Raw genomic sequence first — 71,477 nt, forward strand, 5'->3', positions numbered from 1 at the left:
TTTGATTGATTCATTTGAAATGAAACTCTCTGTTAGAATTCTACCAGTTCTGATGACTAGAGGTGTTGAAATTAATCAAATAATCGATGCATCGAATTGTGGACATGGACGATGCTGCATCGATAATCGACCGGCCATAATCGATTATTTCTGTTTACAATTTAATGTAGGCCTAACAACCTTTCTGTTTACATATTCTGTTATATTTTGCACATTCAGGAAGTGTCATGTGCTCAGTGCTGTAGTTTTATGTATCCAATTTATTTAGTATTAGAGCACTGCAGAATGTTTTGTTTTTGAAGCTTGAAAAGCTATAAATTAAATATCCTATATGGCTTTAATAGAAAAATGTATTTGACGCATCGTGATGCACGGTGATGCATCGAGATATTGAATCGAATCGAATCGCTGACATGATAATTGTAATCGAATCGAATCAGGAGATCAGTGAAGATTCACACCTCTACTGATGACATTACAATAGAATCACAGAGACAGTAAGACTGTTTACCCTCATAAATTACTCTGTACTCACTAAGATTACAACCAGATAAAACACACTTCAGCGACAGTACATTTTCCAAGTAGAGATATATTTAAGAAATACTTTCTTTCATAACCACAACTGCACAACTGCTCTGCAGTTTTACAGACCAGCTCTCTTGTGTTCACTCTATACACAACAGCTAACCAATCAAGATGAACGAACAAGGTGATGGGCGCCCGCCACAAAACATCTTCATCTACTTCAGGCAGTTGGTATTCAGAGTAGTTACACCAGAGGGCATACACCTCCCCGGGAGGACTCTAGATCAACTTGATTGTAATGGCAATAATGACAACATGAACGACCATGATGTTGAGGATGCTGGTCCAGCTGCTGAGGTAGACATGGGACTCAACCAGCATGTGGAACAAAAAGAAGACCCACTGCCTGGTGGATCCGGGCGGCGGTCTCGAGAAGAAGATGATGAGGATGAGGAGAGTAGAAGTAAAAGATTTAGATGGTGGGATGAATTGGCAGACAGCGACTGTGACAGCTTGCTTTGATAGTGAGGACAGTAATGGTGATGATTTAGTAACAGAGGAGGAAGAGGAGTACCCTTTTCCAGGAGTATCCAGGAAGAGGGAAAGGGATGAGGAAGATGAAAATAAAAGAAGCTCCAAAAAATACAGACTGTAACATTATCAAACATAACAGATACACATCTCCTCTCCTCTACGCCATCCACATAAAAACCCCGACATTACATGATCAGCATTACCCCAACATGTTCTTTATCTCTTCTGAACAGCTCAAGCATAGGAGGGGTGTACACAGACCCAGGGAATGACTACAATCTCCACCACCATCTCACCACCAGCCCGCTCTTGGCCGTTACCAGCTGCTGACTTAATCAGCCAGCTGCAATGCAAATCTATTTCACTTGTAAGACAATAAAGTTATTCAACTCAATTCAACTCTTATAGAGACTGATCACATCTGCTTCACAATCTTATATAACTGCTGAATTGTATCCGCCAAAAATTTATAAATGATATTTGCTGAAATATTTCAAACTTAATGGCTCTCGGAGTTCCTCACAAGCTGTCATCAGGCAGCCCGGTGGTTTGCTTTGTCTATCCTCCACAGTAGCTGTTAAAGAGGTCTCTCTCACACCGCTGGACTTATAACATCACTCATCTAAATCATTAGTGCGTCTGCTTTTCAGGATGCACGCTGAGTAAACTCTGTTGGTGCAGGACGACGGGGCCAGAGCCATGATGGCAGCATGTGGGCCCACTAAAATGGAAAAGATGGGGAGTGACTTAAGATCAAAGCCATGTAGCCCTTACCCTTTAAAAGAGCAATGTTCAAATTCACTTCATGAAAGGACATGGTCTTAGCTTATGTTTTTCCACAACTGTGAAATATATAAAGAGAAAACAGCAACATCTCAAACGATGACCAAATTTAAGCGTTCCAAACTTTGCAGGAATTAGCCATACCCCTTACAGTTTAACTGTATGTCTCATCGCAGTCTTGATTAAACAAAGTTGTCAGAAAATGAAAACACTGCACAAAATATTATAATTATTCAAATTAAAACATGAATCAAAAATACATAATGCCTCTTCCAGTTATTCCCACAATACAGGATCACACACGGAACAGATAAGGATGTTCTATCTCTTAAATGGAACAACCACATTGCAATTAGGAAGCACAATAGGAACATCCTTCTCCACATTGAGGTGAAGAGTTACACCACCCCTGGGAGAATCTGCAGCAGTCAAAAACAAGCCAGATAGCGCAGCAGCGTATACACCAGTGCAAGCCATGAGAGAGAGAGAGAGAGAGAGAGAGAGAGAGAGAGAGAGAGACCAATGCGGGCCAGGTGGTAAAAATAGGACATGCACTGCAATTTTGCATCACTTGTTTTTAAAATATATTACATATGTGCTAGTATTGTATACGTTTTTAAACCTCTTGACTTATAAATGCTGATTCTACGTTTTAATACACAACCACAAAGCTCTTATTAAAGTATGGAGTTCACTTAAATGCACATAGTTTTGGAAGACATTTCTCAATCCTTTTTTGTCCATCCTGCACAAGCTTTACCGCCTATGCCGATGAGGTAATCAGGCCGCGCTCATGGGTAAATGGAAATCTAGCCTTCTCCTTCCCTGGGTTGGCAGCCATGTGCTGGCCTCCCTCTGTGCTTTTGCTGGTCGCCTGTATCTGCTTAGAACAGGTGCCGGATCCCGTTCAGCTGCAGCATTCACAGCACAGGTACGGGTGGGAGGCCCTTGGCTGCTCATACAGTCCCCCAAGTTTTCCAGGGGTCCCCATCTGTGTCCCTGCGCATCCTCTGCCACATGGCACCTGTCCCTCGACGAGTCTGGTCCATTCTTCGTCCGGCGACGTACACGCCTGCCTGCCACCCCACACTCTGCCTGTTGTTGAGCCACAATGAGATGAAGAATAGCTGCACCCATAATCCCTTGCTGTGAGATGTGTGTGTGTGTGTGTGTGTGTGTGTGTGTGTGTGTGTGTGTGTGTGTGTTTTTTCCTCCTTCTTTTCCTCCTTTGGCCAGATTTATGGCCAAGAACAAATTGTAAACAGGTTATTATGCTGCTGTAACACACTCCAACTGGAAATGCACTCCGACAACATTTAGTGTTTACTGATGTAAGTGTGTCTTTATCCGTCGCACAGAGTAGTTTCATTTGGTGTAAAGTTCACTGCATTTGCTGTGATGAAGATGTTACAATGGGTTTGTTGTTTTCTATTTGAAAGGCTTAACAGGAAAGACATGACTATCACCCCAGAATCCCTTGGAATAATAACTTTGCTTCAAATGCAAATAACTACTTGTGATATGTGCAGCTGCATATGAGGTTTTATAATAATAAAATAAGCTTACTCTCTTCATGCAGCGACACTAGAAAAGCAACTCAGACACAGCATAACATACAGAATTATAGTATATAGGTTTAAAGGGCATCTCAGTCTCGAACATTGATATGCCTTAGTCACGTAGTTCAAATCAGCCACTTCCTTTTGACCAACAGTTAATACGCAAATAACGTCACATAGCATAAATGGTTGACCTCCAAATGTGACGTGATTGGACGCTCCCTCGCCGGCTACACAATAGATGCTGGACCAACCAGACAGTGAGCCTCCTCCGTGCCTCCGGAGGACACAATATTTAAAGTGATCACTGCTCACCTTGGTCCCAGCAGATGGATAATACTTTACACAGCTGTGCAAGCTCTGCGCCCCGTCCACACACACCGAGCCCTATGTTGTTACCTTGACAGTTGGTGTTAAGTTAGACCGCCGAGTTGTTTGTTTGCCCAGGGAAGTGACATGACGGCAGAGGAGGAAATAGGAAACATAACAGGCTACCTGACAGACTCATTCCACAGGCTTGACCTGAGACTGGAACTGAGCCAGTCAGCAATCAGAGAGAAATAACAAGAGGAGGCGCTTTTGTTTGTTCAGCCTATATCCTTATATTAACAAATATTGTAAATCGTGTGATCCTGCAAATGTGTGAAAGATCCAATTAGTGAAATTAAAGAGATCATGCTCACAGAAGAAGGGTATTTACAGATAAATCCTGCAATTGCCTATGTGTATAAAGTGAAAAGTTTATGCTGTTCACAACAATGTTTGTTGACACACGCTATTTTCTCTTTTCTTTCTTGTTGATTTATTGCAGCTAAAACAGCATCAATGATTCAGGTTTTCACCAGAAGCTTCTGACTAAAGGTTACAATGACAATGAGTTTCTAAGGAGGAAAGGATTGTGGCTGACAAGTTGAGTGTTTTGCCCTCACTTCCTGAAAATGTAAAAGTCACAGGCTCTACAAATCTCGGTAAAAACTCCTGTAGATCTCTTCTGGGCATTTCCCAGAAGGGATGTTGGTGTAATAATCGAAGATAAGTGTTTTTATCTACAAGAGATATGAAGTGGTCAGTGCTTTGTTCCATTGGAAACTATTTGATGGGTTAGACTCAAAATAGTGTTTACTCATCACTGCAGAGGCACCTGCGTGTTGATCACGTTTACTTTTAAAAGACAACCACCATTATATATAATGTTAGTAGGAAATGCATATATTATAGCTTATTATAGTAGCCACTGTTTAAATGTGTAACGTACTTCAATTTGAGGCCCTGCTTTCCAGTGAAAACCAAATCTACCTCTAATTTTGATTTTTAAAATGTAAGTGTTCCTTTACAGTTTTTAGAAAATACTTCTCCTCCATCAGCTAAATAAAAACGTTAAAAAGGAACATTGGATTATTTGGAAAATGCATTGTCACCAAGCTGAAAACAATAGGAGTGTTTTTCTTAGTTTATCTTGTTCATATTTGTATTCCTCTCCTAAATCTCTGTAGAGGCTTCAATGATTTTTGAGTCATTTGGACGTGAAACACTATTAAAATATCAAAGCGTATGGGAACAATACAATATAATGATGTAGTACTCCTTTACTCTGCAATTAATGCTCAAGTACCGTCTTCTTGTGTGCACTATAATCTAATGTGTTGATGCTTTGTTGATGCTAGAGTCTTTGTCCTTGTCCTTGTTACACTGTCCTACCCTGAGGTGGTGGATGTGATTGTTGAGACATTGCAGGGCGTCTTTACCAAGGGAGTCCACAGCAGCACCCTGAGCTGGCCTGACCCTGACAACTCTGGGGCTGATGGCGCACCAAAGACTACTTCTTTCTCACCCCGTATGCCTGGGGCACCACCCGTCTGGCTCCCACATCCAAAATATGGTCGCACTAAAATGGACCCTCCACAGAGTTTTGAACCCCTGCAGGCACAAAGGGTAATGATCTAACCCCAAAGAAATGAACATGACATCGGCCAGCTGCAAACACTGGTGCTTGATGAATGTTGTCATTCTGGTCAGTTTAATCATATTCTCAGCAAGGTGTGTCAAAAGCACACGATCATAGTTGAATATGGGTACAGAGAAATGTCATTTTAGGTACATATGTTCACCACAAGTGTTGCTTTCTGGTGTAAGAAAACTGCTCATTGCTCTGTGGATGTTTGCGGTGTGTCTGTGGTCAAGGTACCAGGTTGACCAAGCCTCTCCTGAAAAATGGCGGGTAAGTAAAGACGAGTAAGTAAGATGCTAATCAGCACGGCAGTGTTTCCTCCCGCTTGCTGAACAGCGGGTTCCCTTCCCTCTCTCTGGCTCTTTAATGCCGGGCCCAGCCAGGTCCAAACATCCTGACAGAGAGAGGCTTTTCCCTTATCAGTCAGGAAACACCGCTCCTCCGCCACATCCTCTTTACAAGAAGCACGACTTAACCGTTCCCAAAAAAATGCAGGAAGACCAGCCAGACTCCAGGATTTGTCAAAAGCCCCCTGAATTCCTTTAAAAATAAAAAAATAAAAAAATAAAAATTCAGGACAACAGAGAGGGGAGGAGTGTCGAGGAGAGGGGGGTAAAAAAAAGAGAAAAATGAGGAGGGTATAAAACAGTCAACGAAGCCCTGGGATTTATTTTTTTTATTTATTCTGCACAGATTACGAAAGGTCTGCATCAGCAAGATAGAACACGGGGTGAGGGGGTGGGGGTGGACGTGCGGTCCAGAGTGCCTAAGAATGGCACCCAGAATAAGACTCCGGGAAAACAAAGGACGGTTGAGATGGAGGCGGCTGTGCCTGTTTTACACTAATCCTCTGAACCGGGATGAAATGAAAGCGAGAGGAGACGGATGGAGAAGGATGATGTGATGGAGGGTGGAAAAAGCAAGCAGGGGAGTGGGTGTCAGAATGGGCCACATGCAGTACAACAGCTATGCAGAGCCCATAAATAGAAGAACATGTGGCGTGACACTCAATTCAAAGATGGACAAATAGCACACACCATTTTCTCCCATTTGTGTATGAACACTTGTAGTGGAGTCCTTATTTCTTTTATTGTTTTAATTCTGATTAAAACAATAAAAGTTATAATAATAATAATAATAATTCTGATTATAATAATTAAATAAATGGTATGTATAGATAAGTAGAAATGTGTTTCATCTGCTACTGCACAATAGCTTTAAGTGTATCAGTTATTACCAATACCTCATACTTCATAATTCTTTTGTTGTGGTATGTTGTCTGTGGGCACATTAAGTAGCAACTGCGTTAATATAAAAATTGAACTTTATTTTAAATTATTTTCTTTCACAAACCTAAATCAGCATACAGTTATAGTTACATTATTATTTTCATCGTAGAGGTTATGATTATATATTATTAAGTACTTGAGAAGAAGTATAAACGCCTTTTTACTTCATTATACACCATTTTGTTAATTTGCATAAGAAATGTCCAACTAAAACCTCATTCAATTACAACTACTGAGGTAAGACTCCCAAGCTAATGAGAGCGAGAACATAGAATACAAACATTTAAATGGAAAGCGTCGATAATAGCATTACAGTTAGCATTTATGCGAAACATCAAAGGACTTAAATTAGTTTCTAAAGAGCATCTGTACATGCCGCAGTGGCAACAGTAACTGGTGACATTTACAAGTGGACAACAAGTCTTTACGATTGTTCTTCTGTTTAGAAACGTCATGACAACTGGAGGTGGCATACTGTAGTATTTGTATCTGCATCCCTGAGGTGTCCATCTCCCTTTCTTCGTATTCCTCCAATTGCTCTTTGTTTTTTCCTCGGCTCCAGACAATCATATTGCTCCGTAATCAGTTCAGGTTTTAATCATGGTGGGATCATGTTGCTAACAGATGCTAATACGGGATTTAAAAAATTACAGATGAGAGCATAGAAAGCTTTCCCTTACTGGCACCCAAGTGCAACATTATCCCAAATTTCTTCACCTATTTTAACCCCTGTAGTGTCTCTGATCAGCCACAAGTGTAACGGGTGCTGTGACCAAGCTTATGAGATGCCATAGTTGTTGTAGTAGGCCGCTGTTGCGTCCGCTAGCACAGAAATGAGGCTGGTTTCTGTGGTGCTGGTGGGACAGGCAGTGGCAGAAGCAGTGGCGGCCGACGCCACCTGGATGTGTCCTGTAACGGTCATACTGCTGCCCTGCTCAGGATGGAACCCGGTCCCAGTGGAGTTCAGGTACTGGTCAAACTCATCGCGGTCCACCTCACCCAGAAGCTCTGCCTGGCTCAGCTGGTCTAGTGTCTCCAGGTGACCCTGTGTCTCTGGTGGGGGGGACAGCTGACCCAGTTGGCCCTGGTGGAGCCCATGGTGAATCTGGTGGAAAGATGAGGTACTGTAGTAAGACAGCGGAGGACCATGGATCAGTCCACCGCCACCAGTTTGGGACATGTGAGAGATGTGACCTATGTGTGCACCCCCACAGTGGATTTGGGTCTGAGTGTAGTCAGTGTGGTAAGGGGGTGGGCTGCCCATGTGTGTCTGATTCTGGTGGTGCTCATCTGGGCAGGAGGAAGAGCAGGAGGAGCTACCAGATGTTGAATAATAAGAGGGGGGTACATGCTCGTGGTCCATGGCATCTAATGGGGACATCTCAGGGGGAGTGGGCAGGCCGTAGGGGTAGGTGTCAAAGCTGCTGTTGGAACCGGCTGGGTCTCTGAAGCTTCTGACGCTGGGCAGAGCAGGGCTGGGGCTGGAGAACCCACTTCTGATACCATTAGGGCTGCCCTCGTCTTTGTTGAGGGGGTGACAGAGGACTCGCTGTTCGGGCAGGGCGTTCTGATCAGGGGTCAGCCCGCTCAGGAGGAAGCCAGGGTCCACTCGTTTGCAGATGCGTTTCAGCTGTTTCTTGCGGCGAGGCCGATACTTATAGTTGGGGTAGTCCTGCATGTGCTGCACCCGAAGCCTTTCTGCTTCCTCGACATAGGGCCTCTTATCAGGGGGAGTTAGGGCCTTCCATGACTTTCCTGCAAGAAGGAAAGACAGATTTTTATTTTTTATTTTAACTATAAATCATAGGCTTTAACAAATTAGTTTGCAATTTATTTCATGTTTAAAAGTGTTAAAACTATACAATATTAAAATGATTGAATGTATTTTCTCACACACTAAAAATTTGTACAACTTGTAAAATATCCATATGCTTTCAATCAGTTTTAGAGTTTTAGGCATATACTTCTTTATTGGATAATTAAGATATTGAATTAATGTGAATAATGGTAATAATGATAATAATGGGAATACAACATGTTTTCCAAAATTAAACAAAGATTAAATAAATAGCACTACGAAAAAGACTTCACAGGAATAATAAAATAAGTCTTTCTTTACTTTAAAACAACTCATTATGGCATTTACTTATCAGGTGCGAGGTATCTTTTTTTTTAAATTAAAGAAAAACATCTACGGTATATTAAAACTTTCACTAGCTTCCTTTCAAGTTTGTATTTGTATTTCCTTCAAGTAAAGCATATCCTATTTTAAGATAAACACAAGGGCCAATTGTATCTTTATTTATTAAAGCATATTTTGCATGATGTTTCTGGAACTGACTTTAAGATGATTTCGGTGTCCGAGTGCCAGATTTTGAGCTTAACATTAAGCACTAATCCAAGTAGCCTAAATGCAACGCAAAATCATACATTCTGTCCATGGTCTTCACGAATTTTACGGTTTAACAGAGACATAAACTTTTAAATTCAGGGGATTTTGGCGACGAGCTTCATAGACTATTACTAAAATGGCTGTGGAAATACGTGAGTAATTTACTTGGTCTAATTTATGACCAATTGCGATTAAACACATTGATTTGTTGTCTTTTCTTTAATACCTTCAGCCGTTTATTTAGAATTTAATTTACTTATCATTTTGGTGTTGGAAACAACCTAAAACTTTAGTAAAACAGCCGAGGCCTGGGGGAATTATAAGTGTGTGTGTGTGTGTGTGTGTGTGGACGGTTAAAACGTAGCACTAACAACAATAATAATAAAATATAGGCTATTAAAAACATTAAATGAATAAAACTTTAAATAACTTAATCTCACCCAACATTTTGCTGAGCTCGGCATTGTGCAGGTCTGGATTTTGAACGGCCAGCCGTTTGCGCTCATCTTTGGCCCACACCATGAACGCGTTCATGGGCCGTCTGATCCGCGGCTCCGGCGCCTTGTCCACGGGGGTCCTGTGCGGGCCATGTCCGTCGGGCACGTCCCCGTCTCCTGGAGGACACTCGAAGGACTCTGGCCATGACGAGTACGCGCTGATGAGGGCGGCCATCTGCGCGCTCTCTCCTCTCCAAACTTAAGATGCGCTTCTCACTGTCACTGACAAGTTGCGTTTTCTGTGGAGGTACACTCGAGGCTGATTAAAAAGCTACAGAAACTGCTCTTTCTTTATCTTCTTCTTCTTTTTTTTAAATAAACCCCGCGGTGTTCACACTGACTAGATTACTAGAGCTACAGGCTACAGATGTCAGTGCTGCTTTTAGGAGAAAGCACAGATATGCTCAGGCAGCGGCTCCTCCTTGTGAGTTATGATTCAGTCTTTCCTGGTGGATGGGGGAGCGCTTTATATTTGAGGAGCAGGTTCCAGGAGAAGCCCCGGAGGACTCTCGGCTCCTCCTCGATTGCAAGTTGAGCCCCGTGAAAGGAAAGAGAGAGAGAGCGCAACATTTCAACACTACTAACTACTTAAACTGGCCTCACAACAAAACAACCCTTTCCACTGACAGATAACGAACAAACTAAACTCACACTGGTTCTAAAAGTCATTGTGCAGGTTATGATTATTTGTTTTTAACAGTTGTTTTGTCAAATGGAACCAAAGTTTGTCAAACTGGGGGGAGGGAGGGGGGGGGTTGATAACCATTTCTAATTTTAAATGTAATAAATTGTAATGGTGCTGTGACTAGCCAACAAGGAAACACTGACCTGACAAACTCATCTAACCTGTTCGGCAGTATACTCTGCATACTGCACTGAAGTGGCGTTTTTAGATTTCCACTGAACTCCTAAGTGTGCCAGGGTGTCATGGGTCCTTGCAAATCAAAGCACTACTATTTTTTTTAAAGAAAAAGAAAAAAACTTTTTTCCTATGTTTTTATAATCAGCTGCATTTGACAGAAATGTTCTATTTGTCACAGACTTCCTGTTAAACATCTAAATGCAGATGCCAATATTAAAATTACATTCCCTCAGTGGAGAAAAAAAGGTCCTCTTTTTTTATAAACTTTGGGTGAAAATCAATGTGGAGCCTCTGAGCACATCTGTGGGTGACAGAAGAGATAAAGCCACTGAACACACACTACAAACAAATCAGTTTCCTTCTGTGGCCAAAGGCGGGTGCATATCAAATCCAGGAGTTCCTGTTGACAGGATACTCTTGGGCTGCAGCCATGGAGTAGCTCACACACAAAGGCCCAAACACAACACACACACACACACACACACACACACACACACACAAACCCACCTCAAATACAGCTATTGATCACAGGTCACAGTATCTTAGTTTGTAATACTGTATTTATGGAGAAGGGATAAACTCACTACAGATAGCCTGTGGTTTTAACTTTTCTTTAACTTCCGTCCTATAGAGTTAATCCACAGGCAACATGTATCTTAAGTTCAGTCGTGCCTCTTCTACCATCAATCCAATTAAAGTGTCAGCCCCCCCCAGGAACAGGATATGGCACCTGAAGCCACAGATAGTGCATAGAGATGTGAGTGCATAGAGCAGGCACATTAGTGATATATAGGGCCGTGCTGTTCTGACATGGGCCACATTGATGTGAAGTCAGTGTGCCAGTAAGTCATAACAAGTGTTAGCTGATGGAGGCAAAAAAGTGAGTGAGAGTGCATGTACAGTACAGTCAGACAGTAATGTGAAAGGGGGTTTCACATCATAATTGCAATTTGGACTTAGGCACATGAAACTCTTGAATTAGGAGTTTCTGAAATTACTAATAGCTCTATGTGGTGTGGGTGAGAGCTGTATCAGCCTGCTGTTGTTCACCCTGTCAGTGTAAAAGACATGTGGCTACTGAAGATTTGAGGAAGGGGCTTGTAATATATGTGTGACAACATAAGCAAGTACACATTCAAATCAGTTGAAAGAGTTTATGAATGAATTCCAGTGTTAAGCATTATTTGGCTATAGTCACTTCTAATATCTCTCTCTGTCAAACATAACCTGCTGTTATACATTCCAATGTATAATTTGAATATCATTTTCAAAATAAAAGTGACCATATTATGCTAAACCAGATCTTGTTTTCCACTTAAGAAATATCAGTAAACTGAGATCTGTAGTTTTGACTGCTGAACTTGAGAGGCTTATACATGCTGTCAACCTATCTCACAATGACTTTTCTCCTCACTTTGTACAGTTGTGTTCAGAATAATAGCAGTGTGTTTAAAAAAAGTGAATAATGCTCAAAATCCTTAGAATAGCTTTTATTCCATAATATCACTGCATTGGGAACACTGCACATTCAATTCCAAATCAAAACATGGCCAAAATTGATCACATTTGTGTTAAACCTTTACAGAAAGTGAAGAAAAAGGAATATTAGGCTGCATTTTTCTTTACAAACTCAAACATTTACTGTATAAACTGAAAAATGTCTCAAGGGTTTGCTTTACTTTGAATCACTGCACTAATATTTAGTTGCATAACCATTATTTCTGAGAACTGCTTCACATCTGTGTTGCATGGAGTCGACCAACTTCTGGTACCTGTGAACAGGTATTCCAGCCCAGGGCGATTGAACTATATTCCACAATTCCTCTGCATTACTGGGTTTTGCCTAAGAAACAGCATTTTTGATGGCACCCCACAAGGTTTCTATGGGATTGAGGTCTGGGGATTGGGCTGGCCACTCCATAACATCAGTCCTGTTCATCTGGAACCAAGACTTTGCTCGCTTACTGGTGTGTTTTGGGTCATTGTCTTGTTGAAAGACCCATGTCAAAGGCATTTCCTCTTCAGCATAAGGCAACATGACCTCTTCAAGTATTTTGATGTATTGAAACTGATCCATGATCCCTGGTATGCGATAAATAGGCCCAACACCACATTTTGAGAAACATCCCCATAACATGATTTTTGCACCACCATGCTTTACTGTCTTCACAGTGTACTGTGGCTGAATTCAGTGCATGGGGGTCGTCAGACAAACTGTCTGCGGCCCCTAGACCCAAAAAGAACAATTTTAGTTAGTTTAATCAGTCCACATAATGTTGCCCCATTTCTCCTTTGGCCAGTCAATGTGTCATTTGGCAAATTTCAACCTATTCAGTACATGTCTTTTTTTCAGCAGTGGGACTTTGCGGGGGCTTCTAGCTGATAGCTTTGCTTCACATAGCCTTCTTCTGATCGTAACAGTACTCACAGGTAACTTTTTCTTCTTTTCCTGGAGCTGATCATTGGTTGAGCCTTTGCCATTTTGGCTGTTCTTCGATCCATTCGAATGGTAGTTAACTGTTTTTTACCACGTCGTTCAGGCTTTGGATGACATTTCAAGGCATTTGAAATCATTTTGGCTGAGCAGCCTATCATTTTCTGCACTTCTTTATATGTTTTTTCCCTCTCCAATCAACTTTTTAATCAAAGTCCACTGTTCCTTAGAGCAATGTCTGGAATGACCCATTTTGCTGAGTATTTCAGTGTGACATGCACTATAACCAGCATGCACAACATTTGCTTCCTTCCTTCCTTAAATATGGGCCATAATGGACACCTGTTTCTTCACAGAATCAATCACCTCACTAACTGAACACACACTGCTATTATTTTGAACATGCCCCTTTCAATTACAGATTCAATTACACAGAATGAGCAGCATGCATGTCATGACTGTTGGGTCTGTTGGTTTTCTATGACTCTACAACACTTACTAGTAAATTATTTGCCATGTAGAAATATCACTTCTACCAAGAAATTTGATTTATGAGGTTAGTGATGGTGGACTGCTATTATTTTGAACACAACTGTATGTCTGCTCTGGATTGTCTTTAGTCAATCCAGAATTCTGCTGCAAGTCTACTCACCAACTCAAGTAGACAATCTCACATTACCCTGGTACTTAAGTTTTTTTACTGGCTCCCTGTTGCATTTTGTTTAAAATTATTACTCTTATGTGCAGAGCATTGCATGGTCCTCTCCTGCACGTGGCTTAGCTACTTCACCCTTATTTGTCAACTAGCTCATTTAGGTCTAATAAGCTAAATGTAGGCTGTCCCACGAACCCGGCTTAAGATCTGAAGTGATTGAGCTTTTGAGTCCATAGCACCTAAACTATGGAATGCTCTGCCTCCTTCCTTGCGGTCTGCCATTTCAGTGGATTCTTTTGAAAAAAATCGGAAAAGACAAAACTGTTCAGAAAGGCGTGTGATTGACCAGGATACACTTTCAATATTATTGTGTAATACCAATTGCGTATCGTGTTCTCATTCTGTTTCTTGTGTTTGCCCCTGTAAAGCATTGTGACTTATGTCTGCGAAAAGCACGTTATAAATACATTTTGCTTACTATGATGTGCAAATGTGTCAGTAAATGGTGGTTGAACTACAATATATTCATAGTAACTGATGTGACTTTTTAAAAGGAAATACATTTTATTTCTTAACATAAAACATGATAGCCTCATCTGTTAGAGCCAAATTATTTTTTGTAACAAGGCATCTTTAACTTAAAAGATAACTGTATGGACTAATGGGCTTTGTAATAAACTGAATTTAATCTCAATGACTTAACAGAAAAAGCAGACCGAAGAAAAAAAACCCTGTGCATCATACTTACAGTATTAGGCAGATTCTTAATGAAGCAATCAAATTGCAGTTTTCTATGTTGCTTTGACGTGTACAATGCGACATCTGTAGTTTCCTTTTTCCTCCTTTGACTCATGCCACCTCGCCGAACAAAACTGGCTTGTTGAGTTTGTCTGTTAGGTCATTTCATAACCTTAGAAGTGGAAAGGGTGACGGTTGTGAAAGCCATCCATCTTTGAAGGCATAAATCAGTATACGTTTTTTAGATTACCTTTACAGCTCAGATTCGGTACTTGCTGCTCAACAAAAGTAAACCTATTTCTCCTCACCACACTGTTTTCCTTATAAATTCACCTACATTTCACTCCACCTATGAAGGGAAAAAACAACATGCATTGGAATTTTGGATTTATTAAAAAAAAAAAAAAAAAGGGATTTGATCCTGTTAAAGCGCCAAAGTTTGTAGGTTTTCTTACAGCTCATAAATTTGTCAGACAAACAAATTACATCCGTTCATATGTGTCAAGTCTTATCACATCAAGAAGGCTACTAATGTCTGTGTGCTTCTGTTGTTTTTGCAAAACTAACAAAAACTGTCTCTGGGTCACTTTCATTAAAGGAGATATCCATTGTCTGAAGAACTGGAATAAGATGGTTAAACTAATTGCTGGCAAGAAAATAAAATCCACTTTGAATGCTAAATAAATAGTAATGATGATGCATATAAGGTGGTAAGACACAAATGACATTTGAAGAAGAAGAAAAAAATACATATTGTTTGCAAAACAAAAATAAAATAACCATTTTTCCTAATTAAGCAATTTGGATACATTTTATTCAATAAGAGACACATGGAAGCACTCATCCAATTATTCCTAAATTTCATGGAAAAACTGACTCATTTAAGAAAGAATGCTAACTTATGTCTGTATGAATACACTGTAGACAGTTTTTTTTATGTGATCAAATGTCTAAGGTTATTAGACTGTATCTATACAAGACATTTAAGGCAATCACTTCGTACACGTGCCCCCATGATCATGGGTGGCATTAGAGGCCATTCTATTAATTTCATCCTATTCGTGACATTTCTTTTTCTTTTTCTTGTCCTTTTTGGATTTTTTCTGTACCAGCTCCTCCTCGTTCTCTTCAACTACATCGTTCACCTCCTCTCGTTGTTTTTTCTTCTTTTTGTGAACAACCTCAGATTCTACAGTTTGATCCTCAGTTGGCCCGTGTCCATTTAGAAGCTCAGTTTCCTTATGGTGTTTTTTAAGCTTCTTCTTCTTCGACGGAGGCAGCTCCTCACAGTTCTGCTCCACACCATAGGTGGAGCTACAGTTCTCATTTGTAGCTCCTTCGCTTTCTACAATTTTCCTCTTTTTCTTCTTTTTCCCCAAACGCTCCTGCTGTTGGTCCTCATCGTCCACTATTATGATAGGAGCAGCAGTACTGTTCTCTTCAATCACTTCCAGCTCATACGATGACTTTTTGCTCTTCTTTTTCTTCTTTTTCTTTTTGGACTCTTCTGAATCATTGTTGCTGATGAGGATGGGACTGGGTTCCTCAGATGGACCCGATGTCTCGTTGGTCTCCGCTGAGGGTGCTGTACTCTGGTCCTGTCCACGAGCCTTCTTCAACTGAGCCATTCGCTGTGCAAAATACTCCTGCATAGTGAGAGTACTTTTCACAGTATTGGTGATTGACTCTGTATCCAGTTCAAAGGCAGCAGGAGTAAAATTCTCCGTCTCACCCTGAGAATCATTGCTGTTGCTCTCCTGGACCAAAAACACACATGAGAAGACACAGTTAGGATATAATGCAGCATTTAGGGGATCTATACAGAAATAGACACACACAATGGTGGACCGAGGAGCTTAAGTGATCGTCAATCATCGTGCAGAGATTAACCAGGCAGATTTTTTAAGATTTAGTGAGTGAAAAGAGCCCCAAATAGGATGTTGCGGTAACAATAGGTGTTAAAGGATCATCTTAAAATAAGCATCACTGGACCTAATTGTCACACGTGTGACATTTATCATCATCTTCTTACAACACAATGTAGCTCCACACATCCAGCTGTGTGTCCTTAACAGCCTGACCCAAAACATACCTTCTTTAATAAATAAACCATTATGTGTTGACAGTGTACAGGATGTATTTTTTCAGTTCACACTGCAACACTATAGAACTGCGTTCACATCAAATATAAAGCATACCACTTTCGGAAATCATTTTACATGGTTAAGAAATATTTACATTGCAAGTTCAATGTGTGAATCAAAGCTGTAAAATGTGACTTAAAACCGCTTTTTATATCGGACAGTTACATCAAGTACTTAGACATGCTTATACTAAGCTTAAGTAACTACGCTTCTTTAACATCAACATTTAATTACACAATACACAAGATGCAATAAATGTGCAGTTAATAGCTCTGGTGATTTCAGTTTTTGATGAAACTGTCAGGTGTTTATTTAATTCAATTCCTTTTTTCTCTCTCTAAAAGATCACTTTTTTGGCATTCTGCCTGTATAGACAGTGGCACTGGAGATACAGACAGAAAACATACAGAGCAAGAGAGGGTATGACGTGGGATAATCAACGGTAGGAAGCCAGGACACTGTTCATTTTTCAAAACTGTTTTGTGGAGTTGTTAAGCCATTGTCTCAAATATCTGTCAGGCAACTGTGGCGATAATTTACAGTATATGTGACCACTATTCTTCTTGGCTAATGCAGGTTTCTGGTGTTTGGCATAATGTCATCTTGATTCTGAGACACAAGACTATTCCCCCTGCAACATGACATAACTGTGCAATGTTTGCAACTATGTAGGCAGTTGTTTGTTAATTTGTGAACCTCCTCAACGTGCGTCTGCCAAAAAGTATAGCAGCATCAGATACACAGATTTCTGTCAGAACGACCCATTTTGGGATCAAAGTGGAAGCTGCTCGGAGCAAAAAAGGCTTCAACTGATTCCAGAGAGGCAGATAGAAGGTGATCCCTTTGCTATAAAAACACTGAAAATAGTTATCAAAGAGAAAAGAGCAGAACTCATTTGTTTAGGTTAAAATGTTTCTAATTTGGGGACGTGAGTCAGCCTGGTCACTGACATTATTAAACAGGGACTACTTTACAACTGTGAGGTACAACACGGTCTAGTTTTTAACTCTACAGCATGAACAATTTGTCACCTCACCCCTGCCACCCATTCGTCTTCATTTTCCTAATGGCCTACTCAATGCATAATGATTTGTCCAGAAGAATACAGGAGGTCCTCTTGAGAATCACACTAAACAATGCAGCTCTGTGTATTGCCTGCCTCAGAGATGGTGAAGTGGACGGCATTTTTCAAACCCTACAGATTAGAGATGAATTGAAAACAGTGTTGTGTCGAGTCACCTCATGGTTTGGCCTTAAAGCTTTTACATTCAGATTACACTTCTTTGACCCTTAACACTGACTGAGATAGACAACCTAACTGATAGGCTGGTAAAACAATATTAAGGCTGGTAAAACAATATTAATGTAGATCCAAACAGGTCTTGTGGGACCTAAATAAACTGAAATGTGACGTTACTACATATGCTGGGCTTTCTCGTACATTTCTACGGTCTTCTAAGGTTTCTTAGGATTACCAAAAGTGCCAAACTAGCAACCAGGAACTTCAGTGAAACCCTACAAGCTATTATTCTTAACCTGCTAAAAGGCTCTTCATCATATATGAGGGCATTGTTTTGTGGCCTAAAATATTGATTAATATGGTAAGAAATGACTGCTCTGTAAATATACCCCTGGTTCAATGCTTATTTTAAGGTTCTAAATTGTATAAATGACATGCATGTAAAATCATTATTTAACATGAGTTACTGCATATTCTGTTGACTGTATTCCATCTAAAAAGGATGGATTCAGAAGCTTCACAAAGTCATGAAGCACATGGAGGATCTATGACAAGGCAGGTGTTTAAACGGACTACAAAGTTTTCCGTCACCTCAGACCTCGAGCAGAAAGAACCCCAACTTCTAACAACTTCAGGTGAAGTGCCATTAAAAAAAAACTTTTCAACTTCCCAGAGAAAATCTATACTCCCTGTTACTGCACAATGGCATCCTCTCTGCTTGGGAGAGAGGAGATGGGGCTTAGAGCTGACAGCGCCAAACAACATGTAACTGGGATTTGGGAAGATGGCTGGGGGCCACTTTAGAACTGCCTGTGAAATTACTCTCAAGAGAGGGAATGGGAGAATGAGCGAGGGGGAAAAAAAGAGGAGAGTGACTGAGAGAGAAACATCTCCTTCATCGGGGAAGTGGCTGGAACTTGGTCCGTGGTTCGTCCTCACTGCCTGGGGATCTCCATTAGACCCTGATCCGACAGGACACACATGCGTACAGTATGGATATAAACCAGATCCAGTCAGCATTACTGGCAGCCCTGGAGATTTTTGTTGGCGAGTGTTGAGGGCAACATGTTACTAAGAAACGACTCGGCAGTAATGTTTGAGATCTTCTTTCCCTATTTCCAAGAGTGTGTATTTTCTCTGGTTATTATCAGTCACAATTTCTATTAATGCCATAGTATATAGTGTACAGCATGAAACAAACCCTCAAACCAGAATACATGTAATATACAAGCTTTATCATAAAATATTTTAACACAAAATAGCAATCACACAAGGCCAGTAAAATAATTTATAATATAATACCAAAATGTAAGCACTGCAATATCAACACATTAAGATTCCTAATTTCCTTTCTAAACCCGTCATTACAAAAATGTTTTTGTGTGTAGTATTAATAGATAACAAAAATGTACACTTTTCCTCAAGACCAGTGACATTTTCTTCTTTAAGAATTTGAAAATGCCTTTATTACATAATAATAAATAAAATGGGTACTAATTTACATTCCTGAATGAATAATGGACAGTCAAATTACTACAGAAAGTCTTATGTTGTAGCCAGTGGTAGCTACATATAGTTTGAAAATTAAAAAAAGAATGGACTGCAGACCTGTCTGTCAGTCACTACTTTTACTCAGTGAACTGATTAGGTTAAGCCCTTGCAGCAAAAGACTAAAATGTCAATATACATTTGCATAGTGAAGGCAAGTAAGCTAATAATGCCATAGTGCTTTAGCTTTTTTTCTTTGTGTAATGCCAATCCTTAAAGAGAAAAATAAAATTTAACATAACTCGTTTTAATATTTAAACGCTCAACCAAATTTAAAATTTTTGTCCTATAATAGCAAATGCACAAAAGGAATTTGCATGAAACCAACAGCTCCAGCTCAAGAAGGGACACAACCAGTTTATAATTTATAAAATCAGTTAACATAATTGCTGAAACTAGAGAAGAAGAATGATTGAAAAAGGCAGTCCCAGGCTACAACACAGTGGGGTTGGAGAACACGCCTATATCTAGCCGTGTCTACGCCTCCTCCTCCTCCTCGACCCAGAACCCCAGGAAAAGGATGCGCTCAGTGCACTGTGTGCAGTTCTGAGATAAGGCTCCTTCGGCAGAGGAGCGGTCTGGCTGGCTATCGGGCCCTTCCTGCTCCGCTCTCTCCCCTGGCGGGGGCTGGGGCTGGGCAGGGAACACAGGGAGGGCCCCGCAGAGGGTCCCAGAGAAAAGGAGAGGGTGGGAAGACATTCAACAGGCCGCCTCCTTCAAGACACTCCAGTTCTATCTCTCCCTGCTAATGTAACCCATGGAAAGCCAATGGTAAGACATGTGCCAAGGTGCCAAGATACTGAGGCCAACATATTCAGGAGGAGAGTCAATCAAGCCAGCAGAGGGATGGTGGAAAAGATTCACTGTGAAACGTTTTCGACCCAACAAGATCAGCAGAGAAATTATATTGACATGGCTAGATCTTAAACCTTTATGGAGCAAGAAAAGCTACAAGCTAAGATTCCATTATGAATACTTTTAGGCATGTCCTAATGTTTTTAACAGTCTTTGCTAATACGGAGCAATATTCTATTAATCTTCCCCCTACACTGTTGAGCTACATAGGGCACAATTAAGTACTAGACTACATGAAAGTAGGCCTACCTAAGTAAACAATTTTGGGACTGCTTAACAGCTCTGCATTTAGAAAACATCGCCCTTGAGTGGATTCCTAGTGTTTCTATAGTTTTACATATTATCTGTAGAGATAAGCACTGGTATGGAGCCCTTGTGGTAGGATTGTTTGGACAGGAGTTTAACCTGAAACATGTCCCTGAAATATAGCAAAATATAACAACTTAGTGACCCTCTGTGGATCAGCACAGGACATGTCTCATATTTTCATTTGCCCTATACTTAATGCTAACGAGTGGACGTTATATCGGCTCAACATTAAACATTTGCTGGTTACAGATTTTCAAAGGGTTAATTCTTTTCTATGTTTCAAATCACAGTATGTATCTGCGTTTTCAAACTGTTAAGACAAAATAGAGAATCTGAAGACACCCATCTTAGTCATGATGAGCATTTGTCACGACTTTTATAGACTACAAGGTTAGTTGCAGCCCTTATTCTAGGTATTACCAATTTAACAATTAACAAAATCACACTCCTTCCAGTTGTTATCATGGCCACAAAGGTCCTGTATTTTGTGAAGCCAAGCATTGGTATGCTTGGCAGCTCTGTTTCCATGATGAAACAATTAAAACCAGTGAATGTTGTTGCAGTAGGTTTTGACCTACCTCAACCTTGACAAGACTGAGCCCATTTTCCTTCCAGAGAAGGGCTCTCCTACCCAGGACCTTACTATAACAACTGACAACATTGTGGTAATCCCCACCCAGACTGCTAGAAAACTGGGTGTGACAACCAACTCTCCTTCACTGCCAACATTGCTGCAACTACCTGATCGTATAGATACATGCTGCATAACATCAGAAGGATACGTCCCTTTCGAACGCAGAAGGCGGCTCAGGTTCTGGTTCAAGCTCTAGTCATCTCACGTCTAGACTACTGCAACTCCCTCCTGGCTGGCCTGCCTGCATGTGCCATCCTGCCCCTGCAGCTCATTCAGAATGCAGCGGCTCGACTTGCCTTCAACCTCCCCAAGTTCTCTCACACTACACCGCTCCTCCGCTCTCTTCACTGGCTACCAATTGTTGCCCCTATCCGCTTCAAGAGACTAGTACTTTCATACAGGGCCACGAATGGATGAGCCCCAGCTTACATCCAGGACATGGTCAAACCCTATACCCCAAACCGCCCACTCCGCTCTGCATCAGCCAACCTGCTTGCTGCCCCCTCACAACGAGGGACAACTAATCATTCAAAGAAATCCTGACTGTTTGCTGTCCTGGCTCCTAAATGGTGGAATGAGCTCCCCATTGACATCAGGACGGCCGAAAGCATACGCATCTTCCGCCGAAGGCTAAAAACACATCTCTTCCGACTGCACCTCGGATACAAAAATAAATAAAAAATAAATAAATAAATAAAAATATATATATATATATATATTTTCTTACTGTACGTACACACCGCCGCCAACTTGAGCTGCAAAAGAAGCTCTGGCCGCCCTGTCAAGGACGCCTGTCAAAAAGTATGGGGAAGCTTTTGACACTTTGGCCGCTCTGACCTGGCAGCATTCTATGTTCGATCATGTTCAATCTTAACTTTACTAACACCCCTCACACTGTTGTCAGCTGCACCCCGCTCCTCTCAGCCCAAAGGCAGCCTCACAGCACTTCCTGTGTGAATAATACTGTGTGTGCGCACATGCTTGTGAGGGAGAGAGAGGGCAGCTGACAGCACTGCGAGGGTAACAAGCTTACTAACACCCCTCAGTGTTGTCAGCTGCACCCTGTTCCATATACGCAAACAAAGTCATATCATTAATTATAGGGAACCCAGCAACAGCGATGATGAGCTTTTCCTCCATTTTCTCGGAACTAATGTTTTGGTAGGAACGAAAGTTTACATCGTATGTTTCTCTGGAATCACCCAGCGCGAAGGACGTCTATATTCCAATTGGTTGCTGGTCGTTTGCGGCTGAATCGCATCATTAGCTCATTATCATAAAGTTGACCAAACTTCAACTTTCTGCTTGACGCTCTGGTCGCTCAACACTCCCAAAACGCGGCAGCGACAGTTTTGCCGCTTTTTGCAGCTGAGAGAAGCCGGCTTCCATTGAAAATGAATGACTTCCTGAAACTTTGAAGCTCAAGTCGGCGGCGGTGTGTACATATGCTTAAAGCTGCACTTTCATATGTTTCTTTGTAGTTTTGCTTATTTAAAGCTAATGTACTTGCACTTACTACTTGTTGTCTGTAGTTGCACCTTCAAGGTGGAAAGCAATTAATTGGAAGTCGCTTTGGATAAAAGCGTCAGCTAAATGACATGTAATGTTTTTATGCATAAGCCAACTTACACGTAAAACATGTTTTTGTTAACCCTTGAAGGGAAAAAGAAGTCAAATAATTAATTTGATAACATTTCATATTAAAACCTGGCTAATACCCCCACCAGATTAAAAGAAGGTGTTATTTCTCGTTGACTGTTTTTTTAATTGGGCATTTCATTGTAGCACAACCAGCCCTTTTAGACCCTCGTGGAAAAATTATGAAAAATGGTGACTGGTTATATGTGTGGTGATAAGTTCCATTGTATTTATTAAAAGTTATGAAAACAAATATGTCTTACTGATCAGCTTTTCAAAAAGGTATAAAGTCACCTTCTGGCTCAAATGTTAATTAGCATTTGGCAAAGCTGCAGTTGCCCATTTATTTTCTTAAAACTGCCTGTTTGCATTATTTGCTGTTTTTCCAATAATTTCTAGCCAATACTGGTTGGGTCTGTAATTGCATGAGTGTGCCCTCATTGTCCTGCCACAATAATAAATTTGGCGATACTCAAGGTCTATGGATCAGGCCCTGATTAGCCAGCTGTCTCTCCCTGATGAGCACACAAGTCCAGCAGGCCATCCTTCATGAGCATGATGTGGGCGGACAGAAAAACAGGTGGATACCTTATTCCCTGGTAAATAAGCAAACCCTTCGGTTGAACATCAATTTTTTAAAGTAATGTCACTGCCTCCAATGTGATCCTAAAATGTTACTCCTTTTCGGCAGAAATTATATTTACACAAGGTAACAAAGTTAAAAACTATAAAATGATGTACTATAAGTACATTAAACGCCACACATGGAAGCTTCCATAAAGCAATACTTTTGCTAAAGGCACATTTTGTGTGTGTAGTTGAGACAAAACACAAAAAATGGGATTTGAAAAATTGCACTTTGTGCCCAGTGCGAGAACGTTTATCATAAGTAACAAATGAAGACAACATTATGCATGCAGCATGACTGCCCTGTGCTTGTTCAACATTGCAAATGCTTGCCGACAATGCCCCCCTCAAGAGCATAGGGTCCCCTCACCCCAACCCCAGAGAGGGAAGATACAGTGATTATTTTTTCTCCAGCTGTGATTTATTAGATTTAAGAGTCAGTGATTAAACGGTAGTCGGTTGCTGTAAACAGCCGAGAGGGCTGGAAATCTTTGGGCGGTTAGCTTCACCAGGCGGTAATTACCCCGGCCCCATGTATTCTAGCTTAGGCCCGTAACTAAGAGACGGACGCCCTCTTTTTCTTTTTTCTCTGCGCTAATCTGTAAGTGTCAGCGAGCTGGCATGGCCAGGAGGGAGCAGTCCACAGAACTGCCAGGGAGGTAGGTGGTAAGAGAGAGTGTGTGTGTGTGTGTGTGTGTGTGTGTGTGTGTGTGTGTGTGTGTGGCAGGGGCTGGAGCGAGGGGGTTCGCTTGGCGGGTCTTGATATTTTCAGCGGTAGAAGCAAACGGGCCCGTCAACAAACATGCTCAAGAAAGAGAGAGCTTTTGCTTGAGGCAATTAGATGTTATCTGAGAACGCATTAGAGCTCTTCGGCTTCACAATAACCTCAGCTCCCTGCATGAGTGCAGTGGCCCATTCAAACTGCGACAACGCACATTTACACCGGCATCCCCTTTCCACAGATCAATGCTGAGGTTGATGGGACAACTGAGCAAAAAAGAAAATCTCTGCTTTAGTGCCGTATTCCTATTCATACTGTCAATTATACAATGCAGTGGAACTCAGCAGTAAGTAAAGAATGTAAACCAACAGGTCAGACACTTAACCCTGTGAAGAATAGAAGTTAATAATAAAACTGCTTGATACAAACATACTCAAATACATACAGTACTCGCCATGTGTAAAGAAATCTAAGCCAGCCTTTATTAGTTTACGCACCAATGATGAAATAGATACTTAAATTAACAACAATTGAAGACAAAAAAACTTGTCAGACTGAAGTCAAGATGTAATAAAACAGATGTTTTAGTCAAATGATCATAGCAACTAAAGATATGTTAATGGAACCATTGTATGCCTCATCTTCGACAAACCAGCCCGGTTGCTAATAATTTTAAACTTTCAAAATAACAATTCACTGCTACCTCACTTCACTGTTCACAGGCCTCAGCAGCAACCTGTGAAACACTTTCTAGAGTTGAAGACCATTTCTGTACTGAAAAGACATTTTGGCTCTACGCTGTCAGCAAAGTTTCACTACTGACTCCGCCCATTGACTCCCTGGCGCCTTGCAGACGCATCTGCCAAACGCTCGAGCCCCCAACCCGCAGCGCCCCTGCCCCATATTCCTTAAGATGGTGGTATCAGGGGAGCCCCCGCTGACGTGCGATCTTTCATGTGGAAGACGCGTGGGCAGGAAAAACTTGCAACAGGTGCCACCCGATGAGGCCTGATCCTCGGCCCTTTGTGCCTGAGCAGCAGTGGGAGTGGGAGAGGCCGCAGGGGTCATGCTGACCCGAGAGCAGGGTGAGCCATACCGACTTTCTGACTGGAGGGTTCAGACGTCAAAACAAGCCTTGTACCAAATTATACTCAACCATTATTCTTCCCTGACATTTTTAAGGAGTACAGAACTAATGAACGGGTTGATGTAACAATTTTGATGCTTTTAATATCATATCTGTCGACTGTAAAACTTAATTCTTCATAGATATGAATGTAATTGTTTTACTGTACTGATTAAGAGGCTGAATCAGTAAGCTTAAAATAAAATGTAGCCGATTATAAAATTACACGTGGGGTTCTTTACAAAATTCAATATCTGGTAGATTAAATCAAAAAACTGAAATATTGAAATCTAACATTTTCTTTAACATTTATTACAATGACAGTTTAAATGTCTGTACCTAAGGCATGGCCATTTTATAGTCTTTCATCCTTCATTAGAAATAGTTTTTTTTAAATAGCTGTAAAAGTAAGAAAAACAAAAAAGATAAAAACTGAATTTTGTCTCTTTTTTTAAACACCCCCACTCCCTAAAAGAAACATAGAAGCAAATGTAGGTGGAAAAATAAAAACTATGGCTTGTTTCCACCTTTCATCTGAGCTGGCAGCTTTAAAAAATGACTAACTTTTGTTGATGTATGAATCGGCGAGGAGTCTATTTATCAGCAGGCCCTTTGCGGTCGCCCGCTTGGGTCCCTCAAGTCACAAGCCGCGTCGCTCCCCTTTGACTGATTAATTAGCCAATCAGAGGACATTTTTCACTGGGCGGCAGAATGGTTTATTTCAGCTAATGCCGGGCTTTCGAGCTGAGGCCCGTTGGAGCCTCGTCGGCTCTTTCGGCCTGCCTGAGTGGCCGGGCAGAGGGGCAAGGGAGATAAATCAAGCCGGGCTGGCCCTCCATGTGGCTCCCCTAACTAAACCCCCTGAGAAGGGCACAGTGGTGGAGAAGGGGGAGGAAGGAGATGGGGACGCAGGACGGCCAGGGGCACTGCTCGCCCGCCGATAAGCACAGGGAGCACAGGGCTGCCAAAGTGCCTTCATTTAGAAGTGGCCGGGGCTTTTTGATATCTCGGCAGAGAGAGCCTGTCGTTTGTCATACTGTGAGTAATTGTGTTGAAGGGCGCAAGAGGAAGCAGGAGATGGAGGGGGCTTGCAAGCGTGGGATGGGTGATGGATAACAGAGAGCCACGTAGATGGACAGGTGCTCCACAAAAACTTGATAAACCCTCACTGGTCAGGGAGTGTAAATAAGGGTTTTAAACATACATTTGCAGGTGGCTACGCGGTGAGGTGGACTGAGGTTGTGGGTGAAATGGTGGTCATCCATTTATCCTGTAGATCATAGTTTGTATTTAAAAACTAATTTGTTCGAAAACGTGTAAATTCAATTATGTTTATCACTAAGGTCATAGTACCTGACTGCATTATATTGAGGTGTTTGTCCTCCCTATTTACATACATGAGGGCAGAATATTAGGAAAGGCTCTTAATATAATGCAGTCCAGCAAAACACTACCACTATGACCTTGATGCTAAAAAGTATGAATGAATTAACACGTCTATGACAAGTTTCAAGAAAAAAACTGAACAGGCATCATAAAAGTAAACTTTATGGCAGAACAGTGGTTTTGGATTGCATTAGATTGTACAGGAGTACCTACTAAAGTGGACACTAAGTGTATGTTTGGTAAGCTTTTACTACTTCAGTACCCACTCTTTCATTTTTAAGTAGGGCTGGATATTGAACCTCAATACATTTCGAATAAAGTCTGAAATTTGTCTATCATTGGTGATTAAAAAGTGTCAATTATCTAAAGTTGACAGTGATACGCTTGCGTAGGCTTGCTCAATTATTCTTCTATCTTATCAGATATCTAATGATGACATCCTAAAAATGTCCTCAATAAATGCATTAAAAACAAATGTAAGCCTTTTGAGGGACTTATGGGGCGTGGACTTGTTTTGTTGTCACACACCTACTGTATTGTGGTCTTAGAATTTTATTTCCCTTGCACATCCAAGTGCATCTGTGGTTGTTTGAAGAACATCAAAAGCTCTCCTCCTACATTTTAGTTTCAACTCCCAAATATATTTTTATACAAAATAAATCATGAAAACATTTTACAAATTTGAAAGTAAAAAAAAAAAAAAAAAAGAGGGCGACTTTAACCCAAAAAACAACTCTACTGTCAGGGCAGGTGGATTAAACCAAAACATAATTTAAAAAGACAGATGAAACATAATTATGGATGAAGCCAAGTGGCAAACTGAACACAACCAATTATTATGAAGGGTTAAGGTTAGTTAATAATCCGTCCAATGTGCATATTTGGTCTTTTTAACACATCTAGTCCTGCCTTTGACAAACAGGGACAGCTGAGTGCGTGTGTGTCTGCCTGTCTGCGTTTCAGGGAGTGTTGTGAGCAGCGATAAGAGGCCAGCAGGAAGCACATCACTGCAGAGGAAGGAAAACCCCAGCAGTGGGGGACTGGTGGAAGGGAGGCTGGAGAGACAGCAGTAGGTGGTGGGTGAGGTACTGGAAGATTCATGAGTGGGAAGGAGGGCAGTTCTGGATTAGCCGATCCAGATTTGGTCAGGTCCCCTGGCCTCACCACTAAACCAAAGCCCCTAATGTTCAAATAGTCACTAGTTAGGAGTATAACCCTTTAGGGTACTGAGATTATTCCATGTGTGTACATAGTAGAGCATAATGTGCGCTGTAATAGTGATGGTGGACTACTGTAAGCACAGATCAGGGTGCACTGAGGGTCACTTGCAGTGTCACTGACACACTCACAGGAGATTCTGCACAATGCCTAGAGCTTGATTGGTCCATCACCCTCTTTACCTCTTCCCAGTAACCTCAGATGTTGCTGGGCTTCAACACAAGGCCTCACGGGATGCCATTGTAATTGTGTTCAGTGTTTTCGATATGCTCAATGGTGTCCCTCCTGGCTGAAAAATAACAACCCATAACCAAACGATTAGGGAGAAAATGATGGTGTGTATTGCTTGCATTTCCAATGTTAATCAGCCAGGGAGCAGTAGCCATTGTGATGTTATGGCTCAACACCTGCGGGGGAATAGAAAAGGTTTTTCTCGTGCAATTTATGGATTTAAAGATGCCAATTTCTTCAAGCCAAATGCTTGAGATAAACAGGATGAAGCTTTTCTCTGTCTGAGTCCAAAAGCTACATTTGTCATTGTCCTTTTGGCTCTGTATGGAGTCAGCAGAACTCGTGACACCAAAAGTACCAGTTTATTGAATGAAGATGTATTAATTTATAAGAAAAGACATGGAAGTTCTGTGTCTGTTTGTGTCACTACTCATGTTTTTACAATGACAATAACAGTTTATGTTCATGCAAAGTCAGAAAAAAGTCCCATATGTTAGTATCCAAAACATCTAATATCTGAAAATGTATTTAAGGTTTTGTTTTTGATAGATAAGCCAAAGGAACTTACTAGGACAGAAATGTCTAAGCCTGTAAGCTACATTTCAAAAAGCACGAGAGCCAGCATTAACGCCAAATGGCAAAGTGACGTTTGATGTGACCTAACACCAATGCCAGAAGCAAAAAAAAAAAAACTTTTTTGCAAGCGTCATTATTTCACATTTCTGCACACATCACCCCAATTTTGATTTGCCTTTAATAATGCCCCCTGGCATTATAACTACCTGATGTGAGCGCTCCAAGACAGAAGTAGAGAAGAGGGGGAGTGCAGAGAGAGGAGTAGGGGGTAAGAGTGCAAATCCTTTAACTGGATTTAGATGCTCTTGCCGGCATCAGTGGCCTGTTGGCAGTGTTAAAACTGCACGATGTGACATTGGTAATCTAGGGCCACAGGCTGCTCAGGAGCTTGGCGCTGTAGAAGCACAAGGATCACATTATACTGCAGCGACTGATGGAGGCATCAGCATCAGTGGTCACCCTTAATTACCAAGACAGAGACAGATAAGCTCGAGCCACCTGGCCAGAGGTATGCCATCTCATGCCCCAGCGCACACTTGACATTGAGTGGGTTAAGAGAGATCACAGGCCTTGGTTTAGAAAACTAGTTTCACTGCAAAAACAGTAATTTACAGTTTGGATTAGGAGTATTCTCTACCGATATTTTGTACCTGGATATAGTGCACTTAAGACTTACTGGATCTAATGAATAATCATATATTACAGGCATTAGTCATGTCATCTTTCCTATTTTGGATATAATTACTACACAAGAAAGTCCTAGAGCCAAGTGCATCTGATCATAAACTGACTGTGAAAGACGATGAAAGTCGATTACTTGAACACACTTTGGAACTATGGAAATAAGTTATTTTCACTTGTATTTTATTTATTTTATGTGTCATGCTTCAATTATATGCACTAATTGCACTTGTTTATGCTGTTTATAGTTTGTTTTGTGTTTCTGTGGGTCCATGTTTCATTTTGGATACATGTTTTGTTGGTGAATATTTGGACGTTTTATATCTAGGTTGTTTTATGACAGAATGAAAGCAAGCCAAACCAAACATTATTTCTGAAGTTGTAAAGTGATCGACAGCGTGCAGGCTTTCGTTTGGATTTTAAACATGGTTGTATGCGCCTTTGTTTTCAGGTTAAATTAAATTATGTTGGGGCGCCTGGTTAGCTCACCTGGTTGAGCGTGCGCCCCCATGTACAGAGACTCAGTCCTTGCTGCAGCGGCCGTGGGTTCAATTCCCACCCGCTGCCCTTTTCCGCATGTCATTCCCTCTCTCTCTCTCTCCCCTTTCAAGTCTTAAGCTGTCCTATTAAATAAAGGCCCAAAATGCCACAAAAAAAATCTTTTAAAAAAAAATGTAATTATGTCAAAAGAAAAGAGGAAAATATCTGCCTAAATTATAAGGCCAGACAGGATTTTCTTTGTCATTGCTGATAATGTAAGTAAACTTGATGCCTCTTACCTGCTCTTTGTCATTGACAGATCTTCCTCTCTTCCCAAAGATACAGTTAAGGTCTGTTTCACTGCGGGAGGACAGGTCCTTTCCTAAAAGGGGGAAAAAAATATTTCAAAATCATACAGCAATTGCCATTTAAAAATCATTAAAACTATAGAAATGTTTGGCATATGTTATATATAGGACTAATTCAAACAAGATAAAATGACACAGAATCACCAATTCACAAGGCAAACCATTAATGGCATGAACTAGTGGGTTTTTACATTTGCAAATGTATTTGAAAATGCAGACATCTAAGTGTGTGTGTGTGTGTGTGTGTGTGTGTGTGTGTGCGTGCGTGCGTGCATGCCCGCGTTGGGGCTAAAAGGTAGGGAGAGGTGGTCTCTTGAGCAAAGAAAGGGGAGATTTGCCTTGTTTGCTTTTTGCTCCAGGGATAAAACGGTAAAGAAAAATAAATAGACGACAAGGTCTGCCACGCCACACCTCCGGATTCCCATTTTCAAGCCGGGCCTCAAAGACTCCTGGAGCACACAGTCGTCTGTCTCAAGACCAGGTCCTGTTCGTACAGCTGCATCCTCTTCCTTCAGTGGGGCTCCGATAACATTTGGTTATTTATTGCTTTTGAACCTCTATCTCCCCTACTCTTAGCTTTGAAAGTCACTGCATATGCAGGTCTAAGAAGTAAAACCAAGAAAGTATGTTGAAAACTAAAATAAATGGGGGGGGGTGCCTGTGCTGTTTGTCATCTGGTGAACTCAGGTCAAACGTAAAATTATGCCCAATCTGACCTTTCGCTGTTTGGATGAGGAAGTACCTGTCAAAATTCTCAGGCTTTTAGGTGAAAGTGCAAATAACAATGTTCTGATAAAAAAGGAGTTAAAACATTGAAAGGTGGCTAAATACCCATTACGCAGGATGAAGCATGTGCACTGCTTTGGTGCATTGTAAAGTGTTAGTGAATACATGCTGGTTTCCAAGGACATGGTTGAAATGGCAACAACTGTCAGTACAGATAACTAGTCAAACCAGACCAACAGATCACTGAGGCTCTACAGAGAAATCCAGAAACTTAAAAAAATGAAATTGATTGATGGCGTCCAGTCATGGACTGGAGGTACATGTGATGTTTCTAAGGAAACAAATAACACAACTTACTATGTGTGGCCCTTAGCTCTTTAGCCTGATGATATGCTGTAGTTCATATGGTCGGTCTTGTTTTCTCAAACCGTTCAGACTCATACTGGCTGAAATGTGAATATTTGTTTTGTTAAAAGCCCCCAACTTTAACTACGTTAAAGCCAACTGCACAGAGCAACGGATGGAAAGCTGTAGTTAAATTCTGCATCAACCACCCTTGCTGCTGTGACAGGGAATAGATGGAGGTAGCAATTAAAACTGGGTTACTGGTTTATGCTGTGGGCCCCAGACCTCAGCAGTGGAGATTTTGGTGCCTTTCCCCAGAAACAAAGGACATCAATCCTCAGCGCTGGCAGTGAGGGAACCAGCCTGAACAGGATATCAATAAAAAAGTAGGAGAGAGTAAGGAGGAGGCCTGCGCTGAGACGGAGAGGGAGATGTTTGGGAGGTTCTTAGATGCTTATGTGGCTACAGCATTTTTTGCATTGATGATTTTACAGGTATTATATCAAATTAACCAATCAATTAATAATAAATGACTAGACAAGACTAGCACTTAAGCAGGAATGCATGGAATTTAGTAACAAATTATAGACTAAGCTAATTATGTATCTTATATTTTTTATGACTGGATATGAAATCAGGTTTAAAAAAAATGGTAAATTCAATGGTTGACCTTTGCCTGATCTCTGCACATCCAGAGCTTTAAGTAGTATCTGACATTTCAACCTCTCATGTAACATGCTTAGCAACACTAAATCTATTACTAAGCCTTAACTTGGCAACAGCTTCGCAGGGAGGGGAGCCAGCATCGGAGCAGTCAGTGGAAGCATGCAAACAGGCGTGGCTGGTTATATGTTGCCAGGTAACCATTTGGTTGCCCATGCCAATCCAGACCACAAGGCAATGCCAACAGAAGGAGATGATTAGAGAAAGTAAAAATTAATGAATAAAACAAGATTGTAGCTGTCTAATATCATGGCGAGAGGACCATACATATTTCCTGCATATAGACATCCATTTTAAAACAGTTTATGCGCAGTTTATGATAGTTTATGCCTGTCAGACCACTTAAGGCAGGAGGAGCACTCAACTCTCAAGTTTCCAATCAAGTTATGAATCGTTTATGGACAAACAAGAAGTGCCAGCGTCCCGTCTGTTGCATGACAACAGTTGCCGCATCTTTTGAGTAGACGTGGTGTTAAGTTGCCAAAAACGGGTCTACTACCTACAGAGCCACAAACTGGCTCAAGATTGAATTCCAGTGTAAACACACTTTCCCCTAAACTGCCTCCTGCTGTTTTCTGACAGCCTGAGAAAATAAAGATTGTGAAAGAGAGTGGGTGTCAAATGTCTTAATGTAACAAACAGTAGCAGTGGCAGTTGCTACCTGCTCCTTAGCTTCCCCCTGACATGTATAAACAGCTGGTGGTGATAACGGAAAGGATTTTCTCAAATGGATTAGAACTCAAAGTCACGTGGGATCAGACTTTATTAGATGACGACAAGTTGGAGTATTTCTGAAAAAAGTCCTAAGTTCAGAGTCAACACCAATGTCCACTGATAAACAACAGACAAATGTGGCTGTCAAAATGACAAAAAACACTTCAGCAAGGTATTGTTTTTTGTTTTAAATGGGGTCAATGAGGCTTTTTTTTGGGGGGGGGGGGCTATAAGAATACAGAGCTCACAGTTTGGTGGGATTCACAGTACTATTTTTTACTAAAAAGATTTCAGTGCACAATGCAAATAATATCTTACATTCTCATTATGCTGATCTGTCATTAAGAAACTATAAACTAGTGATAGTTAGAAACAGCAGGGATGCATTCATAAGGGATGCATTCATAATCAAAGCAGCAAACATATGCAGACTCCCAATATGGAACATCAACTGAGGCAAATGTTCCTCCGCACAAGTCAGAAAAGTCAACTTTTGCACAAATTCGTTGTTACACAGAGTTGTATGACTTCAATAAAGTATGTATAGAGAGTGAGGGCAGAAAGGAGAGCATCTGGAGGAAAATCATCGCATCCTTAATGTCCCTGCTTCATGTCTTAAGTGCGCCTTGTATGGTGCATCTGATCCACCGGGGACATTATTTTTATAGGCTTTTTCTGGCTTCTGCCAAATTAAGATCACAAAAACAGGGTGAGAGGGTCTGGGGAAGAGACTGAGGCCAGGTTTTATCTGGCAGGGTCATCTAATGGGTCACACAGCCTCTGGGAGGTGTTTTTTGGGGGCCAGTAAATGAACATGCCAGATGCCCCAAACAGGAAACAGGAAGTTGCTATTGAATGACGTAAAATATAAAAGGCTCTTCCAGGTCAGGCAAAAGTTGAGATATTTTGTTTTCCCATGTATGTTGACCTGACCATTATATATGAATTACTTTAACACAATTTTGATGAGCTTGCACCTCTATTCTTGCATTCGGAATTACTGTAATAAAAAGAACTCACACTAATTAATATTACTACGTATTGCAAGTTTGCAAATATAACACAAAGCACTAATTATTAATGAAAACTGACAATTTTCTTAATCTTAAGAAATTGTATATCACTCAACTATGCTCCATGCTCAAGTAAAGCAGTTCAGCAGTAAAATATGGTTATTCATTTTGGTCTCCAGTGGTCCTGAACACCAAATTCCTCCTCGTGCCTATCAGTGTACTGGCCTTGACCAGCAAATCTTGACTTCCTGACGTGTAAAGGAGTAATGAAAGTAGAAAGAAGAGTTATTAATAACCTCCCTGAGCACTGACCGGGCCAACTGACCCAGCACGGGCTGACAGAGCTCTGATCAGCATCTGTGGTCTGAGCCAAGTGCACAAGGCTCAACGAGGGGTTAAGGAAGCTTTTTGTCTGTCTGGGTTGATTGTATGAAAGGTGGAAAACTAAAAAAGTAGAGGCACACACTTAAAGCAACACCAAAGCACTTTTCCTCTTCGGTTCCCCTACAGGTTGGAAGCGGAATTGTCAATTACAGTTCTCATTCAAACTACAAATCCGCTACCCGATCTGGCAAACTTGCATAGTGCAGTTATAGCCGATAGAGGGCCGCAAAGCGAATGCATAAGTGTCGTTCGCCCTGTTACGAGTTGATGAACCACTGTGAACCACTTTGGTGTTGCTTTAAGTTGTTGCTGGGGGGGGGGGGGTACACAGTACACAGTACACAGTTGCCTTGAAAAGATCATTTTTGCTACACGCTGAACATGTAATTCAGTATGGCTGAGTTTGTTACATGATACTAAAGGTAATCAATGTAATGACTGTTGAGAATGAGAAAAGAAAACCTTGCGTGCACATTTCTCCTGAGCTAGATTTATCCCTCTGATCTCCTGCTGTAAAGATAAACTCACCCTTAGTGAACTTCATGTAATGGACCCTCTTTTTGGAGGTCTTGGACTTCTCTTCCAAGCTGAATCCTTTCGGCTCCTCTGGTGGTGGAGGTTCTATAGATAATTACAAAAAAATACAAAAGAAAATATGGCCACGTGTAATTACAAATTCATGTTCAGCATTATTGCACATCTTTACCAACTCGAATAAAACAGTATTCTATATATGCTTGGTTTCCCAGAACAGTGATAAAGATGTTTATTGTATGACGGTGACCGTTTTCTCTTCTAAATGTTGCAGTGCAGCACCCTCTACTGTCCAATAGATGGACCAACCAACCAGAAATAGCTGCAATGTAATTTGGTGTAGTTGTGTAGTTTAATACAGAGCCAGTGTTGGGAAGGTTACAAATGAAAGTAAGTATAGAAGAGTATAGATATATGGCATATTACATATTGCATGTGATGGATCATGCAATGCTTGCTGGAGTTAAGTATACATTGATGTATCAACTTTAGATAATGTAGTGTCAGTCATATCATATGTATGTATCATATGTCAGTAAATAGGCAATATCCTTTGGCCAGATCTAATCAACTATTTATAGTCACTTTTTTTTTTTTACACACAACCAGAGCCAACAAAGTGCTTGATCACACTGTGGTGTTGCAGGGGCAGTACACTTTAAGGACCTTGTTTTTGGTTTCATACTGAAATCAATTAAAACATTTTCTTTAATGTAATTGGTATGTGAAGAACAAGTGACACTGGTTTGAACAGTACACAGAACTTAATAATAAATTCTCAACCCGTTAGTAAACAGTGCAATATATGCACATTACAAACACAGTACATACCAGTGCCGGTGTTTTGACCATGGCAGTTGTTCAGTTGAACAAGAAGCTCATTAAAATCATCTTGGTGGGCGATCCAGTTATCCTGTAAACACACCAGATGTCAACACAACAGAACTGGCAATTAACTTCAAAAGTAATACAGGAGATAATTTTGGATTTGTATACTCAGTTGCCAGTTTATTAGGTACACCTAGCTAAAACTAATGCAATCTAATACAACCGCCCTTCCATAAATCCTCCCTTCGTGAAGGCTATAATGGTTTATGTGTTATTTTAACTGTATGACCATTTTGGAGGATGAAGTTTGTGGTGCTGTTGAATTGAATCGTGTAATACTGACAGGTGTTTATTATTTTTTACAGCCCATTTATATGAAAGAGGGTAGTCTTATAGCAGAAACATCTCTCTGTACAATGCAATAGTATTATATACTATGGTGTTTTTTTCAGTATTAAGGGGTTAGTCTAAGTATTTGTGGTCATTTAAATCAAAACTGAAATAAATGTAATTTTAGAGACTTTAATATTCCTCAAGAAAGCTAGATGATAAATGCAAGTAGTTTAAATAAACCCCCTCAAGGCACATACAAATACACTGCTCCCATGCATTGAAACCTACATCTACAAACAGCCTTGTGAGTGATTTAATCACTATAATGATCTAATAACATCTTTTTAGGTTCTCTTGGAAAATTACTCAAAAAGAGACTTACGTTTTTTACATGTTAAACGCTAACTACTGTTTTTTTCAACCTGTTTTTGCGTCTAAGTGACTGATGGGAACAAGCTGTAATGTAAGTTAATAGGGCAACTATGCAGCTTGTATTGTTTATTCACAAAAGTGCTTGTTTTGCCATTGACAGGCTGATATATCCATAATGTCTGACATTATGGAAAGGATTTCTAAGGAGGTCGATCTTTCTGTTAAAGAGTAAGATCATTTTTTTTAAACATAAAAACATCCGCGAAATTGCGTTCGCTAAAGCCACAAGACTCCATGTAAATAAACAGTAATTTTAGATACAATACAAAAATAAATACAATTCATTCAAAGTCGACAGAAACAAAATAAAACTATGTAAAGTGGTTTTGGGTCGTCTTTCCCCGTTTGCAACAATCACAACTCTAGTTTTGGTTGAAGTAAACACAGTGTTTTCCGATTTACACATGAAAATATGTTGCCTCTTTTTTTAAATAGAGTCTGGTGGGTTTAGTGCTAGTGACCTCAGAGCTGTTTCTGGTTAAACAGAAACGTCTTGAATAGGTTTATTATAAAAAGGCCTATCTCTGTAGGGATCCTTTCCATAATGTTGTCAGACACTTTGTCACTTAGACACTTAATCTGAGCCTTTCAGTGGCAAAAAAAGCACTTTTAGTGGACCAAATTGACGATGCACATTTGCCCCGCAGGGTTACATTGCAGCTCTGTCTGTGGCTGCTGGTTACAGCGTTCACACTTATTACTGGACCAATTTCGAAGATTGTTGTTCCTATCAATCACTTACACACAAAAACATATGGTCCTGGTCGGAAAAGTTACAGTAGTTACACTTTAACATTAACAGCAATTGTGAAAAATGAACAGAGACAAAATAATTTAAAAAAAGTATTAAGTCACAAAGTGTGTGCTCACCTCATAGCTGGCATTGGTTCCAAGACCATAGTTGTTGTTTTTAAGTTTGACTTTGATATGGTCAGTGGAGCCTTGCTCACTTCTGCCCAGGCCCTTAACATGAAAAGAAAAGACATAACATTGACACAGATGTTCATCAACTCATTCACACACTGTTGACCCAACCAGGAAGCTCCATCTCACCTTGCCCTTGGACCAGCCCATTCGCTCCAGCATCTTCTGACCGAATTTGGAGTCATCCTTACTCCAGGCGCTATTCCTGGGGTCAACAGACCACTTCTGTTTCCTCCGGGCTGGATAGAGAGCAGCATAACATAAAAGTCATCATACACATAAACAAGCAGGACAAGCAACTCGCACTTCAATGCGACGCCGACTAGACCTTGTGTACACACACAACTTGTTACAACGCAGTATCGAGATATGACAGATAATGCGTTTATAACATACATCATATGTAACTGTGATACTGATACTTTCCTGAGCTTTTTATCATTTAAATAAACACATTTCAAACCCTTACACTATAGTGATAAGGTCACTTGGTCAAAAACATCGGGCTTTGGCCCAGATAATAAGCAGGACAATGAGGTGTCATGTGCATGTAAAAACAATGGCTGACAACTGTCAACATTACGGAAATCAGACCAGAAGCAATGCTTTAAACTCATGCTGAGAACAACTGAGAACAATGTGCCATAGCTTACATCAAATGCATTAAAAAATAAATAAATTATGTGCCATTAAGCACAACAAAGTTAGCTAAACTGAGCTAATGAAATGTTACTGCAGTGAGATGTAGAGTTACAAGAGAAAGCACGTGTTTACAGACTGCTGTATCAATGCTAATGCTAGCTACCCGAACAGTTTAACAAGTACGAAATACGGAATACTTTCGGAAGAAAGCCTCTCGGTAGCTGGTTGCGGCGGGTTTTAGCGAACACAAAACATACAAATTAACATTGTTACATTGAAAGAAACAGGGAAATATCCGTCAAAACTCTAAAAGAAATTTACATACGTTCAGCAAGCATGGACATCCTGTGGTCCTTAAACAGCTTGACGCAAGTTGCGTATGGTTTCCCAAAAAATGCCTGAAGACAATATGACCAATGGATGATATGACCACGCTGGTTGTGTATGTCGTAAACATATCCCTATGAAATATTTTTGTGTGTCGTATTCCATACGGATGGAAGTATGTTAATTAGTACATTATTCTAACAATTATTATTAAAGTTATTTTAATAATATCACTGCAAATGATTATCTTCGCCAACAGAGAGCGCCACAGCCACAGCCACATCATAAAACATGCTACGTGTGCTGGGTCACGCAAGTTCAATGAACCCAAAACAACAGCCGAATAATATTATATACAGTATATTATATTGAAAATATAATTTTAGCATTCAACAGAAATGTAACAATTACAAATAATATTGTATAAAATAAACATATATTATCCTTGAAACAATATTTACATATCTTTCAATAGCTATATATGCAATACCAATATATGTATTTTTGATCAGCCAATCAGCTGATATCAGTCCACTAATTTATTTGCAAGCTCCACCCAAAACGTAGCTATGATCTGCCCAACTCAAACAAAGCATTGCTTAATGTGCTCTTGCTACAACAGCCAATGTTGTAAGGTTTTTGCTGATGCATGTGATGCACGTAAGCCTCAGCTGTACAAGATCACAGTGTTCGAGCTTCTTTTTGTACTGACACAAATATCACAACCACACGTGATCATGAACATCTCAATACAGTGCAAAAAGCTATGAAGCTGCTTTGAAGGGAACAAATAAGTAAACGCATCAGTTTGTCCTCACTGGACTGCCTGGAGTGGATTCACATAAATATGTAAGTCCCCTTATGTAACTTGTAATCAACATATAAGACAACATACTAACCTAAATAAACAACCAGTAACCAAGGCATTAGTAGAAAGCTATAGCTACCAGAAAGTAGCATCAGCAACATAAGTGGGCAGTGGTAGTGGATGTTTCTGGGTGGTTGCTTTAGTCTCACCTTAAAGTTGCTGTTAGGGTGTTATAGTGTGTTAAAGTTAACTGATTACAATTAAACACTAAAAATGAGTGTCCTTGAGCAACTTCTGTGTTATAAAAGCTTTCTGGGAACACTTATCAGCCCTGTCAAAGGGATAAGCTTTAGTCTTGATATGAGGGTGTGTTTACATATCTTGTGTGCCTAAGGACACAACACATATGCATAATATTTATTCATACTTAGAATCCCCAGGAATATGTTGTGTGTGTAGTTCTTTGAAATAAGGTTAACTTGGGTCTCCTTCAGGAGTTGTTTTCCTCAGGAAGGAACCACTGTTTAAAATGTTTATGTTACTAAACAAACTTTTAGTTCCATGGGAATCTTAAATGCCACAGCATCTCATCCTATTGCACATCTTTACCTGTGGTAATATAGTGAACAAGATCATATCAGCTGTTGCGCAAGAGTCAGACAGTTTGACAGACATAATCAGTTAGTTTAGTACTGTGAACCTCTAATCTGACCCAAGATTTGTGGTTAAAATTACCACTTGAAGCATGGGATTAAGGTGTGGTTGTGTAACAGGGTGAGAAGCCTGAAAGGGGTCTGTGACAGTGAATATTGTCAACCTGACTGTGTGCTACAAAGAAGCTGACAAAAGGAATCATGATACCGTGCGGTATCGCTGCATCTGACCTCGCCATTCCTGTTTTTTTCCTTGTTTTTTCAACAAACCCTGAGAAAGTTCTCTGTATGTTACAGCCATTTTGTCCTGATTTAAAAGGATAAAAAAAAACACTTTACTATGCACTCGCTATGAAAAGGTCAGATCAGGTCAAAAACATCATTCCAAATGTACAGTTCAGGGATCATTGAATCATAGAGCTCATAAATGTGACCATGATTCCGATGTCAAAATTGATTTTCTGACCAACGTAGTCCTGTTCCAGACTGCTAGAGCAGAGAAACAGCCATTAAAATGGTTTGCAAACGCATTTCCTCAACAACAGAAAAGAAGTTCAATTCTTTATTGTCTCACAGGAGGATGTTCTTTTTCGCAGCAAGGCAGCATAAAAACACAAAATAATAAACATAAAGACCATGAAACCCAGTGAGACTGTAATAAGTGCCAAAAGATTTTTGCTTCTTGATGAAGTCACTTCTGTCCGTCTCTAATTGTGAAACATTGTCACAAAGGAGAAACAAAGAAGCCACATGACTGTAGGCTACTTTTTTGACTCAGCTGACTAAAAGCCTGTGAGTGATGTACAGTAGTACTGTACATCACTCACACAGTAGACATTTTTCTTGAGGCTAGAGGGAGAGAGGAAGGTGGTGGTGGCGGGCCTTGGGTTCTATTACCATGGCAACAGGTCTCAATGTGGAATAACAGCTGTGGCACAGAGTGTTATGGCGTTTCTGGCCCACTGCCCAGCAGCTCCCTCCCCTGGCCTTCTTTATGTTTTCATCCTTCACTTTCTGCTCCGGTCCAACATTAGATGCTACATACTGTGTGAATCGTATTAAACTGATGACGAATAAAACACTGAGGGGCCCGGGGGACCGAGGAAGCCTCCTGATTGGCTGGCGGGAGGCGGGCCTGCCGGCGTGTGTGCACACCCAGGGAGACTGTTACATAATACGCTGGTTTCCCTTACTAGAAAGAGAACAAAAAGTAGAATGTGCCTACAAGTGCCTCTTTATTTCTGTTTCAAAACACCTTCCTCCACCACCCTCCATTGGAAAGCTTTGTCTGGGAGGCACACATGTTGAGTCACATTAACAGGCTGGCAAAACAAAAATTTGCATGTAGGAATGTGTTTCCTCTGAAACAGGTCTACATGTATGCATTACATTTGCTTGCACATGTGCCTGCGTGTGCTGTAAATCCTGAAAGATGTATGTTTATTTTCCTGCATCAGTCCACTGTAGGCTACTCTCAGTTCTTAAAGACCATCCCCCACTCTACACTAAATGTCAGGAAAAAGACACTCTGTTCCTGATGGCAGAAATTGAAATATAGCAGTACATTGGAACATAGCAAATCCAATGCAAATATTGATTTTTGGCTAAATAAGTTCCATTTGTTGTCTCATCTTTCTTTGTGAACTGAACCCATTTTATGATTAACACAAAACTACAAAAACCAAAAAATGCTGCTAGTTTGCATTCACAGGAAGAGGATGCACTTTTGTAGTCATGCCAGTAAGTATGATTGAGATACTTTAGAGTCCAATTCCATGAGGTGTTAACATTGTTTTGTCTTCCCCCGTTATATGAGCTGCAAAATCTTAGGAAAACAAAGATAATATTATTTGCAGAACTTCTGCTGGATGTGAGAATGGTGTGAAATCATTCCTACTTACAAGGAGGTGTGAAAATAAATGTCTGCATACACTTGTTAAAAATTCTGAAAAAATGATAATTTTTCAATCCAAACCGGAGAGCACTCCTGCTGTTTTATTGACCCACATTCACAGAGGAGAGGTGCTAATTATTGATAAGAGTTTGTGTAGTGTTTGGTTGAAATGAAAGCCTGCATGCTCTTCAGTCTGAGTTGTTCATGATTGAGACCAAATGGAAAAATGCACCTCACCTTACTTATCATTTATTTCAGCTGAATGAAGCAAATCTTGTTGCACTCAGTCTGTCTTCCCTCTGTGCTCTTTTCTTTCTGCAGCACAACTGCATAACAAAACCAACCAAGGTCACCCAGAACAGCTCCAATTACTGACTACTGAGAAATTGAAGAAAGGCTATCAAGCGTGTAGTGAAGGACATTGCTGTCCTCAGGGTTACAGTTTATGATCCCATTCGGTGAAGAAAATACAGCAGCTTTGTTTTAGTGCATTTATTGATGTGCTGAGAAGGACACTTTTCTCATCTGGGTAAGTTTAACTAGAGTATGGTTGAATATCAGTATGCCTGCAATATTAACCCTACTGCCCTCTACTCAATTGTTTTGGGGAAATACATTTGGATACTTGTATCAGTTAGACACACACTGGAGAAAATATAAACCAAAAGCAGACAGTTCAGTGAAACTTCATGCTACATTTTCAGTCTGTCTTACCGCTCATGTGCGCCTCACTTTGTTATAAATATGAAATATGCATAAGGTAAGATTTGTTGTTGTGTTGTATGGTGTACACTATAAATATTGTTAATCATATTCACGGTTCATCCACATCCAGTATTAAAACATTAACTTCCATTTTTACACTCCATGCTAAAACAGTCCACAATATATCATTAAAATTGCCAATGTAATTTAATATGTACTCAACAACAGTCACAATTATGGCTGCAGCTGTACAATGATTCTGAGTATTTATGTTTCACAAAATAGTAATTTCAGTTTGAGGCCAACTGTAAAATTGACAAAGCTTTAACTTTAAATGGCAGTAAGGGTATATTTACAGCTGCACAGTTTAGGAGAAAGACAAGGAAAGCGGGTTCCTGTTGCGTAACACAGTATTTTCGCATTATATACGGTATCGCATATTAGAGGGATCCTGCATGTAAGCTTTACTCTACAGAATGCCCATCAAGATCACTAAATGCATGCTCTGCATCTTATCTGCTGTGGGTTACACACGGCCAGTAATGCTGTAAGTGATATCTAGCTAATGCTCGAAAGCTTGCGTAACTCAAAATCCAGAGACTGCTTGGCTTCTCTATACTATGCTTTAAAACGAATGGAAGTTCATTCTTACAAAATGTTACAAATGTAACTCTTTAAGTGAAGACAGACAGACCCCTGTTAACAGGAGTGAAGTGTCTACAGTGAGGACATTTTGTACTCAAATATTTGCCACGTGTTCTCCACCACTCAGAGGGTAAGAACTAAGGTAACTTGCTATGCGGTATATTAATGAAAGAGAGTCTGCATGAACCTGTTAGATTAAATTCTCTTTATGTTGTGAGGGTGTGAAAAGGACAACAGAAACTGGCAGAGGTATGTGGAAAATATTTTATTTATTGTGTGATGGAAGAACAGACAGACTTTCACATAGAAACCACTTTCAGCATTTCTTATACAAAATGTTGAAAAACAGAAACCACCAAATGTGGCCAAATGTAAATGTGGCATACAGCTTCACATTTCCCTTTTGTGTTAAAATAATCCCACTAGAGTTGATGAAAAAAATAAAATAACATAAAAGTGGAGAGGAACGCTTAGAAACAAAAGTGTTAAGAAATGCTTTTACTTGATGAAGCTCCCACATGTTTTAACACCAACAGACAGAATAAATAATGTTAACATGGAATAAACAGAAGAACAATTCTTAAGAATTATCCCTCTGCATTGCTCAAAATGCAGATGCGCCGTATCAGAAATCGCCCCGCAGGTGATTGGACTCATTTACCTGTCAGTACTTTTAAGATATGAATCTGTTTAAAGTGCATCAAAGGACCCAACTTGTGTGTTTGTACACCTCTCAATACAAAGTTACCTAATTTAAGCCCCAGGACAACCTTTTGAAATGTAGCAGAAAACAAAACCCTGAACAATTTGGATCTCCAAAGAACAACTGGTCACAAATACAGAATGCAACATTCTCACTTTGTTAAATTGATTTTTGCAACAGTGCACAATTTTGCACAATTGATCAACATGCAAGTCATCTTGTATTACATCCAAACAAGTTTTCACAGGCCACTTGTTATCCCCGATACTGCTGACAGCCTTCCATTGATAGACTGCTCTTTGCCCAAATCTCCAAGCAGAAGGATGAGCAAAAAGAGCAAAGCAGGGGTAGATAGACAGGAATAGGGAGGATTGTCTAGCCTGCACTGACCTTTACATTCTGGAGAAATGGTAGCCTTACGCCAGGCAAGCACAGCCCTTCTTATTTTACAGAGTAGTGATAGAACAACTATGTACAGGCCATGTTACTCTATTCTCTTTGGTCAGTCTTTACATTATGTACAAAGAACACACGCTGTCTGCCATCAGTTAGCACGAGCCATGAGCGTCTCAGCACCGAAGAAGTTAAGCATCGTCTGGACGAGCTCTGGAAGATCATAATCGTGCTTCCAGCCCCAGTCCTTCCGTGCATTGGAGTCATCGAAGTTCATTGGCCAACTGTCAGCTGGTAAGAAACACATAAGCGAGACACAGAATTTAACTTAATTAATTAAACAACTTTTTGATTAAAGTTAACTAACTTCAGATCAGTGTTTGCCAATAGCCTTAAAGCAAGACTACGCAACTTATGAAATAAGAAATAACACAATCTTCCTCTTGCAAATGAAAACAACAATTTATGAGAAATAAAATGCACCCTTGCTCAGCTTAATACACCCAGAGGTTTTGCTCACTTGCTTATGGTTATCTTCATTCTCTATGTTTTAGCATGTCAGATAACAAACGATGATGTCTTTAAAGCGGCTGACTCAAGAGAATCTTAGGAAATGAAGGTAAAAATGTTTTATTGTCTATTATTTAGCAGTTGTGGCCACATCGGTCAGCGTGCATCAAAAAAGGGACTTACCAATGGCCTGCCGTACGTGGTCAACGTCATATGTGACATCCAGCTCGGGCATCTGCTTCTGGAGCTCCTGGGCAAGTTCCTCGGGGGTGAAGCTCATGGCGTTGATGTTGTAGGTCCTCATGCTCAGCGTGTCAACTGGCGCCTCCATCACCTCCAGCGTGGCACGCAGGCAGTCGTCAATGTACATCATGGGCAGCCGCGTGTCGGGTCTCAAGTTGCACTCAAACTTGCCACTTTTGATTGCATCGTGGAAAATCTGGACGGCATAGTCTGTTCAGAGGCAGAAATTCTGAAATAAGCCCTTCTGATGAACTATAAAATTGTTAGCTTTTTAGACAAATGAAAAAAATGGCAATATTGCATTGAGTTATCTGCTGGCCTAAAAATACAACAGGCCACGACAACTCTCTGCAGTAAGTCAGTTACATAACAAACTTGTGACATGACAGGAGAGGTACAGGAATAGAGGTCCATTAAAATTGAAACCTTGTGCTGGTATACGATCTGAATTTCATCTCTCTCACCTGTTGTGCCACCCCCGGGCATGGAGTCAGCAGAAATGATTCCAGGGTAGCGGAGACAGCGGAAGTCCAGGCCATAACGATGGTGGTAGTACTGTCAAAGAACAGACAGGAATCCATTATTGATAACACATTGAACATTTTCAATGGGTTTTTATAGCCAATACCAATATGCTACATTACATGTTACAACTTAAATATAAGAAGAGAAAAATAATGCCATGTTAAACTGCCAATATATCCAGTGTATGGTTTATGTGGGGTCTGGTTTTGGAATGACAAAAAGAGAGAAATCTGAACTCTAACCTCTCCCATCAGCTCAGCATGGACTTTTGAAACACCATAGATGGTGCGAGGTCTCTGCACACAGAGATCTGGCGTAGGGTTGCGGGGTGAAGTGGGACCAAAGGCACCGATGGTGCTCGGGACAAACAGACGCAATCCGTGCTCTGCTGCAATGTCTAAGATGTTGTGAAGCCCTAAGAAACAGACAAAGAACCATACCATTAGGACACCACACTTCACCCACATTTGAGGGGCTGTTGTTGTGATTGTCAGACTCAATCTTTAGACCCAATAAGATGAAGTTAGCAAGTGCTCACCGTTGATGTTTACAGAGCGCGCCAGGGCCACGTTAGCCTCTCCAACAGCACTGAGGAGGGCGCTGTAGTGAACCAGCCAAGTGATGCGGTTGTTCACCACAATCTCCCGCAGGTTCTTGTAGTCCAGGATGTCTGAGTAGATGAAGGGGCCTGACGGTGAAAGAGATGATTAAAGATTTTATAAATGTGTGTCTCAGGGTCAATACCAGCTTGTAATAAACTGATTATCTGTCCTTCCCCTTTCTTAGAAGCAATTCTCAAACAGCAGTTAACTAGCTCTTAATTTGTTGTATGTATGTATGTTTCTTTCCTGTTACATGTATTCCAGTTTAATTTGGTTTGCAATGCAAAGCTGTTAAATTCATTATGTCTTTGGACAGCTCATTACTGGACATTGGCAGAACATGCGTCACCGTGCGTCACATATTGATTCGGTGGAATTTATTACCAACATTGCCAGGAAATTGCCAGGAAAATGTGACTTCCTCTTGCGCTTCAATGAAAGATAATCAATAATATAACACTGTTGTTCTATTTGGCAATACAGCTGTGGTAAATTTGTAACAGATTAACAACCTTCATTGCCAAATGTCTGAGTTTTTAAAGGTCCTATGACATGCTGCTTTTTGGATGCTTTTATATAGGCCTTAGTGGTCCCCTAATACTGTATCTGAAGTCTCTTTCCCGAAATTCAGCCTTGGTGCAGAATTACAGCCACTACGAGCCAGTCCCACAATGGGCTTTCCTTAGTATGTGCCATTCTGTGTCTGTAGCTTTAAATACTATTGAGGAGGAGAGAGGGGGTGCAAGGTGGAGGGTGGGGGTGTGGCCTTGACCAACTGCCATGCTTCGCTCATTTGCAAGCCATGATGTCTCTCTCTTTCTCATGGGTGGACCAAATTCTCTGGGCGGGCAAAGCAGAGAAAGGGGAGGTAACCTTTCCCCTTATGACGTCATATAGGGAAGAGTCCAGATCGGCCCATCTGAGCTTACTTTTTCTCAAAGGCAGAGCAGGATACCCAGGGCTCGGTTTACACCTATCACCATTTCTAGCCACTGGGGGACCGTAGGCAGGCTGGGGGAACTCATATTAATGTTAAAAAACCTCAAAGTGAAATTTTCATGCCATGGGACCTTTAAAGGGTTCTTATATTAGTCATTGCTACACTCACCAGAGGAACGCAACTTTGATGTAATGAAAGTCTGCCTAGACACCTAGGTCTTGTTTCTTGAAATTGAATGGCTCAAATGAATGTAATGAATCAGAATCTGTCTTAAAAGTAAGAATTAAACACTGTAAAAAGTGTAAGTCGGAATCTGAATAATTCCAGACTGCTGAACTCAGTTCTTATCTAGTACAGTATATGAGTCGACTCACCGCTGTGGAAAACGTTGCTTGGAGGTTTCCTGATGTCAGACAGAATGACGTTGTTCTTTCCAAACCTCTTTCTGTGAAGCAAGAAGTCAATGTTATACAACTTGAAAAATACCAGTTCTCACATTGTTGCAGTGTATCGGAAGTTGACAAACTAACTAGAAATCTTACCTCAACAATTTGGCGAGCCCTACCCCGAGCTGCCCAAGGCCACCTGCATTAGACAGAGAGAGACAGAAACACTAGGTGTCATCAGAGGACTCTGCACACATCAGCAAATCAGCAGCAGCTAATAATCATCAATACCCATTTCCATGGAGACCGAAGTAACTAAGAAGGAGAGTGCGCCATAAGAAAAAAAGGTCATAGCACTTGACGCCTACACTTTATTTTTAACTGTCATCCCATTCTGCTTCCATTGCCAAACGTGTTAAAAATCCTACTGGCTTTGAATCTTTACCAGCTCACAACTTTTCTAAAAAATGCTGTTGGACCTCTTGTCAAACAGGGTTGTTAAATACCAAAAAACAGATGCTGCGTACCTGTGATAAGCACCTTGGGGTGGTCTGTTTCTGAGAAGGACACAGAGTGGAAGCTGGCATCAGAAGTCACCTGCCGAGGGGAGAAGCTGATGTTGCGTACAGCCACAGTTAGGGGCTGGCAGCTGCACCCCGGGGTGCTGAGCAGGGCTTGCTTGGCCACCTTACTGAGGGTTCTGAAGACAGGCATGCTGGTACCTGCGGAGGAAAAAAAGTATGATCACATGTTAGGGTTAAAATCTGTCAAATTCCACAGGCATGAGTGAAATTCAATGTGTCATGAGGTTTTTTTCTTTTTTTTTCTTTAAAGAGCAGGGGGATTTGCCTTTTTTCCACCAATCTATTGAAAGCCACTTTAGATCTAGATATTTTTAATATGTTTGACTGCCATCAGTACATTTTTTGGCCAAGGCATTAGGTTCTGTGTCAAGAGATTCTGGCTCCTCTCCAGACCCCAGGCGCCGAGAGACAGACCGTCTGAGGACTAGACGACAAAACTGGCACTGAGGGAGACGATTTAATTTACTCTTATAAATGTACCTGCGGCCAAATGGTGGAACTCGCAAGAGTTACACATCTACAGAGAAATAACATTGAAAAACGGTCTGAGACGCGAGAAAATGTGCCAGCACAGAAGACACGTAGGCTTCAGCTAAATGCAAATGATAATGGCAGGCTGTTTCCAAAGAGGCGCTACGGCGCACTCGAGCGCTTAGCAACCCCACTCACAGCCTGTTAGCTTTAACATTTATTTTTATGGGACATTACTCTAGATATATATCCCACCACGCATTTCATTAAGTAGAAACGCACACGACTACACAAAAGATGGAAAACTGAGTCAGCACAATGAAAGCAGCTCTCAAAACTGCATGTGCATCATTTAAAGAAGTTAACAGCGCAGAAGGTTTAATCTAATGAAAAGCCTTTGTTGATTCGTTCATCACTGAGCCGCCTCGACTTTAGCCTAACGCATTATTTCAGAAGTGTAGGCTACTGACCGAGACAGTTGCGAGCTTCCAAAAAAAGGAAGGAAGAGAGCAACTTGAGAGTATATATACGACCCTGCCTTCAGGGAGAGCCAATGAGGAAAAGAGGGCGTACAGAAGCAGACGAAAACAACTGGTGCCAAGAACAGGTCGACCATTAATGGGACAGCATTTAAATATCTTTGGAACGATCTAGAGAACTTGAGGGGTCTTTTTAATTCTCATTTGGACTAAAACATATAACATGTAGTATATAGCCTACAGAAGAGTATTCTTATTTAAAGGGAGATCACAGATTAAGCATCATTAACAGCTAAAGTTTTAGACTATTTTTCGCGGAGAAAAAAAACGTGCGCTCTTGTTCCATCTTGCATGTGGCACTGACCCTTTGCCCTCCTCACAGCATTTGCAATCCACTGTTGTGCCAACATGGTTACGTGCCTGTAAGGCAGTTGTGTAACAGGGGGCTCAGAGCTGTCCCCCTCTCTGGCACCTGATGCGGCGCGTTGTGGTGGATCTTATCATGTAATTCCTTGAGGAAAGGGTTGCTGATCTACATTTAGTGTGGCTGCTTTTCCACGTGGACTGTGGTGGTGGTGAGCAGTGTACTATACTACTTTAGATATAATATATCTTTATAAATGGGGATCAGTGAGACGCAGTCAGCCATCCAGACAAATGAAACCAGGCCAGTGCGCCGGAGTGAAGCCGTCTCTTGGCACACGGCCTGAGCTCAATACGTCACTGTTACAGTAGCCTGACAATATAATTAAGAAGGGGTCTTTGCTTTGACCAGAAAAGCACATTGCACTTATATAAAAGAAGCACAATAATAAAGCACAATAATAGAGACAACGCGTTGACGCAGTAGACAAATTAAATACAGGATTGAAGGCTACATGTTGATAAATCAGGTTCAAATTATTTAAAAGACATTTCAGTTTCTAAATCTGAGCGGACAAGGCTAATACATACAATTCAACGGAAGCAGTTTACTTACCAGTTAATCTTCAGGACTATAAACTGCACAAACTCCTGTCTGACTGGCTTTCTGAGAATAAGAGAAGATGCGGCTTCCTCCTTTGAGCTTCAGCGATCTGACGCGATGTCCGTGTTAACTCTGGCCGGTGTTGCATCAGCTTCGTCTTCAAGCTATATATCAGCGACCATCTGGTTTCAGGGGAAGCCGGCTTTCTCTCTGATTGGTGGAGCCCCGAAGGTGCGGTCCTCCTCACAGACCCCGCCCCTCCCTCAGCATGGCTGCAAATCCTTTTGGTGCATCCATTCACTGGCGGTGAAGTCTGAGGCCACGAGTGCTGTTTTACGCAATGTCTCCAAAAACTGATTCTACACATGTGGAGACATGTGAGTGCAGTGATTTACACTTTGTGTAGATTAATCAGTGATGTATAGCCTGATATAAAACTGGTGGAGAGGTAGAGGATTAAGTTAGGCTATATTCTATGATATATGATTGGTTGTTTCATTACTCAGCCGCCCCTTTACTTTTTCGATTATTATGCTATATAAGAAAAAGTGATGTCACAATTTCCCAGAGCCCAAATATATCCATTTAAATAGCCTGTTTAATCAGATCAACCGTCTAAAACCCAAACATATTCAGTTTCCTATACTAGAAAACCAGCAAATGTTCACATTTGTCATGCTGAATGCAAAGAATGTATTGCATTTTGGCTTAAAAAGTCGATTATTAAAACGACTGCAGATTTATTTTCTGTCGATTGACAAATCAGTTAATTGACTAATAATTTCAGCTCCAGTATGTCAAACTCTTAACACATTATAAGTACTGGTATGCTATACTTTATGTCAACAGTATGTCTAAAAATATATAAAATGTGACTGTTGTACTAATGAAAAACAGTACTAATGTACTGTTTATATGGTTGCTCCATTTCATCAAGTGGCAACACTATAGATGTGTATAAAGCATAATTTTACATTTACATTTTCTTTGGAAACTTTGGGATTTGAAATTTAAAATTAATTCTGTGGGTTTGAACGTTTGGCCACATAGTGCCAGTCTGTAATGACTGATGCATCGATGGGTCAGTGGGGTTTAAACAGACTTTAAAGTAATTATTTATCTTCTCATATCCTGTAATATAACCACTGTATAGTAAAGCAATAACTCGCCACAGTACAACAGAAGTGCTGCAGCAGGACAGTAACAACAAGTAAGATCATATCACCTCACGTCTATGCTGCAGATATAAAAGGTCTATACAAATACTGACACAAGTCAACGAGTAAGTATCTGGACATGAAGCAAAAGAAAAGATTAACCTAATGCATTAAACACTATAGATGATTAGCAAATTATAATGTATGTAAAAGGACGTAACACTGAATCATTGTGGCTGCAACTGCAGGGTTTTGTGACCATACAGGAAAAGGGAGGGGTGAAACTCTACAGCATCTTTGATTTGAATGTCACAGAATCTATTCATGTTTATCAAGGGAAAGATATGATGTGTACACACAGTCTGTTTGACTTTGTGTTTGCAGTAGAAAGAGGAGGGCCAAAGAGGTTGACAATGTCTCCTAGGGGAGTGAGCGATGGGTGGGATTTAGATCTGTGCTGGCATGTGAGTGGTCGACGGGTGCACACCCCCACGCCTGTCATCACCAGGAAGGCAAACAAGCTAATCTGTAAACTGACACACGTTTGCTAAAAACAAAACTCTTCATTCCCAGGGAACATGAGAAGGAAATGTTACCTGATAACTGTGAGATGACACAGTTTGTTTGTTTTTAGTGTTAGTATGGTGAAGCAAGGCCTAACCCCCGGCTAAGAACATCTGGGCAGCAAAGACAAAAAACCACATGGGTTCCACTTGACACCTAAGTGAGGGCACACACACAGTCCTCCATTGTTCCAAGAGGCTGCCAAGGCAAACCATGAAATTAGAGTGGTGACAGACCCAAGGCCACATTGATATGGAGAGAAGAGTGATGGCTGGACAGCACTGTAAACACTGGCTGCCATCACATGCCTCCACGAAGCAGCTGATCCCTGGCTATTTATTCCCCCGTCGCCTCATCAGATGATCATTTCGTCACAGCGATGGCAACATATTTAGTGAGGTGGTTGGATTGCTGTTTACCAATTCTTGGACAAGGGGATGGTATGAGAGATCGAATTTGAAGTTATAGACATATCAACACCTTATATACCAATGGACTACAGATGGAAATTAGCCCTTGGGCTACAATCTGGCACCTTTACGTGTACTGTTGTACATGTTCATCAAATATGCATTGTCCTGAAAATATTAAATAAAATAAATATAGAGTTGTTATGATGAATGTTTTAGCATATCTAGCTCATTAGCTGTGAAATGCTCTACAATGTTTCACCAGCTAGTCACTCACGCTTGGTGCTGGGCAGGTAGCGTGGGGTTTTTATTGCTTTATCATAAGAACAGCTGCATGCTGCGAATAGAAACTGGGTTAATGAAAGAGACTTAAAACATGTAAGTTAGGGGTTTTAACACTAAAACATTAGCAAAGTAAATCTAATAATGTGTTTATAGTTGATGAAATGTTAAGACTGAAAAAAAAAATCAAACTGGGACTTACACAAATCTTGCTGTAAGAACAAAACCTCATTAAATAATTACAAAATCAAACATCTTCTGTGCTATACATTTTAATGGCTTGAAAACTTAAAAAAAAAAAATTTAATATTTTGAACAATAATAATAATAATTTTACAAACATCTGATCAGCAGGGATAAAAGTACAATGATTATTTTGAATTCGGATTTTGCAGCAAGGCATTGCACAAACACAGTAGAGTTTTGTTGACTTTGACAAAGCAACGGTCATTTTAAGGATAACATTATTCATAATGCAAGTATAGGACATTTGCACAATTGTAAATCATACCATTACCTTGACTGAATGCATTGTTCCATTCATGCACGCACAAAGCAACGATTGGTAAGGTGTCTCTATTTCTTGCAAAGGAAAACGTGTATATAGTGCAGCAATAAACATCTTTCACTTTATAAAGCAGTTTAATGTAGTGGCTGGAATCAGTTGAGTTTAGTGTGATGATTACATCATTCTTGAAGCAAAATATATTCAATGTATGAAGATGACATGGACACAAGCAGAGAAAATGCTATTTCCTACTGGCAAAACAAACAAAACTGGCCATGGATGACCACTATGGATTTGATTTAGCTCCACAACTACCATTTCTTTCTTTGTATTTAAAGTGCAGCATTAAGCTTTCTTTACAGTATTATGCTAATGGAAGCTACCTTTGCCCATGAATAGCATTGAAAGATGAGCTTCAATGTCACTATGCCAACTGAATTTAGGTCATGTTGTATTAAACACATTTAGTTGCTGTCTTAACGACAGTGCAATTAAAGGTTTAGAAGAAACACAAGCAATGTTTTTTTGTGACCTTCCTGGTAATGGACTTACTACATCAGTCCTGCGTTGGTGAGAAAATGATCACTTTGGATGCAAGACATTGATGCGAAAGTGAATGTCCTCATGACAAAAACAGTGTCTGTGTGACTTGCACAGCATTAAGTCTAATAGCTTTACGTTTGTTGATAAATTGGCATGTTTTCACATTTAATGTCAAGACATTTACTGTCTAATATGAAGACAGCTGGTGAGTACTGACAACAAAATTATGCTAATTACAAGAATTATAATTATGTGTTTCTGATATTGTATATGTCTTTCACACAGTGCATTAGTTTTGGATCGTAAACTACAACAGCAGATATGCTTTTTGTTTCTAATGTACTTGAACAACAGTTATTATACAAGTTTAATAACCAAAATATATATTGGTCTTTAAATTAACATTCTATTTTCAAACCTCCATCAACTCTGTAAAGTCTAATAATTACATGGCCAACATTACTGTGGCAACAAGACTATTTTTTTCTGCATCATACGCTCAAACACATTTGATTACTTTAATATTATTCATAATGAGTTTGAAAAAGAAATACTGACCAAACATAATGAGGCAAGCTAACATTTTTTTTTAAAGTTTTGTTAAATAAGTCTTTCTTAATACCTCCTTACTGGAATGTCAAGTAATAAACATACAAGATATTTTGGTCTGATCCCCATTAGACAAGCCTCCCCTCTCATTGTACAGTACAGTAGGTGCTGACCCTACCTACGCTTATTATATCATCTCATCGTGCAGCAAAGTCACATGCTGCCTTATAGTAGCCTATATGTTGCCATAGTTACTCTGCAGTGCTTCAGTGGTATATATACATTCAGCAGGATGATTGGTGAAAATGTGTACCCTGTAGTAAATGAACATTCAATATTCCCTCGTGAACAAGATCAATGCCCAAAAATACATAGGAATCTATGAAAACACATGAAAATGGACTCTCTCACTGAATGGTTAAGATATCTGCGTATGTAAATGAGAGTCAGCGAGTGTGAGACGCGGGGGTTTGATGAGGCTTTGCAGCTGTGAAATCAGCTGAAAAGCCAAAGTGTAATTTGAGGAACTGAACAGTTTTCTTTCTGCACATACGTGCACACTAATACTAGAATAAGGATGCAATTATTAATGTTTAATGTTAATATTAATTAATTATTAATACAATTATTTGAATGATCATTTAATGTGACGACACGTTCAGTTTATGAAATGTCAAAAAAATTGTGAAAAAAATGTCCATCCTAATGTGCAACAGCTCAAGGGGACATTTTCAAATTGGTCGTTTTGTCTGGCCAACAGTCCCAAAACACAGATATTAAAGTGATTTATCATAAAGAAAAGTAGCAAATTCTCACATGAGAGACAGAGGAACCAGCAAATGTCTGGCATATTTGCTTGAAAAATTACCTAAATGATTGATTAATTAAATTATGTACATCACTGTCAATTATTTTTTGGACAATCTATACTGGAGGACTATGAGATGTTGTGTTGAGTAAGTGTTGGGCTTTTACCAGCACTCTGAGAAATAAGTGGCTGTTTTTTTCTGTATCTTTCCCTCTCACTCCTGCTTAGTTTCAATGACACAACATGGCATTGGTATCACTGTTTTAGTCCATGTAAACTGTGTGAAAGACAACTGCGTGAATGGAAAATCGAAGAGAGGCTGATTTTAAAGTTGTTCTGCACTTAGGGCCGTTCTGTTTAAATTTTTATCTTCAAAAATGTCTCATCATCAATCAGGTACAAAATCCCAAATTATAATTGTTAGAATCATATATTCTCAAACATCTGAAAGGAATTTAAACCTAACCGAAGCCTAAAACTGGGTTGACATTGATCTGTTTTTGTATTTAGTTGTGTATTTTTTCACATTTTCTACCTTTTCTTCCATCTCGCGTCCTTTCTCGTCTCTCTCTCTCTATGGACTCTGCAGCAGAGGATCTTCAGTTTCCAGCTGGGCCAGCTGCCTGCGCAGGCTGTTTACTTTGTTCTGAAGCTCCTTGTTGTAAGCAATTATATGTCCCATTTCCTCATAGGCCTCGTCCAAACACTTGGAGGAGCGGTTCCAACGAAGGAACACTCCTGTAATAGAAGATGGGATAGGACACTGTGAGAAATCTATAAAGAACAAAACATATTACAAGGAAGCAGTTTTCCTTTTCCTTTTATGCTCTAACAACAGTCTACAGCCCTGCTAGTGGCTCTGTGAAACTGAGGCACAGCAAGGTTTTGAGCTAAATGCTAAAATGATCACAGTCACAATACTAATATGCTGTTTACCACGTATAACATTTACCATTGTTCACCATTATGGTTTAGCATGTTGGCAGTGAGTAATAAACACACAAATGTTCTTGAGGCTCAATGTCATATCAGTAGACTCAAAGCAGATTCATGAGCTGACTGCAAAACCTTCCTCTCCTATACTTCCTCTATGGTGGAGGTGGGGGACTTTGGTACTGTAGATGAACTTGTGGAACTGACATACTGGAAACAGAAGTGTGACCACAGAATGGGCTGTGTGACCGGAATGTACAACACAGAAAGGAGGTGACTTGCCGGTCATAACTCCTCTGCATTTTTAGTAAAAACTCATCAAACTTTATTCCAAATCTAAACAGATGACACAACAATTTATGTTGAAGCACAGCAAGTGTTCCCTCAGAAATATTATGTAATTGGTGTTCTATACAGGGGTTTTCAAACTTTTTGTGTGTGTGGACCACTATTTGTAATCAAAAATGTTCACGGACCACCTCATAATACACATAATAACTAACTACACACAGTCCTACCTGAATTAATCCCCACCTCTTAATAGATCTACTAGCACTAAAACTATAACTGTCATCACATCAGTACAGGCTTGTTAAAAGAAAAGTTTAAAGAAAAGAAAGTTTACTGCACACAACGGTTGCCACATATTTAATTTATTTATTTACTCAAGCGCCCGAGCGGGCATAATCAGGTTAATTTGAACAACAGGCTTATTTCCATAGCAATGAAGTATTAAATCTATACAGTAATTTTTTTAGGGGATTATTAATCTTCAGAGTTTTACAAGACCTCAAAAAGTAGGCTATGTGAAATTGTCCACTTAACAGCACATCCGCAAAACATTTCAGAAACGCGAGATCAAGAAACTAACTGGAAATTAAAATAATAATAGGCCTTATTCATTAGGGCCCGAGCGCCAGTGGCGGATCTAGAAAATTTTACATGAGGTGGCAAGGGGTAGCGAGAGATCTTGGCAGGTTAGGGGTAAGGTTAGGTCAGGTAAGGTTAGAGGAAATATTTGAATTGATGAAATTACATTCTGAACATTAGGCTCTATTGTATGTTAAAAGCTAGCATAGAATTGATTAGTCTGTCTTTGTATGTTACAGTTTCACACTTTCCTTGCAACGTCATTAAACCTGTGGACGTGGGAACGACTGTCTTCAGAGTCTTGATGTTAGGAGAGAGTTTAGCTGGCTGTCAGTGTATAGAGCAATACCGAAGACAGCACAACAATATACTTAAAGTACAAAAAGTAAAAGTACTCATTATGCAGAATGTCCCATTTTAGAACAATGTCTATTTATATTATTGGATTATAATTAGTGGAATTATTTATGTGTACATCATTTTAATGTAGGCCGTATGCTATGCGTGTGATGTGATCATGACAACATTCTTTGCCTTTGGCCCTATACACATTTAATAGAAACACAGTAGGCCTACTCCTGGTTAAAAATAAAAACGTTGTTTATGGGAATTTACTGGTAAAATGAAGGTTAAAAAACTATTATTTTATATTTTACTTTGCTTTTCCACGGACCACCTGCAGTACCCTCACGGACCACTAGTGATCCGCGGACCACAGTTTGAGAATGACTGTAAAAGATACAAACATGAAGAGCTACAGACAGTGTCAAAAATGAATGGGGGCAGAGGGCAAAACTGCCCCAAGAAATCTCAGAATGCCCTGAAAAAGCAGAATCCAAGGGCAAAAACTGCCCTCAAGATTTCGAAAACAAATTATATTTACCAATATAGGCCAATATCCTAATCCTACATTAAGCCATCATTGTATTTTCATTCAATTTATTTAATTTCCATTTCCTTCTCTAACATACACTCACACAAACAGCATTACTATATATAAATGCATTGATAATAGCAATAGTATATGCGTTTTATTTACTCATGGTGGTGATTAGCCTACTGCAAGCATTAAATCTGCAATCATTTTACATAAAAACAGCATATTTATGCACTAATTACTATTTTATAAAGTGCCCCCAAGATTGTGTAAATACCCCAATTTTTTAGAAAGTAAAAATTGTCCCCCAGATATTCTGTGCACCTGATTCTCTATAAAAGGGTTGAGTAAGCAAAATGTCTGTTGCATTTTACGTGCTTCAGTAGTTCTCATATAGAACGAGGGAGTGGCTCTGAGGCCTTAGTCAGGAAAGGGGCCCCTCAAAAAGGTTCATCTGAACCTACTGACCCCTCAGTCTATAGACCCCCTCCCCGTACTTTCTTTATGAATGGCGTTCGCTTTGAGCTCATTCGAGATTCAGCAATTTTAAGCTTGGACCTCCCTGGGACATTTTTGGAGTATGTCACTGAACCCATCCTTTTTTAAATCAACTTAATCCTTCCCACAATTTAAAAGAAAAACAAATACATTTTTATCCCCATCATTAAGTTTGTGCTGGAAAAAAAACAAACTACCATATTCCAAACCAAGCTCCTTAAAATATAGTCATTTAGAAAGAAAAGGTACTTACTCATTCTGAATTATTTAACATGTTTGTTGCATGTAACAAAATAATTTCATATCCCTAAATGAATGAAATGTTGGAAAAAGCATTTTCAGCAGTGAATACTAAAGGTGGCATCTAATTTATTCCATTTAATCCTTGATTCACAACGACCATAAATCACAAGAAAACAATCTGAAGGGCACGGAGAAAGAAAAGAGCAGAATTCATTCACTGCACCCACAAAGTTTTCTTAAGCATCATGAAAGCGTCACTGTATCACTGCTCATTTTGTTTGCCACCATTTGATGCTTTGAAACGTAATATATTTCAAGTTAACAAGGTGGCAGAAGTGTTTAAAAAATAATTCAGACATCAAATTTGCAGTTTAAATTAAAAAAAAACTTCTTAATCTGTTTAAATGAAGAGATCAAGTAGTTTTATGCAGTATCTGTAACATTCTGAAATCAGTTAACAAGTCATTCTAACTGATATTTTGTGGTGAAATAAAAGCCTTACATTCATATTTGAGATTGTTGCTACAGATAAGTAGAAAAGTGAGTGGATTAGCGTGCATGCGACTGCTAACTGATAATTAGTAGTAAACCGCCACCAGGGGTGGAAGAAGTATTCAGACCTTTTACTTAAGTAAAAGTACTAATACCACACTGTGATAATACTCTGTTACAAGTAAAAGCGCTGCAGTATAAAAAGTAAAAGTACTCAATGCAGAAAAATCCTCACATTTTAGAAACTGGAAACGATCAAGACAGTTCTGTCATCAACTGTTTAATCATCTTATCATTTCAGCTGTACTTGTAGGCCTATATATTTTTGGGTAGTATAATTTATAATAAAACATCTATTTTATACTACATGTAACTACGTGTGTTTTGTGAGCAAAAACCTTAATTTGTAAAATAACTAAACCTGTCAGGTTAACGTAGTGGAGTAAAAAGTACAATATTTCTCTCTGAAATGTAGTGGAGTAGAAGTAGAAAGTGGCATGAAAAGAAAATACTTCAGTAAAGTACAGTACCCTTACATGTGTACTTAAGTAGAGTACTTGAGTAAATGTACTTTGTTAGATTCCACTACTGACTGCCACTATCCAGCGTCACTGGGCTCAGATGTCAGTATGTGTACCTTCTGCCACCTATAATAAGACAAACACGCAAGCCGCACACATCATCCAGATGCCTGCGAAGCAATCTGAGCAATGTCGGAAATGTGTTTTGCTGAAAGCTAAATGAGGGAGAAAAAGTAATATGAGCTTAACGGCCACATGCAGAGTTTAACCTCTTCATGTGACATGGTTCATAAGGCGGGTTATCTGAGGTGGACCTGAGGTCATGTTAAAAGGTTTGGTTGCATAGTATTTCGGACTAACTACCACATTTTTATTTTTAAAAGTTTTATTCATATGCACATTATTTTATTATATCTTTACACTTTTACAATATTACTTGAATTGTAGATAAAGAGGGAGGTGTTTCCAGCGGTTATGTCATTTCGTGTCAAAAGGTCCTGTAATTGGACGAGAGGAAAATGATGGCCTGTCGTGTTGATAATTGCATCTCATGTGGCTGTGACAAATTTCCCTTTAAAATATAATGTATGCATGCCTGCATTAATGTATTGACTAGTGGCTCACAGGGTCACTCAGTTCAGCGGTGCAAATAGTGAAATCAACGGTGCCCCCTTCTGGTGGGATTACAGAATGTCTGTAAAATTCAAGTTTTTACAGCATTCAGTAAAAATGTAACAAGGGAGGAAACTGTGAACAATTTATGGCAGCGTACCTGCAGGCTATAATAGCAGCACCTGTTTTAGGCTTTAGTCATGGGTGTCAGCTGTTATCTTAGTCAAACTTTGTTTTTCGGCCAAAGTTTTTGGTCTTCAGCCCGAGCATTTAACAACAGCATAAGTCAAACCAACATTGTCATGAATGCTAACGTGTCATGCTTTGAGTTCACAACATGCAGTCTAACTGGTTGATGCACACAGAAACAGGCTTTCTGTGTCAAACAAGAATACAAGAAGCGTAGCCCACTCCTAGTCTTGGCACACATTTACCATTTAACCCAACAACACCTTTTTTGTCATGCAAAGGTGACAAAAGCTTAAGTTGTGTGACCTGCTGACAGTTTCTGCCTAAAACCTTTATGGGTGTTTTCACTTCTAGGTCTGCTCATCTATCAAATATGTGTGATATTATGGGATTATTGTGATCAGTATTCAACATTTTCATTGCAAAGTCAAATTAAGTCTGCTTTTGTTTAGTCTGTTTTTCAATGTACTGCTAACAGTGTTTACTTTCCTTATCCAGTATGACACAAACCCAATGTGGTTGCTTTGTAAAATTATATTCAGTGTAGAGAGACACATTGTTTATTACAGGGTGTTACAAATGTAATGGACTGACATTAGCTTCTCTCCAATAGACAGAACCTTTCAGGTCACCTACTGTATATAATCTCAGTCACTGCATGTCTTTCTTACCTTCCCACAGCAGCAGACTCTGAGGGGCAACGGAGGGCCAGATCACAAGACTGTTAGCCTCGTAGAGCGGGTTGGTCAGACGTTCCAGTTCTTGGGGCCGATTTACCCATGACCAAAGGGACACAGTCTTCTCAGGTAGAGACAGTTTGGCTCTATCAAAAGGGTACGAGGGTGTAAGGTTATATCTTTATCAATAAAAGCAGTGGATGCCTAACGTTGTTTGTCAAAAGGGACTTGTAACTTGTACAATGACACACTTGCTGAATAAACAAGGAAAATCTTGTTGGTGAAAATATTTTTTCTCTCAATACATTTGGAACTCTTGACAACAAAATCATTATTGGGACATTACCACACTAATACCAGGCAATGGCATACTATAAAAATGTTTATGAACACTGTATTGTAGGGATATTGTATTTGATTGCATTAAATTATATAATTGTACATGATACGTGTGTATTACAGACCAACGCAAAACAAAATCAACAATCAGACTTCAGACTCACCTCTCAGCTGTGCTGTTGCCCAAAAATGTACCAAACTGAGAAGCATAGGCGTGTTCAAAGACCAGCACCAGGAAGCCCTCGCTGAATTCAAAGGAGCATGGAAACTGGCGAAGGATCTGCCACACACAGTCCAAGAAGAGCAGGAAGGAAGGAGCCTCCTGACGAGGCTTGCTGTTGGAGTAGGCTGACTGGGCGCAGCGCTGCTGGAACGGGTGACCCGCCTGGGACAGATGGTCAAAGATGTGAGAGGGGTCATGAGGAGGAAGGCAAAGACCATGTCCATCATGATATTGAAATGCTTACTGGAACTGATAACTGTACCTGCATGGAAACGCTATTAACATCAGCTAATATGAGGTTATAAATGCTTTTGTAACCTAATTTGTGTCCACATTGTCCCTTGTATGACCAACATATAAATACTTAACTGTATGTTAAAAACAAAGCGTCTGTTATTTCAAGCTTTTAAAATGAGACATTATATAAAAAAATATTCTCAGCAATTTTATCAAAAGGGTGAAAAAGATAAGGGGTGTGTCTCAATTTGGATACTTCGTGAGTACACCTACATGTAGTACACTGTGTACACTATGTATTCACTTGTGTACTGCGTACATTTCTACAAGGTAGTGTTGTCTCAAATCGCGCACGGCTGTTATGCACTGACCGGAATTAACTCTTCTTCTTCTGTTTAATTGGAAAATTGAAGCCGGGCGTAGCATTACCGCCGCCTATTGTCATCTGCCAAAACATATACCGGTTTTCTCACTAACTGGCAGCAGTATAGCGGTACACATATTACATTTGTATAGTTTGTGTTCGTGCCACATTCACAAGTTTGAAAATACGCTGGTGGACCTGTCGGATTCCGCTCCATAGCAAAGATGCCGACCGCTGAGTGCGAGTAGCGTCCAGCTATACACTCACCATTTGGACTGCTTTGAATGCAGCATCCGTGTAGTCGTAGTGCAGTGCATGTGGCCACACTTCGTCAGTGTGAACGCACTATGTACGCAAAATAGCAAGCGTTAAGTTTGCAAGTGCAAGTGAGACACAGCATAAGACTGTGCTTCAAAGGTTAGAGAAGCTTACCTGGAGCCACTCTCGCTCCACCAGGCCCTGGAAGCCTCTGATGGTCCTGCAGGCCGGATCAAGGATGATCTGAGCCAACGAGGTCACCTGCAGGGTGGAGTCTGTCCCTTCTGTACCGTGAACAAGCACCGACGCTCCCTCCCTGAGACAAACACACATGATTACAATTTGTCAGTGTGTCACCAGCTACTCTACTGTACACAGACAAGTAACACAGATCCACTGTGAACAATAAATCATAACAAGCAAATCAAACATTGTTCCCTGACCTGTCGATACACTGGGCAGCCAGGCAGGCAGTGGTGAGGATCTCTTTGACATGAGTCTGCCAGTTGGAAGCCTCTAGCTTGCTTAACCAGCGGTCCATGCTGTGCGATTGGTCATTACACGCCTCTACCAGCTTTATCAGGCTCTCCTGGAGGATGTTTGACCTGGAAATGACAGATTTGTCACAACACTAAAAAAAAAATTCAGACTAATTCATATATATTGAGTATACATTTAATTCATACAAATACAAGTTGAAAAACAAAGCTTTTGACACATAGTATCAGTATTACATTCTATCAAAAGATAGCACAAAGTTTAGTTATTGCGTTATGGATCCACTGAAGCCCTTACTGACCACTCACCTTTCGATTGCCTTGTGGATCCTCCTCCACTGGGGGTAGTTAGCTTCAGACTCAAATCCTCCTCCTCGAGCTTTGGCCTGCTGGGCAACATTGATGGTGCGTGTGTCAATGATGTAGCCACGTTTGCCTGGTCGCAGGGTGGCATTGATCAGCTTCTCGTCTTCCTTACACCGGCGCCCGTTGGTGCCTGTCAGAGGCTGCCCTGCTCGCATCATCACCTGAAAGTGGAAGGGATTTGGTGGATTTTCTAAAAATAAACATTCCATTTAAATAAAAATAAACCATTGCCTACAGACGGACAGTAAATCTACAAAGAATATTCTGCAGCATATATCATATAAACTCCATTCCCCAGATGATCACCATGCCATTCTTCTTGTGGTAGTAGCTAAGTACTGGAAAACGGCCACCGTGACGGAAGGTAGCTGCTTTCTTCAGCGTGTCATCATCAACATATTTGGGCACTGCCACTAGAGGGGGGTATGATGGACACACACTGAAGTCCTTGTTGACTTCACTCAGTCTCCACTCATCTGTCTGATAAAAGGAATGGTGACATGTTAAAAGAGGGGTGTTAGGCATGTACAACAGAGGGCTGGGAGAATATTAAGTGGCATCGTTATTTGTCAGTAATCAAGTCCATACCATGGACTCCAAATCTTTAAAGGCATCCTCTGGAAGAAATGAATTCCAGCCATCTTCTATGACTTCAAACATGGGCCGGTAAAAGAAAGGGTACATCAGGGAGAGTAAATCAAGCGTGGACAGAGCCTAAAGAGGAATAAAGTATATGTATTAATTAATCATATGTAGATTTCATTTGACATTAAAAATAGGACAAACTTTCAGATGGTAAAAGGGAACATTTTGCCGTTAAAATCAGTTAAGTGTAGGCTATTTGACTTCTTTTTTTTCCTTTTCTTTTTTACCTCAATAGAGCTGGCAATGTTGAGACACTCCTCCATGCCAGGGATGTCGAGCTGGATCATCCTCAGGTCTTTGCATTTGACTATGATGCTTCCCAGAGACCCCACAAATCTGAGAAGGAAGTGGAAGATTTTTTTTTTTATTATTTTTTTTTGGGCTTTTCCGCCTTTATTTTCTGATAGGATAGCTAGGTGAGAGAGAGAGAGAGAGAGAGAGAGAGAGAGAGAGAGAGAGGGGACATGCAGGAAATCATCACAGGTCGGATTCGAACTCCGGACCTCTGCGTCGAGGCATAGACCTCCAAGTATATGTGCGCCTGCTCTACCCACTGATCCAACCCAGCCACAGGAAGTGGAAGATTTTATTCAAAATGTAAGCACAGTAGACAGAATGACTAGCATGGGAAAGACACAACGGCTCAATGCCCCAGTGTGAAATACTCTGGGGCTGACTGCGTGGAACTTGAATGTTCTCCTCGTGTTGGGTTTCCTCTGAGCACTCTGAATTTACCCATATTAAAATACATATAGTACATGTTAGCTATTATATACTCCTGCCTGCATTTGACCAAGTTACAGAGTTGAACCCCAGTAGCTGCTACTTAGTTGGGAAAATGCTAAGAAAAAATGTCCACAGTAACTGTGGTAGAGCTTACACACTCGTAGTCCTAAATTGAGACTAGTAATCATAAATACATTTTATTTGGAACGCACTTTATATTTAAACAAATCTCAAAGAGCTACATAAGAAATACAGAGAAGTGCTAGGGAGAAAAAAGTATTAAAACTAAAAGAAACAACAAAAGGACAAGGAAAGGGGTAAGTAATCAGCCAAAAGCTGATCCTGGTCACATTCAAGTTACAGGTTAAAGCCCAACATGTTCAATTCCGAAACCCTTGTAGACTAGGCCGTATGTCAACTCTGGGTATTTAGAGTTGAAGGAGACTGAGCAGCTGAATAACAAAATGCTTGGGCCTGTGTGTCTCTGTCTCCCAAGGTCCCCACACACACAGGGAAGACACAGTTGAGAGATTGCACCCACCTAAGGATAGGCTCTACTGCAGTGTGGTCAGGCTGACATTGTTTTAAGTCTGTGCTGAAGTGTTTGGGTTCATGATTTAGGTAAGCAAATGTGTTTACGGCGCCAGTAATAACTTTGTTTGAATTGAATGTGGGAGAAAGCCCGTATTCGGTAAACAGCTCAACTGAAGATCTCCAGCATGAGTTAAATGCTCAGTGGAAAGGCAGAAATCCTCAGAGTTGGGATGGCACGACATGACACTACACTGTGGTTAAACTGTACTGCTTAATCCTAAATCTTCTTGATCATGATTTATTAAATGCTTTTGTGTGAGTCATCAAAGTCCTTTACATGTACAGAGTCAAGCTGCTCCTGAGTTTTACCTAACACTTACTTTGTGCCGAGTGCATTGATGTGCAAATATTAGTTTGTTTGCTTGTGATTTTTTACAGGCAACGTTTAATCCTCAATGCTGTTTAGAGCTCCCCACCCTTCTCAACCACACAAAATAAATGCTCAACCTCTGGAAAACACTGTGTGACTTCCTGTCGCAGTAGTTTCAGATCCTCACTCCACTGTAAAAGTCAGGCGTAAGCGTACTAAAGAAAATCATAGCAGTGAAATGCTCAAATCCTTCTGCATGCGATCACAGAGTTGCGATGAAAAGACAGGTGTAACCGCAATCAAACACAACTCTACCGTAACTGTGTGTTTCCTCCCTTGATATTCTAAATTATTTCACATCAAAATGATTTCACCAAACACACATCCTGCTGATCTGCCTCTATGTTCATAATAGATTTCATAAAAAGGGCACCCAATGCAAAAACACACTGCACAACATAGCCTTTTCATGTGTCATTGTATTTTTTAACATAACTAAAGAAACTGCAAAGTGACAGTGACATTGACTTGAAAAACGACAAAGGAAAAAGGTGTAAAATCCTCCATAACAGTTATTAAGAAGCACCTTTTCTCTATAGAGTCAATGTTGGAGTGAAGCAGCCACAGTTCCTCTGTGTTGTCCTGTCTGGAGGAGAGAATCAGGTGATGACCAGTCAAACACAGGGTCCCCTCCACAGTGGGCATGAAAGGCCGATGTAGAGCAACTCCGTCCACCCTGGGTGTCTTTATCAACTCTGCAAACTCCATGACCTGACCTGAAGAAAAGACAACAAACAGCCCAGATGCAGGAGAAAGCATATGGACAACGCTGCTGGTTAGCTAAAGTACTACTGCTAAGACAAAGTAACTGAAGCCCTGCTATGCTGCTTTTAAATAAAGATATCGTGCAAGTCGATTACCTTAGAAACCGATTGCTAAATGCTGCAACAATATGTCAGCTAGCGAAAGTTAGCTTGACTCAGGAAATGAAGTGGCTAACGTTAGCTAGCAAGATAACCGTGACAGGCCGTATAAACTGTCCGTCATTTTTACATCTACGTCATTATGTTAACATAATACATACTGTAAAAGTACAGAACAAAAATGTACGTTTTTCATTGACATAAAATTATTTATTGTACAATTACCTGATTATCTTTCCGTTTTATTTGTTGTTGAGCGAGACTGGTACGTTCACATAAACAAGCCGACTGGAAACAACTGACTTGTGAAATTCGGCTCAGGACTTTTTGCATAGAAAATTACCAATTTCTTCTTTGAAAATGAAAAATAATTTATTCTGTGCTTTCCAATGATATTGAACATTAACTTTACAGTTAAATGTGACTTTATAACGCCAACTTGGAAACCAATGGGACAAAACATATGGGATTACATATACATGTAGGCCTATAATAAAGGTTCATGTCATTCATCCAGGTGGTAGGCATACGTAAAGTCAAAATGAAACTACCCACTGGACTTACTTAAAGAGTTGAATACTTTTCATCAATCATTCCGTAACTCATTCATTTCAGAGCTTTACTTCAGTTTAAGGAAATATTTGTTTAAGATTTGCTGTGAAATAAAATGAAAAACTAGCCTAGGCCTACATTCTTCAATGGCATTGGCACATTTTCCACATTCATGTTGTATGTGAAGCTGCTTTTATTTTTTTTAGGGCTCATCCATGTATCATCTATTTATCCCCTGTTGTATGGAGCACCTAACAATATCAAAAAGGGACACTAGGTGGTGACATTGAAAGAGTTTTGAAAGACATTGTGATACATATCTGCATGGCCCCATAATTCAATAACATAGATTTGAGATGCCTTTAAGGTGCATTCTGCATGATCATGAGAAATAAATTATTATTACAGGCCTATAGTAAGAAAGGTGTGCGTGTGTGTGTGTGTGTGTGTGTGTGTGTGTGTGTGTGTGTGTGTGTGTGTGTGTGTGTGTGTGTGTTGCTTTGATAACAAATCATAGATTATAAGGAGAGTAAATAGGCCCCAGACTCAAAAGCAGACTCTTTAGACAGACTGGGTGATTTAAAAGCTCTGGTTGGTCAATCAGACTGGCTACTTGGTGACAGTGACCTGTAAATAACTGACAGACAGCAAACCAGGCGGCCTAAATATAATAAAAACAGCATCCAGATACATGAACAGACTGGACACTAGAAGGCAACAACATCAGGCTACTTTGACAATCAAATAAAAGGAAAAATAAATTGCCATCCATAGTGTATTTACAGTATTACTAGACTAACAAGCAATTGCAGAGCAACATAAGGGGGGGAAAGAAACAAACCTTGAGGGAGACTTCAAGATCCATCCCTTCTTAAATGGCTGGGGATGAAATGAACAGAGAGTTTTAACAGTTAATGTAATTTTAAGATGTCCAAAAAAAATAAATCCAATGAAACAAGTCCAGTGTCCGCTCTTCACATCGTTCCAAGCAGACAGTGCCAGGGTGGTGTAGTGTGGGGTTAAGCGGGAGGTCAGTGGATGGAATCCCCTGGAGGATGACAGTGTGGGCAGTTTGGTGAGGCAGAGGGCAGGGTAACTTGAAAGATGGAGGACATGATGAAGCACAGAATCCTAGATCCAAAACCTAACACAATGGCTGACCAGACAGAGCAGACGTTAGTATCCTGACACTCATATGTCCAGGAAGGAAGAAGAAGAATGACCATAGCAGTGAATCGTCCCGCTGTTGGGATCAGTGGGACAATTCACTGCTATGGTGCGCTCCATCTACTAGACTCCACTATTGCCTAGCTACTGACAGGGCTTAGTGTAAATGGCACTTTTCTGCATTATAGAAACCCAAGTAATTATTGGCTCAATCTCAGGTACAAATTAAATCTAAAGAAAAGAGATAATAAGAACAATTTGAGTTAAGATTTAAAGATCATAAGAGAGCCGGCTTCTCTAATAGCAGCTGGGAGTTTATTTGGTAGGAAAAAGCTGTTGCCTGAGGATTTTGTCTTTAGTTCTTAGGATAAAAAGAGTGTGTGTGTGTGTGTGTGTGTGTGTGTGTGTGTGTGTGTGTGATGTATTGTAAATCAGCGCAGTATTTGCTTCAGTTGCAGCCAGTCTGTGCTTCACAATAGATGGTTTGCTCTGGGCCTTTCCAGCCCACATCATAGAGAATGCATTGTACAGATGCCAGAGCTCAATTGAAAGTGAAACCTGGTGTTGCTTTACAAACCAAATAACTGCCCTTCCTCTGAGGAAAAGATGCTTTGCTGTTATTTTTTTTTTTTTTTAAAGAAGAAGATGGGCTGATAAAAAATAGCTTTCAAAGCAAATATTCACTTCACAGCCCTATGCAGGATACAATAGAGTAGCCTAACCTCTATGTTTTATTTAACAGGATGCTTAGATAAATGTGTTGGTGCAGGAGGAGATGATTTAATTTAGCATATGTTAAAAGGTTATACATGTTAACTTGTATGTCAAAAGCTGCATTTTGAAGAGATAACACTTGATGAAACACACTTTGCTCACTGTGCCTTGGAGGAATTTAGGGAAAATATTTAATAAACATATCAAACACAAAACTAAATGTTGGACTGGAAGGATTGATTGAGCTGGATGAGTAACTACAACCAGTAACTGTCAAACTGTGATCACATTGTTTCCAAACCTGAATGCTCACTTACGTCACACAGATCAGATTTGGACATTTCTTGACGTGCTCTGAGCATTATGGAACATCATCTGGCAAATTTTAGGGATTAACAGTTTGTGCCAACACACCCCTACACCATTACTCACCATAAAGACAATGTCTCATCCAACCTTCTGTTCTAAATGCTTGGTGTTTGCTCTGTTATGTGATGGTATTTTGGGCTTATCCAGTGAATCAAAATGGCATGTCACGGCAGATAATGATGACTGAAACGTGAGTGCACAGACTATTACCAAAAATAGTTGTGTAAGCTCCGTGAGAAACTTCTTCATTTATTCACTCATAGCTCTATCAATAGCCCTACTGCTGCTGAAAGTTTAGAAATGGTATTTTATAGCTTGTCAAGCTAATGAAATGAATAGTAACAATAATATTTGTTTGTTTTTGTTCAGCTTTTTATTTGAATGTAGAGGTATTGGCTGTGGAACTGGTGATACTTCTTTTTGTGTTGTACATTTAAGTCATTGCTTGGCCAGGTTTGTTGTCTGAGTCACCTGAAGGAGATTTGCATTGAGACATGTACATGTACTACGGGCTACAGTTATCATCTCACACCTAAAAGGGCAAGAAACTGTGAAAATGTGTAAAAGCTCCTGAAGGATTCATCACTAATTACATTATTTGCATTATTTACTACATATGGCGCATGTATGCTACTGATAACCTTGTAAGCATGAACAACATGCTTCCATGTTAGCTTTCATCAAATTTTCATATGTTTTGCGAGCTAGTTTCTTTTCATGTCATGCTATTTTTTTCCTTTTTTTCTTTTTTTTCCTTTTTTATTATTTCTTTCTTTCTTTCTTTTCAAGAAGCACCCCTTGTTCATAGTATTGTATATGCAGAGAGCATTTATAGGAAAAGAACAGGGTACCTATTTGTTGCCTTAGATTTGCACATTCAAATAAAAGAACTGAGATTAAACTGATAACTATAGCCACCAGCTATACCTTGCTTACTGTTAGTAGTTATTTGTTATTTTTTTCTGGATAAAAATCTTTAGGATGTCTTGCACTATATTGAAAAGTGCATTAAGTGTTGTTGTTTTTTCTCAGCTGCTGGTAGCTAGTCAAACGCATAGTTAGTTTTTAGTCTTTTGCAATATACTCACTCATAATTCATCATTGGGTTAAAATCATACAATGTATCACTTGTAGATGCACAAATATAAATTTTTGCTCCCTGATGACATTTCACATGAGCACTAACCTGATAAATGTTATATAGTGCAGCATCGCTGCCCCTCTTTGACATGACTCTACACTCACACTATAGAAGTAAGCACACAATACATTGCTTGTTTTAGACATTACATGTGTTGTGGTAAGTCTTTGTATGACATAGTGACCTGAACAAATAAGCCTCAGCAGCAGGGACACTCACACTCACAAACTGAAAAAAACAACCATAGACTTGTCATCAGCCTTTTATTGCTACTTGTATTGATTACACAGTCACACATCTGAAGTACAAAACATAAAACAGCCTTGCCCACAATGCATCATTGATTTTCTCCACCTGAATATTTTGCTCACAGGATGCTGGATTTACATTTGAAGTATAGCTGGCTAGAAAGTATTACTGCTCCCTTCCTTTGCGGATTCCTGTTCCATGTGTGGAAATCACACAAACATTGTCTGATTTATTTAGCCTACGCCGCCCTAACCATCCTTCATCCTGATCTCTTCCTCGAGAGGCCTCTGAGTTTTTCTGCTTTTATTTTCACCCACTCTCTGTCTCACACACACTCATGTGAGGCCTGTTTGCTGTTTTTTTTTTATTTATTTAAAATGACTAATGCCTGTTTGTTGCCCTGTAATGCAGTTTGTGACAAATTGGTTAAAAAGTGCTTTATAATTTGAATTGATGTCATCTGATTTGATTGTTTTTTTATTGCTGCAAGGCCTTTGTTGCATTAAACTGCCTACTATCTCCTGTGGATATTAGAGCTGAGTGTGCATCTGGTGTGCTGCTCAAAAGGGAATTGTGAAGAGACCTAACAGACCTGAGGAAGGAGAAGAAAGGAAGGCTACTCAGGTGAAACAGGTTTGATGATACCTTACTCTCATGTGTGCATTCCATCTCATTTAAATAATTTTTTCCCCTGGTTATCTGGCCCGGAGCAACGGCTATACAGTTATCTTGATAGATAGTAACAATTCACCATGACAAGTAGTAGCCTTAAACTGAAAACTATCTAATTTTTGGTACTTATTTGTACCATACATGCTAGGACATAACACATGTATGTAGATTGTGGTCATTTCTGTGATAGCTTTTAACAATAACTAAAAATATTTATTTTAACGGATCATATAAAGTACACACAAAGAGTGTTTTTGATAGATTGTAAGGTAATGAATGTGAGTAAACATATGGGTGTTTTAGTGTGAAACCAGACAAGACCTGGTCCAATGAACCCAATCAGAAATAATTAAGTGAGTTAATGTAGCTCTGGGCTCCTTCTCACTGGTCCAATGGCATCTCATACCCTGGCAGTACACAGAGAGAGAGAGAAAAGCCTGCAAAGTAGTCATGCTTTTCCTCTCCGTAATGTGTTGACATTTGGCTCCAATGTGATTTGTCATTAGTCACAAGACCAGCAGAGGTGAACATGATGAAAATATTAAAGTCTCACTCCACTCAAAAATGTGTTTTGCTTAATGTTACTTCACTTGAAGGTTTAGGGAATGCATTCCATTTCCATCTGTGTGCATACACGTCCCAGTAATGCTTGTTACTAACTTATTCCCCAGAGTCCCTATGTTTTCTCGCCTCACAGTTTTCCACCTAAATCGTGGTGGTTGCAGCTACTGCTGTAGTCCTGCTTGACGCCCTGCTACTCCCTGCACTGCTACTACTATTACTTCTAGTCATAGTTCTATTATCTTTATCGGTACTCATCATACAAACTGCTATAATTATTATGAATCATATTTCTCCATATCTGTATACCTGTTACAGTGTCTCTGTGTCTCAACTGGCAGCGGCAGATGGCTGCCCACCAAGAGTCAGGGTCGGTCCGAGGTTTCTGCCTGTTTAAAGGAAG

The 71,477-nt window shown here is 40.1% G+C and overlaps 4 protein-coding genes across 9 annotated transcripts; all 4 read right to left on the reverse strand.

Annotated features, from left to right (window-relative positions):
* Positions 1-6,658: 6,658 nt before the first annotated feature.
* On the reverse strand, positions 6,659-10,032 carry sox7 (SRY-box transcription factor 7). The gene is made up of 2 exons (XM_031322418.2): positions 9,474-10,032; positions 6,659-8,396 (listed from the first exon to the last, which is right to left on the reverse strand). Exons 1-2 carry the CDS (start codon positions 9,703-9,705, stop codon positions 7,420-7,422), a joined length of 1,209 nt encoding a protein of 402 aa, XP_031178278.1. The 5' UTR covers positions 9,706-10,032; the 3' UTR covers positions 6,659-7,419.
* A 4,559-nt stretch (positions 10,033-14,591) lies between these two features.
* On the reverse strand, positions 14,592-38,056 carry pinx1 (PIN2 (TERF1) interacting telomerase inhibitor 1). 3 transcript variants are annotated; one of them, XM_031322063.2, is made up of 7 exons: positions 37,925-38,056; positions 37,087-37,196; positions 36,904-36,996; positions 35,272-35,353; positions 34,435-34,527; positions 29,933-30,015; positions 14,592-15,976 (listed from the first exon to the last, which is right to left on the reverse strand). In XM_031322063.2, the coding sequence occupies exons 1-7, from the start codon at positions 37,941-37,943 to the stop codon at positions 15,275-15,277; spliced, it is 1,182 nt and encodes a 393-aa protein (XP_031177923.1). In that variant the 5' UTR covers positions 37,944-38,056; the 3' UTR covers positions 14,592-15,274. The 3 variants fall into 3 exon arrangements, with proteins under 3 accessions (XP_031177923.1, XP_031177926.1, XP_031177924.1); XM_031322066.2 differs by lacking the exon at positions 37,925-38,056 and adding an exon at positions 37,797-37,918; XM_031322064.2 differs by lacking the exon at positions 37,925-38,056 and adding an exon at positions 37,783-37,906.
* A 4,825-nt stretch (positions 38,057-42,881) lies between these two features.
* Positions 42,882-49,684, reverse strand: tdh (L-threonine dehydrogenase). 2 transcript variants are annotated; one of them, XM_031321706.2, is made up of 9 exons: positions 49,447-49,684; positions 47,461-47,655; positions 47,090-47,132; positions 46,922-46,992; positions 45,544-45,693; positions 45,248-45,420; positions 44,945-45,035; positions 44,421-44,690; positions 42,882-44,018 (listed from the first exon to the last, which is right to left on the reverse strand). In XM_031321706.2, exons 2-9 carry the CDS (start codon positions 47,645-47,647, stop codon positions 43,879-43,881), a joined length of 1,125 nt encoding a protein of 374 aa, XP_031177566.1. In that variant the 5' UTR covers positions 47,648-47,655; positions 49,447-49,684; the 3' UTR covers positions 42,882-43,878. The 2 variants fall into 2 exon arrangements, with proteins under 2 accessions (XP_031177566.1, XP_031177567.1); XM_031321707.2 differs by lacking the exon at positions 49,447-49,684 and adding an exon at positions 48,459-48,615.
* A 4,418-nt stretch (positions 49,685-54,102) lies between these two features.
* Positions 54,103-65,955, reverse strand: mtmr9 (myotubularin related protein 9). Of its 3 annotated transcripts, none has more exons than XM_031321703.2 (11): positions 65,875-65,955; positions 65,313-65,502; positions 63,324-63,432; positions 63,040-63,165; positions 62,758-62,931; positions 62,395-62,612; positions 62,032-62,193; positions 61,763-61,904; positions 60,671-60,891; positions 60,162-60,313; positions 54,103-54,993 (listed from the first exon to the last, which is right to left on the reverse strand). In XM_031321703.2, the coding sequence occupies exons 2-11, from the start codon at positions 65,492-65,494 to the stop codon at positions 54,830-54,832; spliced, it is 1,650 nt and encodes a 549-aa protein (XP_031177563.1). In that variant the 5' UTR covers positions 65,495-65,502; positions 65,875-65,955; the 3' UTR covers positions 54,103-54,829. The 3 variants fall into 3 exon arrangements, with proteins under 3 accessions (XP_031177563.1, XP_031177565.1, XP_031177564.1); XM_031321705.2 differs by having other exon boundaries at positions 65,313-65,506; positions 65,875-65,952; XM_031321704.2 differs by having other exon boundaries at positions 65,313-65,521; positions 65,875-65,947.
* Positions 65,956-71,477: the final 5,522 nt, after the last annotated feature.

This window comes from Sander lucioperca, chromosome 19 (assembly GCF_008315115.2).
Source record: "Sander lucioperca isolate FBNREF2018 chromosome 19, SLUC_FBN_1.2, whole genome shotgun sequence".
Taxonomy (NCBI): Eukaryota; Metazoa; Chordata; class Actinopteri; order Perciformes; family Percidae; genus Sander; species Sander lucioperca.

What these genes read in the sequence shown, in the direction of transcription:
- sox7 (XM_031322418.2), bottom strand. Translation starts at nt 9,705, where the DNA reads ATGGCCGCCCTCATCAGCGCGTACTCGTCATGGCCAGAGTCCTTCGAG. An exon ending in CGAGCTCAGCAAAATGTTGG is followed by an intron (nt 8,397 to 9,473) that starts GTGAGATTAAGT and finishes TCCTTCTTGCAG; the next exon opens with GAAAGTCATGGAAGGCCCTA.
- pinx1 (XM_031322063.2), bottom strand. An exon ending in TGGGCTGGTCCAAGGGCAAG is followed by an intron (nt 36,997 to 37,086) that starts GTGAGATGGAGC and finishes TTTCATGTTAAG; the next exon opens with GGCCTGGGCAGAAGTGAGCA. An exon ending in TTACATGAAGTTCACTAAGG is followed by an intron (nt 30,016 to 34,434) that starts GTGAGTTTATCT and finishes TCCCCCTTTTAG; the next exon opens with GAAAGGACCTGTCCTCCCGC.
- tdh (XM_031321706.2), bottom strand. Translation starts at nt 47,647, where the DNA reads ATGCCTGTCTTCAGAACCCTCAGTAAGGTGGCCAAGCAAGCCCTGCTC. An exon ending in CCCCAAGGTGCTTATCACAG is followed by an intron (nt 47,133 to 47,460) that starts GTACGCAGCATC and finishes TGTCTAATGCAG; the next exon opens with GTGGCCTTGGGCAGCTCGGG. An exon ending in GCGCTCTGTAAACATCAACG is followed by an intron (nt 45,421 to 45,543) that starts GTGAGCACTTGC and finishes TCTGTTTCTTAG; the next exon opens with GGCTTCACAACATCTTAGAC.
- mtmr9 (XM_031321703.2), bottom strand. Translation starts at nt 65,494, where the DNA reads ATGGAGTTTGCAGAGTTGATAAAGACACCCAGGGTGGACGGAGTTGCT. An exon ending in ATCCACAAGGCAATCGAAAG is followed by an intron (nt 62,194 to 62,394) that starts GTGAGTGGTCAG and finishes TGTCATTTCCAG; the next exon opens with GTCAAACATCCTCCAGGAGA. An exon ending in TGGAGCGAGAGTGGCTCCAG is followed by an intron (nt 60,892 to 61,762) that starts GTAAGCTTCTCT and finishes CATCTGTCCCAG; the next exon opens with GCGGGTCACCCGTTCCAGCA.